We start from the raw sequence: 72,089 nt of genomic DNA on the forward strand, positions 1-72,089 counted from the left end.
CTTCGATTCTCCCCTAATTCTCCACTATTCTTGTTGATTTTTGGTTGTCTGAAGTCCTACCAATGTAGGCAACAAGATTGAGTTGCTTAGAGGTCAAATAGAAGAAACTCAGATCATGATCCTCAAAATTCAAATCCCTGTATCTTTTTATATACTTGGAATTGAACAAAATTGAGGCCAGATTCGAGCTTCTGAGCACTTTTTCTTTAAATACATGTCTTGCTTTTTCATTTTGGGGATGGTTGTTGGTGGACTAGTCCGGTGAGGTCCACCAGAGAAGAAGACCGGAGTCCTAGCTCTAGTGATGTGTTGTCATGCATCTCATCCATAGGATTCAACTAATTTGTTCTAATCTCGTGCATTGCTTTTGATTACCACGTGTGTGGGATAGTTGACTGAAGCGCATGTGGAACGCGCATTTCCATCCATCTGATATGTCATCTCAATTAATGAGGAAGATCAGATGGCTCTCCTTTTTTTGAATTTATGAATATTTCATTTAATTGCTTATTTTTAATTAATTCATATTAATTCAATTTTTAATCCAAAAAATATGGGACTTTCACCAAAAAAAATTCAAATATTTTCCTCTTTCATTTTCTGAATTAAATTATTTTTTGGATTAATTTTGATATTTTTTATGAATTAATTGTTTTTGTGCATATTTTTAATTGTTTAAAAATACTTCTGACTTTTCAAAAATAATGAAATTTTTTGTCTAAGGTCCTTTGACCTTATTTGACCTATGATAAATCTCTTGACCATTTATTTGGTGTTTTGAAGAGGTTTTAGGTTTTTGATCAAACATAATTTAATTTAAATGCATTTTAATTTGATTTTTAATTGATTAATTGTGTAGAAATTATGTTGAGCCATTTTTATTGACTTGTGAAGTTTGACTATGTGTTTGGGCCTTGGTCAAGGTCGATTTGACTTTTGTTGGATTAAAATCATTGGATTTAGGGGATTGATGAAATGTACATTTCATCTCCCAAAATGAATGAATGATTTTAATTTGGTAAAAACCCTCCCATGACCAATTTGTATTTGTATCATTTCCCCTCCCTCTTCATCTTCAATCCTATTCTATACCATCCCTTCCATTGACCAATGAAGTCTCAATATCCTAAGGCTAATTGGTTCGTCAATAACTTCATGTTAGATGAACCGATACAAGTATGGATGAGATTAGGTCCATCCTTTAATCATTTTCTTTTTATGTGGGGTATGTTTTAGGAGTATGGTTCACTATACCATATCTCTAACATGCATTAACACCAAAATTTCTATTGCCCGACCTCAGATAGTTGTAACTTCTACATAAGTCCAATTACGATTGCTTAACATAGCGCTAAATTTTGACCCCAAAAGGCATAACATTCTAGTAAGTGAGATTGTAAGTCTCCCCCGTTCATGGTATTGTGTGGAAATTTGGCCTTTCTTCCTTCCTTTGGAAGATGTCTTGGTTCAAGGATCCATACTTGTAAATAGAGGGTTGAGTGTTCTCCAAAGAATGACTTAATCATTTGAAAAGCAAAAACTCCACTAACTTCTAATCAACTAACATTTGACTAACTTCTATTATTATTGCTTTTAATTTCAAGTAATTTACCTTATGACATTTAAATTCAAATCATTTACCATTTCATTTGCCATTTGCATATCATTCAACTTGTTTATGTTTATACCATTTTTACTTTGCTCAGTTGAGCCATATATTGTGATTGTATATATTTGTTTGTGTATCATGTTTGTGTTTGTGGTCTTAGGACCTTAAAATACCTAATAAATAACAAAAACCCTAAAAAATGCTTGTGTGGACTGTTGGATTTGACCTAAGCTTTGGACTTAGAATTAGGCAACATTCCATATGCAAAAGGACTAGGCCAATGCCAACATCTCTGAAACTAAGTCATTGAGAATTGAGCTTTCATCTGATCCAAGTATTGAGATCCACTTGAGTTCATCTGCTACATGGTCTTGATGCAAAGGTTACTCTGAACCTGGATCTAATGCCTTATTTTGAGCCATTCAAGGAGTATGTCATCTGATACATGGGAAGATTAAAAAGAAGAATATGAAGTTGCTAGCTTGGATATGGCTATCTTTATTTGATGTCTTTCTCTTCATCTTTCCATTTGTGTATTGATATTGCTTGATTCTAAAGTCCAAGGGAAAATTGGGTTTCTATATGACATTCTTGTCTATTGGATTGCATCCCATTGGTCAGATCTTTTCAACTCTTAACTTTTAATTTTTGCTTAGGATTAGTCTCTTCATCTCCTCCCACTTCTTTAACTTCGAATATCTCCCTCCTTTTAAAAACTTATTTGATTGTGATTTCTAAACTTTGACCTTTATTGCAAATTAGAAACTTTGGCCTTATGCCATTGCATTTTCAAACTTCTTTTTTCTTAATCAAACTTGTAATTGAACTTAATCATATTGACTTAAAATTTCAAAAGACCAAAAGAACTAACACTCATTCAAACCCCTTTAGGCCTTTTGTGCCTTTGTTAAATTTAAAATTTTGTTAAAAGCAATTCACTCACTTTGAAATTGTTACCACGAACTACGAGGTTTTGATCCCTCGTTTTATGTTGGTACGTAGGCACAAGTCCGAAGGTCTTGTCAAACACAAAAATATAATTAATGATTCTTTTCTCGTCCCTGTTGGTGTAAGCCCTAGAGGCCAATACTTTTGGTACTTGTATCGAATTATTTATTAATAATAAAAGGCTTTTTCTATATTACGTTTGTTTAATAAAGTCCCTAGAATAGCTAGTCTGTTTAATGTATCAAGTATGACTTAATCATGAGATCACATTAAACATAATGACACTATTCTTAAAGTATCCGTAGTCGAGCTTTAGTGTGAAGTGGGATAACATTAAAGCATTAAGACTATTATGTTTGTAGACTGATGATCACATCTCATGGATCATGGATAAAGAGTTATCAAGTCTTAAACATAGGTATGAATATTAGGAGTAATATTTATACCGGATTGACCCGCTATGAGAATACTATATAGAAAGTTATGCAAAGTGTCATAAGTTATTCTCATGGTGATAATGGTGTATACCACTCTTCGACCTGAAACCACTATGGACCCTAGATGTAGAGTCGAGTGCTTTATTGCTGATCAAACATTGTCCGTAATTGGATAACCATAAAGACAGTTGATGGGTACTCCACGAAGCATGCTGAGGGACATGAGTGACCTAGATGGAATTTGCCCATCCTGCATAACAGGATAAATGTCTATGGGCCCAATATTGAACTGGACAAGGATGACACGGTTTATGCCTTGTGTTCAATATAGACATAAGGGCAAAAGGGTAATTATACACATAAGTATTATCACAGAAGGTTTTGTCAGATCACATGACATTTTCGTGTCTTGGGTAGCAGTGATGTGTTGCTAGATACCGCTCACTGTTTATTATGTTAAATGCGTGATTTAATATAATTGACAACGTCACGAAAACCTACAGGGTCACACACAAAGGACGGATTGATGAGAGATAGAGTAACTAAGGAATACCGTAAGGTACGGTGCCCTTAAGTGAATTGTAGAACATCGTAAGGTACGGTGTACTTAAGTAGAATACGAAATATGGTAAGGTACCATGGGCTTAAGTGATTTTGGGCATATTATAAGATATGGGCCAAAATACACTTAAGTGGGCTTTTTAGCTTGAAGCCCACACAAGTGGTTCTATAAATAGAACCCTTGTGCAGAAGCATTTTTTTGGCGGTTGCATTATTTTCATTTTCTCTCTCTCTCTCTCTCTCACACACACACACACACACACACACACACACACACTCAAAGCCTTCATTCGTACCAGCTAGCACTGAGATTGAAGGAATCCGTTCGTGTGGACTGAGTAGAGACGTTGTCATCGTTCAACGTTCGTGATCGCTCCGTGGATCTGCACCAAAGGTTTCAATCGTCACAAGAGGTAAATATTCTATTACTGATCATGACCATTCGTAAGGATCTCTATAGGAGAAAAATTTTAATTTCCGTTGCGTTTTGGATCGCAATTCTCCTTCAGTGGTATCAGAGCCACTTACGAAACCATGACTCGGATAGCTGTTTATTTTCTGTATTAATATGATTAAAAGACAGAATGAATCAATTAATTAAACGGGTAATTAAATTTGGCATCATGAGTGTACGAGTTGGATAATTGATGTTGACTATGCTTCGGAACCGACATTAGTATGGTGAAGCAGCGATACATCGATCGTCCATAGGTTACGCAATTGAGACCAATCAACTTATATATGATATAAGTAATCCTAATGCAAAGTATGGTATATGTGATATACTGTTTCTGTTTCGTTCATTCAAACACTAAATGGTTGTTTTCCTTTGAGCGATCAATGGTCATTTGCTTCGGAATCCGACATTAGTATGGTGAAGCAATGACCTGTTGATCAATCATACTGAATCAACAATCGAGGTGTGTTTAACGGTCTGAAATTGATGCATTAGGGTTAGTGACGGTGCAAGGGTTGTGCCGTCAAGGAGTTGTGAATTTAGGGCTTTTTGGAACAGGTCTGTTGACTATCTCAAAGTTATGTTATTTTGGCCGCGTGACGTTCGTCACGAGCCTGTGACGATCGTAACAAGCTGGACGTGACGGTCGTCACGTGCTTTGTGACGGTCGTCACACTCACAAATCCAGAATTCTAGGCGTTTCTGTTTTTGGCCGCGTGACGTTCGTCATGGGCCTGTGACGGTCGTAACAAGCCTGTGACGGTCGTAACATGCTTGTGACGGTCGTCACACTCACAGAGTCAGAATTCTCGGGGTTTCTGTTTCGTGACTGCGCAAGAGTGGTGTTGATGCAAAACGATGTCCATTTCAAATGAATTGTTCATTAAAAATTTTGGACAGGGGCGCTGCCCCCTTGACCCCCGTCCGCTGATCGGTCAGCGGAACCCCCAGCTAACTCTGCGTAGTGTGATCGGTCACCGAAATTTAATTTGGTTTTAAGTAATTAAAGGAATTAAAATTAATAATAATAATGTGTTTATTATTATTGCCTTGTGGTGATCAGTTATGGCCTTAGTTATCCTTTATCTTGTTTTGGGTTTTTAAATACGACCTCGTGTCGTGCCTCTCCTTTTAATCTCTTAATGTAACTTCTTTTCTCATCTCAATCCCTCGTGTGTAAAACGAGTTTCTTCTGTAAATGTAATGTTATAAAGAAAGAGAAGAAAACAATGTTATGAAGAAAGAGAAGATTTCAATATCAAAGGAGGACAACCTTGAAGATCTTGCTTGGAGAAGCTTAGAGAAGAATTCAATATCAAAGGAGGACAACCTTGAAGATCTTGCTTGGAGAAGCTTAGATCGTTATTAGGTTAGCTTAGGTTCTCTCATTGGCTTGGGAGAACAATTGCGCTAGGGGCCATAACTGTTTCATTATGTATGTTGATGCATGTGTATGTATGTTGATGCATGTGAATGTATGTTGATGCACGTGAGAGACGGTTTATATGATAAACAAGCCGGTGAGATCAGAAAATTGCAATTCCCTCAAATTAAATATTAAGTTTATGCTTTCCAAGTTTTAACACTCATCAAGACTAGTAATGGATAATGTAGGTTTCGCCTACGCGAGGTGCATGATCTATATATTAGTAAGGTGCGATGGGATAATTGTAATATCCAACTGTTAAAACAATGGGTCAAACTTAACTAAACAAATTATAATAAGATTATATATATGTTTAGAAGCAAGAGTTGGGAATGATCCATATGATGGATTGGAATAAGGAGTTATTCACCCAACTGAAATTTTCGAGAATTGTATGAGATACAATTGGAAGGAGTTCCTACCTAAATAACCTGGTTTTGTGTAATCCGCCTACGCGGACTTAGAACGAAGTGAAATATGGATCTCGACCCACTAGAAAATCTTCCAACGGGATTTTCCGAATCAAATGATGAGGGTCATTTGTTTTGAATAAAATAGTGGGAGCATGTTTAATTAAAGGCCTAATTAAATATGTCAATGATACTTATATTTTCATTAATCCTTGTGTAGATTACCATGACAGCAAACACCTCTAACAACATCTTGCGATCAATCCTTGACAAGGAAAAATTGTCTGGGACAAATTTCCTGGATTGACACCGAAACCTGAGGATTGTCCTCAAACATGATAAAAAGTTGTATGTCTTGGAGAAACCTGTTCCTGAAGAGGAACCTCCTAGTTCTGCACCTAAGGTAGAAAGAGATGCTTATAAGAAGCATGTCGATGATGCCAATGAAACTTCTTGTCTCATGCTAGCTACCATGAACTCAGAATTGCAAAAGCAACATGAGAACATGACAGTGTTCGATATGATCGAACACCTGAAGATGCTCTATCAAGAGCAAGCAAGGCATGAGAGGTTTGAAGTTTCAAAAGCCCTTTTTCAAAGCAAGTTAGCTGAGGGAGCCCCTGTAAGTCCCCATGTGCTCAAGATGATTGGGTATGTGGAAAACCTTGAAAGGTTGGGTTTTCCCCTCGGAAAAGAACTTGCGACTGATGTGATCTTGCAATCGTTGCCAGATGGATTCAGTCAATTTGTCCTAAATTTCAATATGAATGATATGGACAAATCTCTTCCTGAACTGCTAGGCATGTTAAGAACAGCTGAGCAGAATCTGAAGACAAAAGGGAAGTCCATTCTGATGATCGGAAATGGAAAGAGACAGAACAAAAGGCCCACCAAGCAGGGTGATAAAGGGAAAGGCAAGGAAGTTGCCAAACCCGGACCCACTATTGCTGCTTTGAAGCCTAGTGGAGGCATAGCAAAGGCAGGCACCTGCTTCCATTGCGGTAAGACCGGACACTGGAAGAGAAACTGCCCAAAGTACCTGGAAGATACGAAGAATGGAGTAGAGACTTCAACTTCAGGTATTTTTGTTATTAAAATAAATTTATCTACTTCTGCATCATGGGTATTAGATACTGGATGCGGTTCTCACATTTGTACAAATGTGCAGGGGCTGAAAAGGAGTAGAGATTTGACAAAAGGTGAAGTTGACCTACGAGTTGGCAATGGAGCAAAGGTTGCTGCTTTAGCCGTAGGAACTTATGTATTAACTTTACCTAGTGGTTTAATAATTCAGTTAGAGAACTGTTATTATGTACCTGCAATTAGCAGGAATATTATTTCCATTTCTTGTTTGGACAAGTTTGGTTTTTCATTTATAATAAAGAACAATTGTTGCTCAATTTATTTGAATGATATATTCTATGCTACTGCACAAATGAGCAATGGACTATATGTCCTTGATCTCGAAATGCATATTAATAACATTAATACTAAAAGGGTAAAACCTAACGAGTTAAAACCAACTAGGTAAGAATATTAAAAGCTCTTCGATCAGATCGAGGTGGTGAATATTTAAGCCTAGAGTTTGATGACCATCTGAAAGAGTGTGGGATCCTATCCCAAATCACTCCTCCTGGAACACCCCAATGGAATGGTGTGTCTGAGAGAAGAAATCGAACCCTGTTGGACATGGTCCGATCCATGATGAGTCACGCCGATCTTCCAAACTCCTTTTGGGGACATGCGCTATTGACAGCAACTTACACACTTAACCGTGTTCCATCCAAAAAGGTTGATAAGACACCATATGAGATATGGAGTGGTAAGAAACCACATATGTCTTCCATGAAGATTTGGGGTTGCGAAGTTTATGTGAAATGACAAGTTTCAACTAAGCTTGAGCCCAAATCTGACAAATGCTTATTTGTGGAGTATCCTAAAGAAAAAGGAGGGTATTACTTCTACAATCCTTCTGAGGGCAAAATGTTTGTCGCTCTAACTGGAGTTTTTCTAGAAAAGGATTTTATTTCCAAAAGAACCAGTGGGAGGAAAGTAGAGCTTGAAGAAATTCAAGAATCACAAAGCATTGATACACCTATGGAGGAATTAGAGCAGGAAACACAAGTAGTTGCGTAAGAGCAACCTGCTCAAGTAGAACAAAACTGCTTGACCTAAGTCAAAGTACATACATAGACAAAGTGCTGAGACACTTTAATATGCATGATTCCAATGGTTATGTGTTTTGCTTAAATGGTGGCGCTGTGAGCTAGAAAAGTTCAAAGCAAGATACAGTTACTGATTCTACAATCGAGGCCGAGTATATTGCTACCTCAAGTGTAGCAAAGGAAGCTATTTGGATCAAAAAGTTCATTAGTGAACTTGGCATAGTTCCTAGCATTGTGGATCCCATTGGTCTCTACTGTGATAACAATGGTGCTATCGCACAAGCCAAGGAGCCTAGATCTCACCAACGATCCAAACACATATTTAAGCGTTATCATCTCATTCGAGAGATAATAGATAGAGGAGATGTGAAAATATGCAGAGTACCTACACTTGACAATATTGCTGACCCACTGACAAAGCCTCTTGCGCAGCAGAAGCATGATAGCCATACTAGATCTATGGGTATTAAGGGTATGCCTGATTGGCTCTAGTGCTAGTGGGAGATTGTTGGTGTAAGCCCTAAAGGCCAATACTTTTGGTACTTGTATCGAATTATTTATTAATAATAAAAGGCTTTTTCTTTATTACGTTTGTTTAATAAAGTCCCTAGAATAGCTAGTTTGTTTAATGTATCAAGTATGACTTAATCATGAGATCACATTAAACATAATGACACTATTCTTAAAGTATCCGTAGTCGAGCTTTAGTGTGAAGTGGGATAACATTAAAGCATTAAGACTATTATGTTTGTAGACTGATGATCACATCTCATGGATCATGGATAAAGAGTTATCAAGTCTTAAACATAGGTATGAATATTAGGAGTAATATTTATACCGGATTGACCCGCTATGAGAATACTATATAGAAAGTTATGCAACGTGTCATAAGTTATTCTCATGGTGATAATGGTGTATACCACTCTTCGACCTGAAACCACTGTGGATCCTAGATGTAGAGTCGAGTGCTTTATTGCTGATCAAACGTTGTCCGTAACTGGATAACCATAAAGACAGTTGATGGGTACTCCACGAAGCATGCTGAGGGATATGAGTGACCTAGATGGAATTTGCCCATCCTGCATAACAGGATAAATGTCTATGGGCCCAATATTGAACTGGACAAGGATGACACGGTCTATGTCTTGTGTTCAATATAGACATAAGGGCAAAAGGGTAATTATACACATAAGTATTATCACAGAAGGTTTTGTCAGATCACATGACATTTTCGTGTCTTGGGTAGCAGTGATGTGTTGCTAGATACCGCTCACTGTTTATTATGTTAAATGCGTGATTTAATATAATTGCCAACGTCACGAAAACCTACAGGGTCACACACAAAGGACGGATTGATGAGAGATAGAGTAACTAAGGAATATCGTAAGGTACGGTGCCCTTAAGTGAATTGTAGAACATCGTAAGGTACGGTGTACTTAAGTAGAATACGAAATATGGTAAGGTACCATGGGCTTAAGTGATTTTGGGCATATTATAAGATATGAGCCAAAATACACTTAAGTGGGCTTTTTAGCTTGAAGCCCACACAAGTGGTTCTATAAATAGAACCCTTGTGCAGAAGCATTTTTTTGGCGGTTGCATTATTTTCGTTTTCTCTCTCTCTCTCTCTCACTCAAAGCCTTCATTCGTACCAGCTAGCACTGAGATTGAAGGAATCCGTTCGTGTGCAGTGAGTAGAAACGTTGTCATCGTTCAACGTTCGTGATTGCTCCGTGGATCTGCACCAAAGGTTTCAATCGTCACAAGAGGTAAATATTCTATCACTGATCATGACCATTCGTAAGGATCTCTAAAGGAGAAAATTTTTAATTTCCGCTGCGTTTTGGATCGCAATTCTCCTTCAGTCCCCACGCTCTATTTATTGCAAACATCATTTTATACAAAAACACATGTACACACAAAAAAGGGCTCCCTAGGAGTACCTAGGACACTTTGGGTGCTAACACCTTCCCTCTGTGTAACTAACCCCCTTACCTGTAATCTCTGGCATTTTATTAGTTTTGATTTGAAAACTTCTTACCTTTGGGCTTTGTTCATACTTTTCCCTTTTCCCTTGGAAACAATAAAAGCGCGGTGGCGACTTTGGTTTAATTAACGTTAAGTTTATCCATAGCTTAATGGTCATGAATTTACCGCTACAGAAATTAAGTGGCGACTCTGCTGGGGAGTAGTCTCTAGTGGGTTTAGCCTACTTTTTTGTGTATATAATTGTATATTTGATGTTTGTATATTTGTTTGTGTGATATAATCTGCTTGTTGTGCTTGATGATCTCTGAGTGGTGAGATAAGTTCTAACCCGAACTTGAGTGCAATTAAGATAGGAGGATGGTATAGTCATGTTCGACTTGTGTGGAGTAGTCCTTAACAAGTTGGCTTGAGATCCATCTACTTAGTGGAGACCCTTTTAGAGCTATTGATGTCACACAGGTTATTTGTGGTTATGCATTACTTTCTCTGATTTGGGGTCCGAGAAGCTGAGGACCGTAGAACATTTAACCCAACTTGGCCTATTTAGGACGTAGTGCAGAGACTGTTTATGTGTAGACTTGATAACAGTTGTTACGCGATACTACACTCAGACGAGTTTCTCTTGAGAATATTATGGGTTGATGAGTCAGTCATCCTAACTTGTAATATCCGATAGATGGAATTAAGACTCTGGGAACTTTTTAGAACATGATCTACTGGTTTTTATCCTTAGTACACTCCTTTGGGGTGGTTCTTAACCTGACTCCATGCTCGTGACTCACAGCAAACCCTTGATTCTTGGTTGATCCAATCAAGTCTTGTCAATATCAATGAAACTTGGGTGTTGATAAGGTGAAAACCATAATCCACCAAAATGGATGATTGATATTGACAATGACTTTATTCATCCCTTGACCTTTGTTTTCCTCATGTGTGACCCCTTTACTTGTGATTGTTGCATTCATGCATTCACGCGCATCATAACATCCATCACACAAAAAATAACTTCAAGGAACTGAGGTTTTATTTGCAAGTATTTTTAGACCATGGATTATGGGCGAAGGAACACTAAGAAGTACAGTTTCAGATGTCCAGATTTGAAAGAGTTAAGGAAGCTATCATCCTTTGTATTAGATCCCTTGAACTTCAAGCAACGTCATGGGAAGCTTCTATCTGTATTGTCTGCTGATGTAGTGGAAGGACTCTTAAGTGTATTGGTTTAGTTCTATGACCCTCTCTATTGTTGCTTCACTTTTCCCGATTATCAGCTTGTGCCTACGTTAGAGGAGTATGCCCATCTCTTGGGAATACCCGTTTCTAGCAAAGTTCCTTTTAATGGATTGGAGGAGATTCCCAGATCTCATATTATAGCTGAAGCTCTTCACTTGTAGAAGTCTGAGATTGAGGCTCATTGGGTGAAGAAAGGAGGAATGTTTGGGTTGACTTCTGAGTTCCTCATCAAGGGAGATACTGCCTTTGCTCAAGCCGGTAGTGTGGATGCTTTTGAAGCTATCTTTGTGTTGCTCATCTATGGGTTGGCTTTGTTCCCTAACATTGATGGTTTTGTTGATGTTAACGCCATTAGAATTTTCTTGATTGAGAATCTTGTGCCTACTTTGTTGGGTGATATGTATTTCTCTTTGCATCTAAGGAATTCTAAAGGCGGTGGGACTATTGTGTATTGTGTCCCTCTTCTGTACAAGTGGTTTATTTCGCACTTGCCTCAGACACCTGCTTTTGTGGAGAACAAACAATGTAACAGGCCCAAAAAGGTCAATATGAAGAAGTTCCAGAGGCTTAGAGGTGGAAACAACATTTTTCTTTTTAAAAGATATTTTAGAAAATTTTCCTTTCTGACATGCCTCACACAGAGCATCTGAAGAAAACTTCAGCTTAGGTAGACCTCTGACTAACTCAAGTTTATTTAGCTGAGAGAGTTTTCTCATGCTAATGTGGCCGAAGCGTCTATGCCATACCCATTGCTCTTCGTGAACAGACATCAAACATTTTAAATTTTGATCTTTTAGATCTGAAAGATTTATTTTGTAAATGTTATTTTTCCTCTTGCCAGTGAATAGAACTGTTCCATTATTCTGATAAATTAATTTACATGTTTTTTGATTGAAGATTATATCATAACCGTTATCACTTAATTGGCTTATTGATAACAGGTTATGCATTAATCCTTCTACGTAGAGAACATCATATATAGAGGGAAGATATCCATTACCAATAGTTCCGGAGCCTCTGATTCTTCCTTTCTGATTTCCTCCGAAACCTACATAGCCAACATCTTTAAGTTCCAGGCTTTGGAACATATGCTTTCTTCCTGTCATGTGTCGCGAGCATCCAGAGTCCAGGTACCATGACTGATGTCTTAACTCTGCTGCATAAGATATCTGCAACATAAACAATCTTATCCTTTGGTACCCAGAATCTTTTGGGTCCTTTGTGATTAGTTTTCCCAGAGTTTCTTAGAACTTTGGGTTTTCTAGCATTAGTAAAACGTTGTGTTTGTGCATGCGTGTAGTGATAAGAAAAAGGAGATTTGGGTTTGTCATCTGTAGAAGATTTATCTTCACTAGGATCATACCTTATTCCTCTTTAGTTGTTCTGAATGACTCCATAAATCATGGATGTCATTCTACTTCTTTCTATCCCATTTTTCAGAAACTTTTGAAAATATTTTTCATATTCATATATTATTGTGTTGGAAGTTTGTGGGGCTTGAGATAAAACTTCTTCAAGTTTTAAACATTATTTATTTGTGTAGTCTCTTTCTTTTGTCAGAGTTAGATTTTTATTTTTTAATTTTGAAACTGTTATCTCAAGCTTATCACATTCTTCGATGGTTCCTTCAAGAACTCTTTTTAGTGCTTTAAATTTTTGTTTAAGTTTCTGATATGAGTTCAATGATTCAGAAAGGCATGATTCAAGGTCAGAGTGAGAAAGATCGGAAAATACCTCTTCAGGATCAGACTCTTCATCTGATGTGTTTCCAGAAGTGGTAGCCATGAATGCAACATTTGCCTGTTCTTCAGAGTCTGATTCAGATGAATCAGATCCACTGTCGTCCCAGGTGGCCATGAGTCCCTTCTTGGCTTTAAAAGAGTTTTTATTGAAACTTTCTCTTTTGGAGATTTCTTTCTTAAGCTTTGGGCATTCGTTTCTGTAATGACCTGTTTCCTTACATTCATAGCATGTTACCTCCTTGTTTGATTTGCCTCTGGATGTTGATTCTGAGCGATATCCCTTGGGTCTTGGTTTTCTGAAGTTATTATTCCTTTTTCTCCAGAGTTGTTTTACTCTTCTGGTCAAAAGGGATAACTCTTCTTCATCGTCAGAGTCTTCCTTTTCAGAGTCGTCATTGTCTTCCTCTTCAGCTTGGAAGGCTTTGTTCCTTTCTGGTTTACGTCTCTCAGATCTGGACTTTAGTGCTACAAATTTGATCTTCTTTTGAGGCTCATCTTCCTCAAGTTCTATCTCGTGACTTCTAAGGGAACTAACGAGTTCCTCAAGGCTGATGTTGTTCAGATCCTTAGACAATTTTAATGTTGTTACCATGGGTCTCCACTTCTTTGGTAGGCTTCTGACAATCTTTTTGACATGATTTGCAGTTGTGTAGCCTTTGCCTAGAACCTTGAGTCCTGCAATTAAAGTTTGAAATCTAGAAAAAATTACCTCTATAGCTTCGTCATCCTCCATCTTGAAGGCTTCGTACTTCTGAATCAGAGTCAAAGTCTTTGTCTCTTTGACTTGTGAATTTCCTTCGTGAGTCATCCTTAGGGAGTCAAGTATTTCTTTAGCAGTTTCCCTGTTGGTGGTCTTTTCATATTCATTGTAGGAGATGGCATTCAGCAGTATTGTTCTGGCTTTGTGATGGTTTTTGAAGTCACGCTTCTGATCATCTGTCATCTTGTTTCTAGCAATGGCAATGCCAGCATCAGATACAGGAGGTATGTAGCCAATAGTAACTATGTCCCATACATCATCATCATAACCCATAAAGAAACTTCTGATTCTATCTTTCCAGTAATCAAATTTTTCTCACTCAAAGATTGAAGGTTTAGCATTGTAACTATCTCTTTTATTGGTGTTGGCCATAGTGTTTTTCTCACGCTGGATCTCTCTACACTGTTAAGTGTTTGATTAGAAAATCAATAACAGAGTCGAAGCTCTGATACCAATTGAAGGTAGAGAAAAACAAGAAAGGGGGTTTGAATTGTTTTTTAGAGAATAAAAACTTTTTGGAATTGAAACACGCGCAGAAACAAATAAATTCAACACTGAGTTTTATACTGGTTCGCTTGAAAATCAAAGTTACTCCAGTCCACCCGACCAAGGTGATTTCGCCTTCAAAACGGACTTAATCCACTAATCTTTGAAATATTACACAAACAATCGTCTAAGAGAATAAAGATCTCTTAGCCCTCTCAAGTTTACAGACTTCACAAGTCACTTGAGGAGATTTTTCAACAAATAAATAGAATTACAATAATGATTAGTGCTTCTAGGTAAGCAGAAATTACACAAGGTAAAAGCAAGGGATTGTTCACACGTTAGAGCAGCAGCTCGTGTGAGAGAATGAAAAATGAATATATATGGAGTGTTGTATTCTCGTGTGCTTCAGGTTGTTTTCTTTGAGAGGCGTTCCATCCTTTATATAGGAGTGATGAGAAGACCGTTGAAGGATGTTAATGTCAGAATCTTGGGTAATGATGGATGATTAATATCATTAATCTTTGTGTTCTTTCCAAAACAATTTTTGGGGCGCCATAAACTTCTTCTTGAAATAGATTCTTTCCATAAGTAAGTTTCTTCGTAGCTAAGCTTTCTGAGTCAGAAGGTTAGAACATCAGAGTCTCTATTCAGCAAGAGTATCTTCGGATAGATGCTTTGCTTCTGATTGTCTTTAGAGTTTCTTTTCACTGATTTTATCAGAGCGTAAGGCTTCAGATTCTAGAGTCATTCTTTCGCTTCAGAGTGTCTGATGTTTCTTGTTTAGTTTACGCTTGCGTTGATCAGACTCAGAGCTTTTGCTTGCGTATCATCTACGTGGTACCTCAGAGCTTGTTTCTGTATCTGATGAGTGTCTATCTGACCGTTTTGATTAGAGTCCTGCATACTTAGAAAAATTTCGTTAGGGTACCATTTTTGTTTCATCCTTTGTTATCATCAAAATCTTTGAGATACATTGTAGAAACTAAATTTGTTCTTACAGTAAGAGCTTGCAAGTCATAAATACTCTACTTCCAACCAAAAAAGACATCAAACCAATCAAACTCTCTTTTCTCACTGCCGCACGATCTTGAAACCCTTTTCACAAACAAAATATATTTTGTCTCGAGACGATCTAAAACAGCGCTTCATCCACAAATGTGTGAGTTAAGAAAGTGACATTTTCCCGTGAATGTTGATATGTAGAAATCCATTCAATGTCCTCTAAACTGTTTTGGATAAGTAATGTTTTTCCGCCGATTGTGATAAAATAGTTTTTGCTAAAATCGACCAACAAACAAACATTTTCTTCTAAGAACTACGTAACCTTGAGTTCTCCATCGCACCTGGAGATACGTAGGAGCAAGACCCACAATCTTGTCAAACACATTAATATATTATTTTTACGACCCCTTTTCTTTTTTCTCTTTAAACCTTTTAATAACTCGAGAAAGTCAAGAATTTCAAAAGATAACACTTATGCATAAACTAACTAAACGGTTCTCATAGAGTACAACGGACGTGAGGGGTGATAATACATTGCGTAATCGACTCCCGAACCCTATTTGGGTGCGACTATCATATCATTGTCGTTCTTTTAAGGATTTTATCGATATTTCTTCTTTCACTTTTTAAAAATAAATAAAGTTCAGTTACGACTCCGTTAATCCATTCTGCGGACGTGCGACGCTCCTCGCGGATGTCATATTCTTTTTTCGAGATACAACAAACCGATATTGAATTTATCTTTCCATAAATGATAGAATAATAGATTTTTTTTATCAACTTTCGAATCATTTTTTTTTATTTACTTAGACAAATATATTTTAAGATGAGATATTTCCTTTAAACTTTACTCAATTTAATTGAAACTATACTTTATTTATTTTAGTAGACATGGATGTTTAACCGGCTTCTATAAATAACCATTTGATCATACTACACTAATCGGTTCGATATTTTTGGTCAAACCGGTTCGGTTTCTAAAACCGGGTTAGGCGATACATCCGGTTCGGTAGCAAAATGAGTTTGGTCCAAAATAAAAGTCAGTGAGAGAAGAAGCATGGAATCGGAAAGAGTGATCAGCGGAGGAATAATAGCGAAGAAGAGAAGAGATGGCTCGTAGTATCTCCTATGTCACTGGCTCGCAGCTTGTCTCTCTCAAACGCCTTCCAACCATCGCCGTCGTCGATGTCAGAGACGACGAGAGGACTCACGACGGTCACATATCCGGTTCTCTTCATTACGCTAGCGACGGTTTCGACCGAAACATCTCGAAGCTTCTTCACGATGTTAAAGGCAAAGACACGCTCGTCTTTCACTGCGCTCTAAGTCAGGTCAACTCCACTCCCTGCTCTTGTTTGTTTTTCAGATCCATAGGTTTATTACGACGAATTTGAGCATGACATGACTGAAAATTCTTTAGGTTTTCGACTGGTAGCACTACTGTTAACATCTTATATTGGACTTAAAATTTTTTCCATACTGTATCTGATTTCTGTTTTTAGGATGATCTTATTATAAAATGTCAATGTTTACATGTTTGTTTGATCAGCTTCTTATATGCACTTTCACACACTAATTTGGTAGCAATTTTTTTTGGATGTGCATAGTTATTTTTATATTTACAGTTGTGTTGCATCTTAAAATAATCAACTTGACATGCCTTGTGTTCTGAGAAGCAAGTTTCTAATGAGTCAGGACATTTGAAAAGCTTTTTTGTGATGGGAACATGAACATGAATGCCACAGTGTCTTTAAACTGAAATTGGTATGAACTATTTATAGGTTCGAGGCCCAAGTTGTGCAAGGAAGCTTGTCAATTATCTTGAAGAGAACAAGGAAGATGTTGGGATAAAGAACATTATGGTGTTGGAACGTGGCTTCAATGGGTGGGAAGCTTCTGGTAGACCTGTTTGCCGCTGCAACAATGTTCCTTGTAAGGAGCATGAGAATGCTTGATCAAAGGCTTATTCTGGTAGACCCATCTTACCTGTACTATCTGCAAACATTTGTATACTAAAGAAAATGTATGACTATTATAATTACATCATTATATAAATCATAGGTAAGCTGAATACCTAGTTTCTATTTTCTTCACCACTTTATGTTGTAAGAAATCCTTGAATGGAGATTGATAAAAATAACAAAGGTAATTTGATGATTATGGTTGAGAAATTCTGCTTTGACTAGTTTTATGAGTTAGTATTGTCTGAAGGTTGCAACAAGCTTTGTGATGTTGATCAAGTTGTTTGGTTTACATTTCCATGGAAGAAAACAAGAAAAGGCTTCTTGAAGCACTTTTTATCAAAGCAGCGACATATTACATGTAAGTTTGGTCATAATCTCATTTGACCCTCTCAAAAAACTAAGCCAAACTTCCTATACTTAATCTACATGGCCCATGTTGTCTGCAATGTGGGATGTTTCTGAAATGCTAGTTGTGTCTCATCCTCATGGTTCATTTGTATGCTTTGGTCAAAATCTTATATGACCCTTTGCAGCAGCTAAACAAAACATGCTAAACTTGATCTCCATAGTCCATATTCTTTAGCCATCTTTTTGATAAGTTGGTTGAGATTTCTACCCCATCTTGACCTACCTGCATAACCCGTTAAGAAAAAAGCAGAAGGGAGGGGGAAGCATGTTGTCCCGTAGAGTTTATATCTAGTTTTTATTTAAGTATGAGTTTTATGTTTTTTAAACTTTTAACTATATTTGGTGGGTCAACCAATAGTCAAACAATCAACACTTGTTTTCTTTTGGATTTTACTATTGGAGATTTGGAGGGTCAACCCGCCCGCCTATCTGTGATCGGGTATAATAGAGATTGACTTGATTAAAGATAGAGTGGAGTTAGTTTAGGTTGGTTTTAGACTTAATTAAAGATAGAATGGAGTTAGTTTAGGTTGGTTTTGATTTAAAGTTTGCTAAGAGTTTCTTACTTTCTCCTTTGGTTATTGTAACTAACTTGCCCTTGGGACCAAGCTCTATAAAAATGAGCATGCAACTCTATTTGTGATTAAGAATGAAAACTTAATTTCCATAAAAATGAGCATGTAACTCTATTTGAGATTAAGAATGAAAACTTAATTTCCATTATGGTGTCAATAGTTTCCTCTTTCACTCCAAATATTCTCCTCAGCTTCAGTGAAGAGCTTCACTTCAGGGTCGTCTCCTCTTACCCAATCTTCAACATTGTTGAATTTCAAGCCTCGTCCATGGGTGAACTCGCCATTTCTTCGTAAGAATAACAAGATCATGTTCACACGCTGTTCACACTCCTCACAATGTTGTTACTCAATTCTGTAACTCCAGTTCATCATCCTTGGTCTTAAACTTTCAATTAAACTTCAAGACAACATTTTTCTTCTATAGAATTAACAAGTTTAAGGTGTCATTTTCACCAACAAAATGCACAAGTTTATTGTAAATCCACAAATTCCACCGAAGTTCAAGGTAGAATGTTTTTCAAGCTAAAATCATCTTCTTTGAATATGAATCTTGGAATGTTTAAGATTAAGTGCTATTCATTTGGTTGCTTTTTGCAATTTCGGAAACGTTCTTCTCAAAGTTTTTGCATGCAAACAAGTTTACGATTTATTTCTGGGACAAAGTCCACAAACACTTCAATGCTTTTATGAAAGAACGTGTGCATCAATTTTGTTATGAGCTCAAATCAACAAAGAAAGATAATCAAATAGTATCAGAATATATTGGACTCTCTGCTTGCAATTGGTGACTGTGTCACAAAGGAAAACAAAATGGATGGACTCTGTCACAAAGGAAAACCAAATGGATGCAATCTTAGAAGGTTCCTCTGAAGAATATAACCCATTTATGATGCAAATATATGGGAAATTGGAATCTTCAATCCTATATGATGTGGAAACACTTTTTCATGTACATCAAATATTATCACTCTTAAATGACTATGTCAATCTTGCTCATTCAAATCATAGTCAAAATTCAACTGGATTTCGTGGTGGTTATTCAAATTTCCAAGGTAAAGGTCACAACAACTGTGAAAGAGGTTGTGGAGGTGATACCGACACCAATCTTGTCGGTGTGTAGGGACGTCAATTGGACCTATATTTAGGGGTACTCAAAAAAATTTCACATAAAATATGATAGTAAAATAGGCACGAACATACATTAATTCTCTAATAAATTAAGCGGATATAAATGCATTTTCGTGGTCAATTCTCCTCGTATTCGTATAATATATATTTATATATTTTAATTTATATTATTATATAAAAATATTTTTTATCAATTTTAAAAAATATATCACTGTTAAACTATTATACATTTTAATATAAGTGTTAATTTTTTCTTTATAATTCAACAATAACATGTTATTATTTTTAATATCGTTAATAATTGAAAATGTTATGATATTTTCTAGTTGATTGATAAATTTTTACTAGTAACGCTGACAATAAATATGAATATATGTATTTAAGTATATGTAGGATAAAGGTATAAATATTGGTGATCACATGAGCATGAGTTTAGGTATGAGAATATTTTTAAATCACATGTATGAGAACTTATATTATAATATCTTACTCAAATCCTGTTAATTTCCATCCATAGATATGTGATAAATATGGACGTACCATTCTGCTTTGATTATGATTTTTCTCAATCTAAATTCTCAAGCTCACAACTCTAGATCTCAAGGCCAAACCACTGTATCAACACCCACCAAGACTGACAGCAATGATTCTGATAAACCATTTGCAACTGCACTTCTAGAAACTAATAATCCCTTTGAATTAACTCAGAAACTATATATTCCTTTAGATCATGATTCTAAAGTATGGTTGCAGATTTATGTGCTTTTCATCACTTAACCTTACACTAGTCACACACACTAGCAATCCTTATTCGGGTTCTAATAGAGTGTTTATAGGTAATAGCCAATGATTATACATTAACTTTATTGGTTCATCTCAATTTAACCCCATAATTCTACCAAAAATTGTGCTAAAACTCAAAAACATGCTCCATGTTCCTCTGATAACCATAAATTTATTGTTTGTGTAATGTTTGCCAAGGATAATGAGTCTATTTTGAATTCCATTTTGATAGTTATTATGTGAAATCCCAGGCATCTAAGAAGATTTTACTTGAAGGATTCCTTTATGAGCATAACCTTTATTGTTTCCCTAATCTATCTTTGGAACCCTCAAGCCTATATCTCATACATTAAACCAAGTGTCATTTCTTAATGTTAATCAATTAATGTTGTAGGTTCCAAATTTTTCAATATTTTCACATGGAAATTCAAATTAGGTCATTCTAATTCCGACGCAATTAGATATGTTTTAAATTCATGTAATATCACTGTTGCTTTTAAGAATACTATTGATTTTTATAATTCACAATGTTTAAAAATCACATAGAAATCTCCCTTATCCAATACTACATTTATTTCTTTTGAAGTTGTTCATATTGATTTATGGAGACCTTTCCCATTTTAATTCTAGTTGTGGTTATTACTATTATACTGCTTTTGTTGATGCTTAAACTCTCTATACCTAGATTTACTTTTTCAAACAAAAAAAATGATGCCTTAAATGCCTTTAAACTATTTCATTCTTCAGTTAAAACTCAACTTAATGATAATATTAAAGCCATTTAGTTTGATTTGAGGGGAAAATTTGAACCTTTTATAAATTATTTGAATGACTTAAGAATAAATCATAAATTAAGTTGTCCTCACACTTCTCATTAAAGTGACAATATTGAATGGAAACATGGACAAATCATATGATGATTCTCTATCACCCCCTTCACATTGAAAAACCTCAAGACCCTTTAGTGGAAAATTCACATCCTATGAAGACAATATGCAAAATTAGAAACTTAAAGTCAAAGGCTTTTATTGCTCATACTGATCCTAGTTCTGTCAAACTAGCCACAAGAATTTAGGGCTCTCACTGCTTACAGGACTTGGACACTCATAACAATACCTCCATATAGAAAAACTATGGGATATAAATGGGTTTTTGTAATCAAGAAAAATCTTGAGGGAAGTGTTAACAAGTCTAAAACATGTTAGTTGCAAAAGAGTATCACCAACAAAAAATCTTTGCATTTAATAAAATATTCTCTCTAATGGTCAAACTTATTATCACTCGAGTTATTTTCACTCTAGCATTGCCTTACAGTTGGAAACTTTTGTAGATTAACATTAATAATGTCATCTTGAATGACATTCTACAAGAAGAGAAGTTCATGCAACAACCTTCTAAGTTTGTCTATGAGGACAAATTTACGGCCTATAAACTAAACAAGGTCTTATATGGTCTCAATAAAATCCAATAGCTTGGTATGAGAAGCTTAATCAAGCTCTATTTCAGTTTGGTTTCACACACAACATATGTGACCACTCATATTTTATCTATTCATCTCAAGATACTGATCTTTTGTTAATGTTTTTTAAGTAATTCAAGTGGTGTAACCGGTTATCACGGGTAAGTGACCTATTACAACAAGGTCTGAGGTTCAATCAAGTAGCAGAAATGTGTAGTTTTCGTAGATGTAACTGGTTAACCATTTTGGTGTAACCGGTTATCATTGAAGCTGATTTAATTTGTTGTCAGGTGTAACCGGTTACAAGCACAATATTTTATTTTTTCTACTATTTTACTTGGTCAATTTAGTTCCGAATTATGTTGTAACTCTTGTATAGGTGTTTGGGATGCACACTCATTCAAAGTTAATAAAATAATAATCTCTCACTCTCAATTCTCTCTCTCTCTCTCTCTCTCTCTCTCTCTCTCTCTCTCTCAATTCTCCTCTTTCACACTCCACATCCAAAGTTTCTCCATCATTGTTCACCAAGCTTGTGGTATCTTGTTTCAACATTTGGCATCAAGAGCCTGATTCATATCCATAACACCTAGTGTGCAATATGAATTATGTTTCCAATGAAAGAATACATGTAAACCTACTTATCCTTGATGCGAAGAATTACGATAAATGGTGTAAGCAAATGAAGGTGTTGTTTGGATACAGAGATGTTCTTGAAGTAATAAAGAATTGTGTTACTCCTCTTGATCCATCAATGTGTTAATGGCGATAACTTTGATAAAGTTGGTGATTGCAAATCGTCAAAGAAGCATGGGAGATCTTAGAGAAGACATATGCAGGGGCTAACAAGGCAAAGATGGTGAGATTACAAACTCACAAACGTCATCTCGAATTGATTCATATGGAGGAAAAGGAGACAATCAACGATTTCACAACGAGAATCACTCGTTGGTGAATCAAGTGAAGGCATACAAATAAATTATCACGAAGCAGTATGTTGCCGCTAAAATCTTGCATTCTTTAACATCAAGATTTGGCAATATAGTTGTGGAGATTGGGGATTCAAAGGATCTTGCAACGATGATCAAAGAGGAGATGTAAAGTTCTCTTAAGGCTCATGAACAAAGGATGGAAGATAGAAATAATGATAAGGCAAAGACGAAGATCGCTTTGCAAGCTCGTTTCAATGAGAAGGATAATAGATCGAAAGGAAAATGACCCATGAGAGAAACTACAACAAACATGGTGATCAAAGCAACTTTGGAGGTGAAAAGAAGAGATTTAACATGAGCAAGGAACAGTGTTATAAGTGTCAACAGTTCAGTCATTTTGCAAAAGAATGCAATGCGAACAAGAAGGAATATCAAGGGGATGAAGCCAAGGTTTAAAGACAAGAGTTTGATAAAGAGAATAAAATTTTGGTCTTGATCACAGAAGGGAATTGTAGCAACATACAAGTATGGGATAACAACTGCAACAACTCAAAGAATGCTGAAAAATTGAGATGTGTCTGGTTGAATGATATGATTAACCTGTTGCATGAAGAGGAAGATACCATGATGAGTTTGAAAGGAGTTCAATGCAATGAATAGTGGTATTTGGACCCAGGTTGTTCAACTCATATGATGGGAAGAAAAGATTGGTTTGTCAAAATCAATCGTGCCATGAAGAACAAAGTAAAATTTGCGGATGACACCACTCTAATGGCTGATGGGATCAATGATGTTTTGATCATGAGAAAGAAATGGTGGACATTCATTGATCAAATATGTCTTCTACATTCCGAGAATAAAATGTAACCTTCTAAGTATTTGCCAATTGTTTGAGAAGGATTATAAGATTCACATGGAAGACAAGGGGCTACGCGTTATGGACGTAAGAGGATTTTTGGTCCTTAAAGCGTTTATGGCTTCCAATAGAACCTTCAAGGCTGAGTTGAAGGTTATAAAGCATATATGTCTTGCTACTGCATCAAGTAAAGAAGAGTGGTTGTGGAACTATCGTTTTGGGCATCTCAACATTAGAGATCTCAAAGACTTGCAAAAGAACAAAATGATAATTGGGTTGTCATCGATCAACATACCAGCTGAAATTTATGAAGAATGTGTGCAAGTGAAGCAACATAATGGAAAATTAAGCAAGGATGAAGACTGTAGGACCAAGAATCACCTTGAGGTGGTTTATTTGGATGTGTGTGGGCCGATGCAAGTAGATTCTATTGGTCACAATAGGTATTTTGTCATATTTATTGACGATCATAGTAGAACGCCATGGACATACCTAATCAAGAGAAACAATGATGCATTCGAAGTGTTTAATAATTTCAAGTCCATGGTTGAGAAGCAAAGTGGTCAAAAACTCAAAGTGCTCAAAACAGATGATGGAGGCGAATATGTCTCAAATGACTTTGGGAAGTTTTATGATCAAGAAATGACTGTATATGAGGTAGTACCATCCTATACACCGCAGTAAAACGGTGTGGCCGAAAGGAAGAATCGATCAATCATAAACATGGTGAGAAACGTGTTGAAGGGGAAGAGCTCGCCGAAGGAGATATGGGGAGAAACGGTATCCACAACTGCCTATTTGTTGAATAGGTGCCCTACAAAAAAACTTGAAAATGTAACACCGGAGGAAACATGGTCGGGATTCAAACCAAATCTGAACCATTTGAGAGTCTTTGATTATGTTGCATACCGACATGTTTCGGGTCAACTTAGAAATAAGTTGGATGACAAGGGAGAAATGATGATACTTGTTGGATATCACTCTATCGGTGGTTACAAACTGTTTGATGTTGTAAACAAGAGGATCGTGATCAGTCGGGACGCCGTAATCGATGAATTGAAGCAAGTGCAACAGGGTGTAACCGGTTACCAACAAACGTTAACCGGTTACATGCAGGTTGTAATCGGTTACCAGAAAGTTGTAACCAGTTACAACTTTGAAATTTCCAATTCTGAGGAAAGTGGAAGACCATAACAGCATGTCGTCGAAGCCCGAAATGAAGAAAATGTCAGAAGGTCGACAAGGCAAAGGGGTTTGCCTCAAAGACTCCAAGATTGTGAGTTATTCCAAGATAACAAAGTCAACGATGATAGTGATTTCGTCCATTTTACACTTATGGACAAATCTGAACCCATTAATACAGAAGAGGCCTTGAGTGATCTAAAGTGGATTTGTGTTATGAAGGAGGAGCTGGAATCCATGGAGAAGAACAACACTTGGGAGTTAGTTGATATACCAAAAGAAAATAAGCCAATTGGTATGAAGTGGGTGTTCAAAGTGAAAGCAAATCCCAAGAGTGAGATAATCAAGCATAAAGCTCGATTAGTGGCTAAGGGATTTTTGCAAAGAGAAGGCATATACTTTGAAAAGGTTTTTGCACCGGTTGCTAGGATTGAAACCATTAGGCTTGTTGTTAGTATTAAAAATAACCACAATTGGTCTATCTACCAAATGGATGTCAAGTTCACGTTTTTGAACAGACCGCTTGAAGAGGAGGTATATGTACGATAACCCCTTAGTTTTATTGTGAAAGACCAAGAGATGAAGTTTTACAAGTTGAAGAAAGTATTATATGGTTGAAGAAAGCTCCAAGAGCTTGGCATAAAAGAATTGATGGTTTCCTAAAGGGTGTTGGCTTCAAGAAGTGTGTATCCAAGCATGAAGTGTATATGAAGACGGATACAAGTGAATGAGTAATTTTCCTTTGTCTATATGTAGACAACTTATTAATCACGGGCAACAATGGAAAGTGTATTTCAAATTTTAAGAGTAAACTTATAGAATAATTTGAGATGACCGACCTTGGCCTCATGATATACTTTCTTGGCATTGAGTTCCATAAGTCCAAAATGAGACTTCTCATGCACCAAAGAAGGTATGCTCTTGCGATTGAAGAAGTTTGAAATGGAGCATTGCAATGCTGCCATTTCTCCAGCTAAACAAAGGTTGTAGTTGTCTAAGGATGAGGATGAGCAAGATATTGATCCAACTCAATATAGGAGGTTTATTGGATCCATGCGTTCCTTGTTCAATACGCGACCGAACTTGGCGTTTAGTGTCAGTATTACGAGTAGATTCATGGGAAAATCGAATGTGTCTCACTTGCAAGCAGTCAAGAGGATCCTACGATATGTCAAAGGTTCTATTGGTTGCGGAATTCTCTTTCCCGCAGCTGATACAAGAAAAAATGCAATTTGCTCGGTTTTACCGGTTCCAATTGGTGCAGAGATAAAGATGATCGAAAGTCTACAGTTGGATACATCTTTATGTTTGATGCAACCCTAATCTCATGGTGTTTTAAGAAGGAATCGGTGGTTGCACTCTCATCTTGTAGGGTCGACTATATTGTCACTTTGTTATGTGTGTGCCAAGCCGTACGGCTCATGAATCTATTGAAGGAGATGGGAAACAGTGAGGGTGAGGCTGGCACACTCTTAGTTGACAATGTTTCTGCGATTAATCTTTCTAAGAACCTAATTGCACATGGAAGGAGCAAGCATATTGAGATGAGAATTCACTACTTGAGGGAATTTATTAGTGAAGGAAGGTTACAATTGGAATATTGCAGAAGTGAGGACCAAGTTGTTGATTTGTTGACTAAGGGAGTCACAAATGATGTGCTTAAGAGGTTGAAGACGAGCATGAGCATGGTAGACTTGCAACACTTGAATTAAGGTGGTGTGTTAATATTTTTCAAGTAATTCAAGTGGTGTAACCGGTTACCATGGGTAGGTAACTGATTACATCAAGGTTTGAGGTTCAATCAAGTAGTAGAAATATGGAGTTTTTGCAGGTGTAATCGGTTACCATTGAAGTTGATTTAATTTGTTGTCAGGTGTAACCGGTTACTCACTTTGGTGTAACCAGTTACAAATGCGATATTTTGTTTTTTCTGTTATTTTACTTTGTCAATTCAGTTCCCAATTATGTTGTAACTCTTGTATAAATGTTTATGATGCACAGTAATCCAAAGTTAATGCAATAATAATCTCTCCCCCTCAATTCTCTCTCTCTCTCTCTCTCTCTCTCTCTCAATTCTCCTTTCTCCTCTTTCACACTCCACATCCAAAGTTCACCAAACTTGTGGTGTCTTGTTTCAACATCTTTATGTGTTCGTATATGTTGATGATATTCTCATTACTAGATCTTCCTCTAAGTTAGTTCATGACTTTATAATGAAACTTATTGATAATTTTGCATTGAAAAAGCTTGGTAAACCATCATAATTTATGGATGTTGAAGTTAAACATCAAGCTAATGGATTTGTGATACCATTCAATCTAAGTACATTCGAGATTTACTATCAAGAGTACACATGAGTTATGCTAACAATGTTTCAACTTCTATATTCAAATAAGCACGATACAAATGCGTTTCAAGATCCTCAACTTTATATGTCCATTATAGAAGCTTTACAATATGTAACTCCCACTATACCATATATTTCATTATATGTTAACAAAATTTGTCAGTTCACGATCTAACCTTTTGAGAGTCATTGATTCACTATCAAAATAATACTTAGATACTTGAATGCCACTTCAGCACATGGTCTTATTCTCATACCTACGTCTGTCAATCATAAACTCACTATAATATCTTATAATGATTCAAGTTGGACCAATGATCTTGATGATAGACGATTCACATATAGCTCTTCCATTTATTTTGGCCCAAATTTAGTCTCTTGAAATTATAAAAAAAATAATCTTTGATAGCATGTGCTGTGTTGAAGTTAAGTATCATGATCTAACACACACAATCTCTAAGTTGCTCTATCTTGAATCCTTCCTAACTGAACTCCACATTTCATTTATACATCCCACAACTCTATGCGATAACTTAAGTTGAACGAAACAACCATATATTTTATACTACTCCTTCAGTTTTTTATTATAAGTCGTTTTTTTTTACTTTTCACACATATCAAAAAATGTAGTAATTGTGGTATAAAAAAGAGAAATTATGAAAGATTTTACAAAATTGTTCTTTATTAATGATGTTGAAAAGATAAATTGACATAATTGAAAAAAGAGAGAATAATAAATATTTAAGGATATAAATAGAAAAAATAACATTAATGATTTATTGATATTATAAAACGACTTATATTATGATATACAATATTTTCTCAAAACGACTTATAATAAAAAACGAATGTAGTATTGTTTAATAATTTTTGAGGTGATTCCGAAACCGCAACATGTCACATTTGTATTTTTTCCATACATTTTTACAATTAATTGTACAATGAGAATCCAAAGCGATTAAATTAATTGCTAGCACAAATATTATTATTATTATTGTTATTAATAATTAATTATTATTTATTCATAATTTATAACTATTTTTTACAAGCATTGTTAGCACAAATTAAGTTATATTAATATCAAAATAACAAGTAACATTTTCCACTAAAAGAATAATAATAATAAACATTTCTTATAAATTGAAAATAAGTTCATGGCCTTTTACTCGCGTATCAATTCTTTAGAAGTTTTTTCCAGTAAACTTATCTACAAACATTTATAAACTTAAGTAAAGAATAGTTAACTTTTTAGTATGTGAAGGTCATTGAGTCCTTATGCTTTATTTAGTCTATAATTACAATGCTGTCACGTGTTTTCAACTCTAAAATAAATAATTAAATAATGTAAAAAAAAAGTTAAAACGGTGACAACTAAGATAATATACAAATAAATAAATACCAACTGACTTAACAAACATCAAGGCCCATTAGCTCAGTTGGTTAGAGCGTCGTGCTAATAACGCGAAGGTCGCAGGTTCGAGACCTGCATGGGCCATTTATTTTTTAAATTTCGATTTTTTATTTTTAACTATTTAATTTTATTTATTCATTTCAACCCTTCCACGAGCGTGTTCTTCATCTTCTTCGCGACTCTTGCATCAACTCCAAGTCCTTAACCACAATCATCCAAACATGGTAATTCTCTATTTCCTCTTTCGATTTTCAATTAATCGATTAATATTTCTGATTCTAAAATTAAAAATTAATTTTGCTGAAAAAATCAAATGTGATTTAGGTTTGCTTGTTTTGCTTATTGCCCCTTTTCCTCGTTCCAATCGTGAACGTATTGCCTATTCTCTTCTACTATGTTATGGTAAGTGCTTCTTCCATTCAATTTTCCATCTTTTAGTTATCTCGCACCATAATAATCTTGTTCTTTCACAAGATTTAAAAATTATCAATTCTAACTAACCCTATTAACGTGCGAGTTCAATGATTTTGAAAATTTTGTTGTGAAATTTGAATCATTCTTGACGCTCTGTCTTGATAGTTGTTAGGCTCACATAATTTTGAACTTGGAGTAATTTTCAGGGAAAAGTATATCGGCTTTTCGGATGGGAGTTTAGGAAACCGGAGATGGTCCCTCCAGCATGTCCTTACAAGCCTGCAGCCAAAACGGACAGTAAAGTAAGTAAATGAATGACTATGAAGCGTATTCTGCTAAGTGTATGGCTAATTTCATCACCATTTGTGAACTTCTGTTTTATTGGAATATCTTGGATTGTGAATTGTAATTCGATATTCTTATTTCTAAATGTTAAAAGTTTGCTCATTTTTCTGTTTATTGCTACAATTGGAAAATGAATGCCATGGCTTGAGTCTATGTTTTTAGGGATCGATCTTAGGCTTACAACAAAATTCAAAGTTAACAATATGATACATTTTCGGTTTTCTTCGCTCATAAGTCCTAACCAAAGGTAATCCTACACAAGTTTCTCTATTCTTTTAGCCCTACCGTCCTTGATCAGAAACAATGAAAATATTTTAGGTGAATACTGCTAAAGAAGAAGTCTGGATGAAGATGATCAGACCATCCATCGAGTAAAAAACATCCTTCTAACTATTTCAAGCACTAAATGGTCACAGGTCTCCTGAATATAGAAACCCAAAATGAAACAGATGAAGAATTACCAATAAAAGGAATGCTGAAGTAAGTGAGAAGTCGATATCAATGATGATACCAATCCATGAAAACAACCCACCTAGCCTAAATTAGCATAAATTACCTATACCAAGTTAATCTTCAAACTATTCAACCAACAATGGCCTTATAGAATGCATAAATAGCATGGTTTTCAAACTCTTGAATTGACTCTTATAAATTTACGACTCTAGGTATAGGTATCAATATTGTTACCAAATAGCGGTGCCATGGCTGCTATGGCGGATATACATGATGGTTTTTTGGGCTCGCCGCAATGCTAAATATCGGCTGATATTGCGGGATTTTGGCTCTCCACCATGGGCCACCATTCGCCATGGACAACATTGGGTATCAATATCAAGTTAACTAGCTGATAAAATAATTTCTTTTCCAATATGGATAGATTCTTACAGACTCAAACAGAATCCCGAGTTTGGGGACGATTGTCCATGTCTACAATATAATGGTTAGTTCCCTTGAATGACAGTGTTTTGGTCTTTTTTAGAAAACCCAAAATGTAGAAGTTGAACAATAAGGCTCAGTTGAACACAAAATGTTAGCCTTGCAGTTGTTGCACTTGATTCCACCAATGCATCTAATCTAACATACATTCCAGCATGAACACATCTCTAGAGAAGGTGGCTGATAATTCTATTGAATTTCAACCCTCATAGTTCCCAAGCATAAATGAAATCACGAATTAGAGAAGATGAACAAACTCATTGTTGCATGGTTACAAATTACAATGAGCCAAACAAGCCATCAAAGTGAATGAACCTGGCTCCAATGAACTGAAACCTACCTCCATCAAGCTGAATCCAACTTCAACAAAGGGAGCCCAATCCCACCATTCTTCACTCCTAACTAATCTGGAGCCTTGTGATTTGTTAATTTGTCCATTGATTTTGAACTGTTTGTGCATTTTGCGTTGGTCTGGTCCAGAGACTATGTTTTAATAATTCTCTGATTTTTTTATTCATTTGTTTATATGTGTCTGGCTTTCTTATCAATGGTTGAGATGTTATCAATGTTTGAGATGTCTAACTTTTCTGTCTAAAGTGGATTACTTGCATATTGAAGCAGTTCCCCTTATGCTAACCGAACCTTTTTTTTTGCTTAATTATTATATTAAGATTTCCTTTCTGCTCAGATAGTTTCTGAAACCTAGTAAGAACAGTATTTTAGTTCTATTGTTCTAATTACCGAGACACTTTATCATGGAAGAGTATTCTAGATTTATTATCAGAGGAGAACTCTATGCTATGAAATACTATAGGTTTACTGTTCTACATTACTTGGATTCATTTAAACGCAAATCTCTAAATACATCATTCTATGTTACTTAATAGGATGATAGCCCATTCTTGGAAGGTGGTCTCTTATAAAAAAATTCAGAATAATTTGTCAGGGAAAAAATTTGATCCATGCCATAATTGTTAGTTAAACTCAGTCATAAACACTTGGTTTAAGCAACAGACTCATGTTACTTCTATCCATACATATCCCTGTATTTGTGTCTTTTTGGAGTTGAGTGATCCTCAACAGTTAGTTCCGTTTTGGGTTTACTGCATCATGAATGTGATGTATAATGTTTACATTGACACATGTGCATGTGCATCATTACATGCCTAGAAATAAATGTTGATGCTTTAATGCTGGAAACTGCCAATGAAATTTAAAATGCAAATGATTTGGCAGGTTGAAACAAAAGATGTCCCGGCTGTAGAACCTGTTAAAGCTGGAGGAGTAGATGTCAAGCAGGACTAACATGGGGTCGCTACTCTGCGATAAAGTGTAAGGACAGGGAAATAAATATATGATCCCATAAGATGGTTTATGTATATAACAGTTATTACTACTTTTGTTAAGAAGTTACATTGCATGAGACTGAGATAGTTTGTAAGATGGAGCAAGATGAAACAAAACATGTTTAAATTGGCAGACATTTGATTACAAAAAGTACTTATACCAGTTGGGATTGTTTTCTTTCCATTATTCTTATGCTTGAACAAAGAAACTCTTATATACTAGTAGTAGATATTACCAGAAAACAAAGACTTGTCATGCTTGATATATAGTAGTATAAAAGTAGAATCATCTTAACATTTTTTTTTGCCTGTTTCCTTTTCACTATGTGCAAAAGAGAAAAAATTCCTTAAAATCTAATTAGTGCATGTGGGGACCTTTGAACGATGGTGCTTCTTAGTATAATATTCCTTCCAAATGGGAAGTGGATGCATGTTTATGTTTGTTTACCCATAATATCTTTCATGTCACTTATTACTATAACTTTTATCTACTCTATCTGCCGACCTTTGGCCATTCTATGAGATCATATTTTTTTGTTCCTATTTTTTTGTTCGCTTCTATGCATGCATATGGAAAATAAGGATCCAGATTCCAAAAGTTAGATGTTTATAGATGCACTTTAAATTGATTATTTGAAGTAGACTTTGATTCAATGCTTATAGAATAAGAAAAAGTATGTATTTATAACATGAAATAAATTGCCTAGATTTGATAAAAGGGTAAAAAAAATTGTCTTACAAGAGGGCCAGATGAATAAGTGAGATGTCACATGTTTAAACTCGTCGGCTTCCACACCTGATGTTTTTACACAGTTACTAATTGAACAACTCTATGACTTTGTTGTGTTCCCATTCGAGCCAAAACATTAGCATAGTTGTTTGCTTCTTGAATGATATGGATAAGTCTTGTCTCACTCCTTTGATTAATCATATCTTGAATTCTTCGTATCAACCGACAACCTGATTTAATCTTTTGATTCTCATTTGTAAAAGCTTTTTGGATTTTATCCCATCCTATGAGGTGTAAAAACATTATATGAAAAATCAAAAATGTCTCTTAGATTTCGGAGATGTATCTCTGAACATATTTTATACACACAACTCATCGTTTTTTAGTCGCCCTATAATTTTATGATTTATTTTATTTTGAAAATACATTTCTGGAACTCACAATATACAATAAATCAAAGTCATTCTCTATCGAATGAAAAGTTTTTGATAACCCCTGTTACGTGTATCAATTATGTTCAAACTAGGAAAAGGAAGAAATGGCTAAGGACCAAAATAATTAACCTATTGAAAACATATAACATAAACAGATGAAATTTGTAACTGGAATTTGGAATTCTGAAGCTTTTACTAGAATAATTTGTATGATGTTATACTTTTGTTTTGAGGCATTTTACGTTGGTAAAATATAAGAAGTGCACATTATATGTGAATATTGGCCTTTTGAGATTAAATCTCAATGCAGAAGAATCATCATTAACAAAAACAGATTTCTTAATTTAAGTCATAAAATTAGTGTGTGGCTCAAAAACAAAAAAGTTGTGTGTGTATAGAATACATAAGTGCATTCATTTGCATATCCACTTCTCAGAGATTGGGCTACACTTTCTAGTACTCTTAGTATTGCACACTTTCCAATATATATTGGGATACCCTCCTAGCCAATTTCCATATTTGTCATACCATCTGCTAAAACCGATCCATCAACATTGAGACATACCCAATCATCAACTGGAGGTTGCTATTTAACATTGAACCAAAATAACTCTTCTGCACAATATAAACATCCCCATAGACTTTTGTTTTGTTCAATATCTCCTGCCCCATATTAACTGGCATCATGCAGTCCTCCACATGCTCAGACTTATTCCTCCAAAACCCTACGGTATAACATGCCATTGCCCAAATCTCCTGCCAATTCTCTGTTTTGCTACTACTTAGATTTTCTTCCATGTTGAGATCAAGCCAACCCTGCAGATTCAAGTTGAAAAACATGCCCTTGTAATCAGTGTGTACTAAGCTATTCCAGACGGTCACACTAGTCCCACAATCCCTCACAACATGCATAGTAGTTTCAATATGCCATGTACAATCATAACAGAAAGCTGTTTGATATTAATATGATTAAGCAACTGATTTGTTTTGAGACCATTATGATGCACCATCCAAAGAAAAGAAACCCTCTGACTCTTTCAGGAACTTGTAGTATCCATAAGCAGAGGCAACAATTGTAAAGATTTCATTCTCTGCCCCCTCCCCAGAGGCACACATCAGTGTCATCTGTTTCTTGTGGTGGCTGCAATGCCTGAAATATATTCAGCGATTCTTAATTTTGACTATCACTATACTTCATTTACAATTGCTTTTGACTCCATTTTAATTTGTAGATTTGTAACACGTATTAAAAATAGATTCAATGGTTGTAATTTAAAAAAGTTAAAGTTAACTGAATAAAAAAAATAAGCAAACTACTTTAACTAAATTTCAGATTTTATTTTAGTCTCTTATCTAATAAACGTCTTAAAAACGGTTTATTCAACTTAATCATTTCTATTAAATCATGAGAAAAAACATTAACCGCTGGTGATGTGGCATGATAGCAAGACAATAATTGAATTGCTGAGTCAACATATTTATTAAAAAATTCATATTTTGTTTAAATTAGGTGTTTTCTTTTTGGAGGTTAAAATCCCTATAAATCGTTAATAATGTATAAAAAATATACAATTCTTCTCTAATAAGCTTCTCTAAAAAAATGACCATGCATCTTTTTCATATCAATTGTAGAGAAGATGCATCTTTTTCATATCTTTTTCTTAATTCATTAATTCTCTAAAAATATTACAATTATTCTCTAGTAAGTTTCTCTAAAAAGATGCATGATTAATAAAAAGATGCATCTTTTTCTTATCAATTGTATATCACGACTTAAAAAATGACCATAATAAAATCATTTGATTGCTCATTTGCTTTATTTTATTAATCATGCATCTTATTCATATCAATTGTATATCACGACTTAAACCATGTATCTTTGATCACCTTGATAATTAATTTGTTAAGCGATAAAGTGACTTAAAATGAACTTTTCAATAAACAAAATCCTTGATCCAACGTCAAGTGGATTTTTTCAAGCTTATTTCATTCTGCCTCACAATGCAATTCAAATCTTTTCCCAATTAAGTGTAATGTTAAAATATGTTTCGTCTCGAGACGATGAAAAATAACACTTGATTTATATATGTGAGTGAGATAAGCGACATTTTTCTGTGAGTGTTGATAGCTAGAAATTCATTCAATGTGATGCAAACGCCGACTCCTCTAACTGTTGTGGGTAAGCAATGTTTTCCATTTGATTACGACAATAACAATTTTGCAAAAATTGATCCACGAACAAACATTTTCTACCCCGAACTACGAAACTTTGAGTTTCTCATTATACTTAAGAATATGTAGGAGCGAGACCCGCAATCTCGTCAAACACCCTTGTCGCTATCGGGGTTTCACGATAGCGAGGAACCAGGGACTGAACTAAAGGATGTCTCCTCAATCAAAGAGATAAGGCAAAACAGAAGAGTCGCCATCGAATTTTATTTTGAGTTTCTCTATCGAAGAGGAGAGGGGAGATATTCGATAAAACCCTCAAAGAGAGAATGTGCAACAGTAAGTACAAGGATAAAGAATCGGTCTCGTAATCGAGACTTGGGTTCGGAAGTCGGCTACGCAAGAAAAATGTATTAGCACCCCTCACGTCCATGGTACTTCATGGGAATCATTTGAGTTGTTTACATATATGGATATTTATCTCGTTTATTGTTTTATTTTTTTTAAAAGAGTGTAAAAATGATAGGACTCTGGGGTTTTTTATTATTGTGCTCGTCAATGATTATGACCCTTATGCCTACGTATCATTTATTGGGTGATGAGGAATCAGAGCTCCGTAGTTCGGAGTAGAAAATGTTTATGTGTTAGTTGATTTTACCTTTGAGAAAAAGGTTTTCAGAGCAGTGCCCTAAGGCAAAAAAAATAAGGTTTGATAGGTTATATTGTCTTTACCTTGAATAAGGGTTTATGAAAATAATGTTTATGATTAGATTGCGCTAAAGCCTATGGACGGAGGTAAAAATTCTAGACAACAAGTCAAGCATCTTGCGTTCAAAATAATCAGAGTAAGGATATGAATGCTCCATTATTACTCATTTTCCACCACTTAAGGCTCGTGGCGCATAATATTAATCTTAGTTTTAATGTATTTTGAATTTGATTATGAAAATATCACTTGATATTGAATCAAGGGTTTGTTTATTTGATTATAAAATTGGGTAATGCAATGAATATAGAAAGTAACCAACAAGAAAATAAAGGGTCTCATTGTAAGGTATCCCAAGAGAAAACCTTGTGTGTGCAAAAGTGACCTAAGCTAAACAAATAATACTGATCTTACGAACATGTCCCCCTAGGGTGGTGCCATGATTTTATTCCTACAACATGTATGTAAGTTACAGATGGAATCCAAAGTTGAAACCAAATATCAAAAGATATGGAAAGGTCCTCCAAGCAAAGGTCCTAAGATGAGATCCTCTAAGTCTAAGTTGATTAAATGGAGTGAATATTTTGATCTTATCATTTTATCATGTTTTTGTTGTTTTTAATGTATGATGATAATAAAGATAAGTGACAATAATAAACATGCATGATGAGTTTATACAATGAGTATGATGATGAGTGCTTGAATGTAAATTTTAAAATAACAACATAAAAGTAAATAAAAAAAGTAACAATGGTAAAGTCACAATAACAATGGTTAGTGGTAATCAAAGTTAGTAAATTTTAAGTGAGGTTAGTATTATGTATAAGCCTAACACTTGAGGATTATCTATCCTTAGGTCAAAAGATTCAAAATATGGCGCATCAGGGGATAACTTATCACTTATGTAAAGTATTGAAGATGATCAATGATCAACTTACAATAGGCTTGTAACAATGAAAGTTATGCAAACTCCAAGTCAATCTATCAATAACTTGACAAAAGGAAGACTATGTCAACTCAAAGGTTAAAAGTTAATGTTCTGATTAAACAATTAAATTAGATAAGTTATAAAGATCAATGTACAATATGAACAAGTTAATAATAAGGGTTAGTGGGTTAGTATAAGCAAAAAGAAAATCAGATGGAACCAATAAGTTAGTATGTATCCAAGCTTCATCTACATGTCAAATGATCCAAGTTGATTGATATAGAGGCAAATTATTCATGCTTCAAAGTACCATGAATGAAACCTTTATCATTCATTAGTAGACTTGAAACATAGAAGGTTCAAGCAACCCTAATCAATCCAATATCATGACAACCATAGACTTCATTAGCCACTAAGTTCAAAACCTTATAAGTCAATGAAAAATTGCTCAAATGATATGAAACAAAACATAATAAAATAGTAAAGGCAAAAATAATAAGGGTATATATTGGGAATATTTTCAGAATAATAAATATGAGTGAGATGAAAAATAAAATGAAATGGAAAAAAATAATGTGAAAATAAATAAAAATACAATAGGAAGAAATAACAAAAGGAAAAATGCATGCGTTGGGGGTTGAAACCCATGATCTTAGGGTCATGGGGGGTTAACCCCCTCTCCCATTAGGCCAAGCACCCACTTGTGATTCAGAAGCACGCTCATAAAATAAAATAATAAAACAAAATATCCAAAGAAAAGCGCGCGTAAGCTGTCCAATCAGGTGTGGTCAACACAAACATTCAAATTTGAAAGCGCACGCATAGGCATCGTCTTCAACCTTGAGACCTCAGAATCAAAATCCAGAAGACGTGTTTTTCATGGGATTTAAACATGGAATCATTACCTATGCATAAAAACAAATCAACTTCCACACTCATGAGCCATTGATTGGCTCTAAGTGTGGAGTATTTTGTCAAAAATTATAAAGAATAAGTTGACCTAAATTAAAAATTAAATGATGGATAATGGCTAATCAGAACTTAAAACACGGGGTTAATGATCAGTAAGTGATTTCAAGTTGAATGGTAACTTATTTGAGTAAAGGTGGTGAGTGGAACTACCTGATCGGAATCAATTTAAGAGTGGTGCTCCGATGACAAAGGACCGCTCAGGGGAGATGTTTTCAGGGTGAGTTAGTGTTTGGTAAAGCTTCAGTGATGTTCATGGATGTATTATGGGTGGTTATTTTGAATTGAAAGGCTTTGAATCTCAAAAATCGAATCTTTGGTTTTAATGGTGGAAATCGGTTTCACAGTAGGGTATTTCTGGCTTTCAAAGCTTGGTTTTTGAGTGAGACACTGTAAGACCTTAATTTTGACCCTAAGATCCCTCATGACACCATAACATTGCATTTGCATAGCCTCAAGGATCATAAGCATCTTGGCTTCTTCCCTTTGGGTGGGACCCCTTGTGAATGGTTTGAGATCACCGAGCATGCTTGAATTGTATATCATTGCTTTTCTCATTTTTATTCACTAACCAAAAGCACAAAAATATGTCACTAATATCTTTTGTTTGTAGCTTGAGCAGTCACAAGGTCAAAAGCTTCTAGGAGATCCTTTGTGCAATGATATGGTCAAGAGGAGATGAAAACAAGCATGGCAATGGTTCCCAAAGCTCTCATCCATCAAATGTGCCTCCCTAGTATCTCAATTCATCATTTTGATCGAAACAAGTCAAGGGGTTTGAGGTTTGTTTCCCAAGGAAACCCTAATTCATCTATGCACTAACTATGTCTTGCTCATGAAGCAACCTCAGCTCATGGTCAAATACAATCAAGGGAAGTTCTTTAATTCATCATCTCATGAATATTTGAACTCATTTAAGTGTCCTTAATCATCAATTCATCAAGATATGAGTTGTGAACTTGAGAAGTTGATCAGTCAATTCATCTGACTATCTTGAAATGCACTGAGACCTAACGTTTTATGTGTTGGTCAAATGGAGATGACCCCAAGAGAAAAAATGTTCTTAAGGACAATATGAACAACTTTCATGTTCATCAAAACTTTATTTGAAGCTTTCAAGGTCATCTTCCATTCCAAGACATTATAGGTCATTTTGACAGAAACCCTAATTTTAGGTCAACTCCCCAAGAACATAACTCATTCATTTTTTATGATTTTGAGGTGGGACCAAATGCATTGGAAATATTAATATGTCTACTTAAAATGTTATGTTGGACAAAATTTCATAATACCAAAAAAATACATGTGATAATGCAAAACGTTATAGGTCACTTTGGACCAAATGCATTGAAATGTGAAAAAGTCCAACTTCAAGTGCCCATAACTTCTTCATAAAAAATCCAAATGATGAAACATTTAAGTCCAAATTGATTGTCTTGAAAAGATATACAACTTTGATGTTGGAGGATTTTCCATTTGAATCTTTCATCATCAAAACAGAAGGGCTTGAAGGTGGTTCATTTTGACAAAATTCTCAAAGGCATATTTTGTACATTGAACTTCATGGCCTGTTTTCATAAAATTTCACACTCCAAATGAGTTTTTGTCCAACATAACATTTGTTCCTTATGTAAAGACCTTTCCAACCATTACCCACATGCCTATGTTTACATTTTGCAAAAGGGATTTTCGAAGACTTGAAGTTTTGTGACCATTTATGCATTTCATGATGAATCTTCATGCACAAGCCAATGCCTTTCAATTTACACGTCCAAAGTTGATTCATTTGAGTTCAGCATGCAAAACCATTTGATTTTGGGCCTCACATGCGCCTGTACAGGCCCGTGCATGGAGGACCCAATTCTCATGCACACGGATTCATCACACTCTCCTTGCAGCTCCAGCTATAAATATAATGCATTGCTTCACTTGAAAGGTAGCCTGAAGTGCTGCAAGATTGAATCCCTAGCCATACCTAAAGGAACAAACTCCATTTTTCTCCAAATTTTCAGATCTGAAATTCAATTGCATTTGGTTGAATTTTAAGATCTAAAGTTCCTAGACCTTCATCATTTGATCCCTTGAAGCTTCTGTTTGCAAAAGGAACCAAAGAGAGTGATTCATTTCTTCACAATCCAAAGGTTTTGCTCGACTGAAATTTGCTTCAAATCTCATTATACTTTGCTCCATTTGCCTTGATCTTGTGTTGTCTGAAGTCCTCTCTGTAGAGGCATCATTATTGTGTGTTTAATTGTTGGAATCGAGCAAGTTCAGTTGAACACCACCAAACTTCCATCTCTGATTTCTCTCTTAATAGGAATCTAGAGTGGAATTGAGTGACATAGGAGTGATGTACATCACTTCACCTTTCGAATGGTGTCTGGATCGTGCATTTTAGTTAACATTTGAAACTCTGCATTTTTTGGTCTCTGTAGCGGTGTATTCGTCACTTTATGTTTTATTTATTAAATCAAAAGCAAAGCATACAAAGAATCGAGTCGCCACCGCACTTTTATTTATCCTAAAGAATGGCTAAAAAGCGAACAAAAGCCTAAGAAGTTTTACACATAGAAAACTAATGAAAAGATCAGAGAATCTAGGTAAGGGGTTAATTACGCAATGGGAAGGTGTTAGGCACCCAAAACGTCCTAGGTACTCCTAGGGAGCCCTTTTCACACTTGTTGTATAAAAAAGTTTATTTATTTATGACATATTGTGCAAACATGAATGGGAAGGTGAGAAAAGAATATACAATTTATTATTTTTGTGTTTGAACGGATGAACCCGTTGCCTACGTACCTTCCATGAAAGGTAAGGATCAAAACGCCGTAGTTCGGCTAAAAGATTTCCAAAATATCAGTGGGTTCATTTTAAAACACGAACACTAAGGTTTTTCATTACCAATGAGAGAACACTCAACCTGAATCAACAATCCACCATGCGAGGACGGCTTCAACATACTAGTGAGGGGTTAACCCTATAATAAGTATGGAAGACTTACAATCAACTCACTAAGGATAAGGTAAGATTTACATCAACCACTATGGTAATTGAAACCTATGGCTAATGTGTACAAACATATTAACAATGGATAAAGCCACAAAACAATTAAATGGGTGAAGTTTAATTGATTATGAGTATTCACAAAGTATGGTCAAAGTATGATTAAGATTCAATTCAAAGAAGTGTTATGAAATGGAGTTTGAAAATCAAGGACTTAAGGTCCAAGTTTCTAATTTGAAAAGACATGAAGATGTTTGCACAATAGTTCAAAGTTTTTGAATTAACAATGTGAAAAGGGAGTTTTGGAAACAAAAGGGTGTGGATGAAGGAGTGTAAAACTTCTTAGAAGTTCACCTCTTGAAATCATATAGAAGATGATTCAAGTGTGTCCTTAGGAATAGGCAAATGAGCGAGTAAGCAAAACAAATGATACCGGGTGCCAATATATGGGCTTACTCCAATCTCACAAACAAAGGTGGATACCGGATACCAATCAATGGATTTACACCAGTCTCCTAAAACAAACAAGGATGTCAGATGCCAATAAATGGACTTATTCCAACCTCCTAAAACAAAACAACACCAAAAGGGTGGATACCGGATGCCAATCAACTGGACTTATACCAATCTCCCAAGACAAAACAAAACATGGATGTCAGATGCCAATCTATCTGGGCTTATACCAACCTCCAAAGAACCAAACAAACATGGATATCAGATGCCAATCTATCTGGACTTACTCTAATCTCCAACAGATGATCATGGGAAAACAAATGCCAACAACATGGTCTTACAAGTGCATCCTCACATACAACAAACAAACAAAAGCACTAAGCAAAGAGGACATAAGTGGCCAATGAAATGGTCTTACACTCAATCCCTTCCAAATCATAGGAACAATGGCCAATGAATGGTCTTACAATTGATTCCTCAATGGGCAATCAAAGGTGTGTCACAAAGATATGAAATGATGATCATGCAATAATGAACAATTAATGATGATAAATGCACAAAGGCAAACAAGCAAACATGTACAGATGAACCAAGCAATCAATCAAACAAAGTCATTTAGCACACACTATATCCAAGCAATTAGGCTCAAGCAAGGGTTAGACTTTAAAGTCAACTGGAATGGGGTAAGTGATGCTCTTAACCTTAACATTGAGAGTTAAGGTGAAGCAGATGAAAAGGATATGAGGGGTGTGCCTCATGACTCTTATCCTTGGCCTGGGAGAGCATTGAATATCAGAAGGTGTGGGAGTTCAGAAAGTTGGAACTCTCTCCACAAGTTAATGACTCTATAGATCTTGGGTTAAGATCCACAATGCTACAACATGTAATGTGAGCAAAGGGATGACACACAGAATAGTAGGAGGTGGACTATACATCTCTTGTATCTACCAATTGCCTTATCAAAAGGACTTTTCCTGCTTGGGGACAAAGATAAACAATCACAAGCATTGCCTCTTAAGGAGGACTTCAGACAGGTGCCTGGCCACATAACAAGCCAGGTCTTCCAGACTACATGAAGAAGAGAAGTTATACCTCAATGCTTAAGCTATCAAGCAAAGCAAAAGCAAGTTCACAATGAACTATAGCAACTAAGGTACCTGAAAACAATCCAACATAATCAGTATACAATACAGACAATCAACCAACAGTTAATGCAACAGACAACCAATATAGGCAAAGGCATAAGCCACAAGTCAATCCCAATTGAATCAACTTCAACCTACAAAACACACATTAGTAATCAAAAGCACATATCAAATGCTCTCAAGATGAGGCATCATCAATTGTGTAACTTGCATGTGCAACCTGAAACAAAGCTTCAAACATGAGAGGCAAACCCTTAGGCCAAAGCCTAGGGTCAAAGATGAGGAAAAAATTTAAAACAGAACATGAAAATTGACAAGAATCAAGCTCAATCAAATTAGAATATCATCCAAGTGGTATCATATCAAAAGCATCAACCAATTTCATTTCATAAACAAATCATATCAAAGCATGCAAGTGGAAAGCTCATTGAAGTAAACAGAATGAACACAAGCATATTAATTCCAAAATGGCTCAATAAATCTCAAGAAAAATCATGCCTAAACAGAACACATCAAATAGTCAGCACACCAAAATTCATGGCATTTGGACAAGTATAAGCATGTCAAAGAAATTCCATAAGTCAATGTAAGCATAAACAAGCTCAAAGGAAGCACAAATTGATACATCAACTTAAGGCAATCCTAAAATAGAGATGACAAGGGATAAATGATTCAAACCAAAGCCAAGACAAACTTCAATGTGTCTATAAAACATGTGTAAAATTTCAAGTCCATATGACAAATATCAAGCATAAGGATTTCACAAATCATCTAAGTTCAACACTCATCAAAAGTCCAATTATGACCAACCAGCAAAGAAAATCTCAAACAAATTGGAAATGATTCCAAAAATTCTACAAAAATTCATGATCAATCTTAACATCCAGAAGTAGCAACATGCAAAAATTCAGATCAATTGGCAATTAAATGGCATGGTAAATAAAATCAGCAAATTGGACAAGAAATGGTGTGACACACATTGTCACACCTCCCTTAATCACATCATAACTCAACATCCAGATATGCTAAAAATACAAACTCAAAGCCAAAAGATCAACCAAAGTGTCTAGATTAAGCATGTAAATTTTCAGAAGCATCGGATTAAGCATCATCATTTCACAACCAAAATGGCAAGCAAGGTGCAAGGTATGACATGTAAACATAAACCATAGGCCAAAAATATTTTCAACCGTGCACAAATTCTGGAAAAATCATCATAAAATAATAGACATCATAAGGAACAATGTGAAAAAAATTTCATGTGATTTGAATCAGTATTTTTGGAGTTATGAATTTTTGAAGTTTGGAAAACAACATTAAAATAAAATGGACAATGCATATGGAAATTAGAGGGAAAGATTAAATGGATTTAAGTTTGAAAATATGCTGCAGGTGATACGCGTGTGGCGCACAGTGATACGCGTATGGCGCGCCTGGTGCCCAGTGATACGCGTATGGTGCACAGTGATACGCGTATGGCCAGTGGTGGTTTCCACCATCTTCTTCGCGAAGACGGCGGAGCTACAGTGCATGCGTTCAGAAAATTTCCAGAATTTTGACAAAAAATTATGTCAACAGAAAGCTCTTCCAATGGAGATTACAGATCAATTAACATCTAATCCTAATTCATCAAGATCAAAGAGAAACGAGCAAAAACATTTTGACATGTCAAACTTTAATCAATCATAACTCATTCATTTCTCATCCATTTCACACGAATTTTATATCAGATTAATCAGCGTGAAAAGCTCTACCTAAACATGGCAATGGATTGAAGAATTAAGAGATTCGAGTTTTTACCTCTTGAAGAGCAGAGCAATAAAACCAGCGATTCAAGCTCCTAAAGTGTCCAGATCCACTCCTATATTGATGACTTGAAGCTTTATGACGAAATTGGAACTTGTAGTGGCTTAGATCTTGATTAATTTTCCACTTCCATCTTCATGAATTTGCTTGGAGTATGCTTGATTTCTACTCGAATTCAATGATCCAATGCTTGATTCTTCATCCACTACACTCAATAAACCAGAATATGGAAGAAAAATGCTATGCTATGTGGAGAATTTTCAAGTTTTGATTGAGAGAAAATTTTGGAGGGAAAAAGTTTCAAGATCCAAAAATGGTGAAAAAGTGATTAACCTCCAAAATTCTGTTATGATTAGAGTATTTATATGCTGTACTAATTATCTCTTAATCCAAACTAATCATGCTTAGTTGAAATTAAGTGAATTAGCAAGAATGTGGTGCATATGCAAAATTAGGATTTTCACCCTATGCATGAAATACATGGTGAATAGTGCCCGAATTTGGATTAAATTTCACTTAAAATCTCATTTTGGAGCTATTGGCAATGATAGAATGTTCAAATAATGCACCAATTTTAAACTTTAAAAATTCCCTCCAAAAATCAAGTGAATTGGCACATGTTCATGTGATGATAATTAATGAAATGCAATGCATGATTTGGACACTAGAGGTCAAGAGAGAAATGCTCCAAAAAGAACCACTTGAATTGGACATTTGGTGCAAAAGTTATGCAAGCTTGAAGTTCAAAATTCCTTGGCAATGATTGATCCATAACTTTTCAACCACAAATGAGAAATCCTTGATCTTGGACTTTTTGGAAATGGGAGAGAAAGATCTACAACTTTCATGTTCAACAAAATTTCATCTGAAGCTTATTTTGATGACGTAAGATTGAGTTGAAGTTGGTCCAAAACTTTCCATTTTGGGCAAATTTGAATTATAGGTCACTTTCTATTTTTGGAAAGTTTTGACCTGACTTTATTTTCTTCAATGTTGATGTTTGAAATGTCAAATGAGACTTGTTTGAACATGAATGAAGTATTTCTAATCACTTCCCACCTCCAAATCCACAGTTGACTTTGCAGTTGACTTTCTATGCCTTCAGTTGACTGGGAAATGTTCTGATGAGATTCAAGCCTCTACCACTTGAGATTTTGATTCAAAATGACACCATGGCTCATATAAGCTCTTGTGAATGATCATGGTGCCCAAATTATTTCAGAATGGCCACCATCTATTGCTCATGGAAATGCATAGACTGTCTTGACCTGTAATTGCTTCATCTGCAAGTAACAAGGTTAGATGACATATTTTTGTACTTTTGGTTAGTAATCAAATGAAAAGCAATAATATACAAATGCTAAACATGCTTGGTGATCAAGAACCACTCTCAAAAAGGCTATCCCACCCACAGGGAAGGAAGCAAGGGTGCACAATGATCCTTGAGGCAATGATATGATATGATATGATGCCATGAGGGATCTTAGGGACAAAATTGGGGTCTTACAGTCTCCACTGGAGCTCACCGGAGAAGACGGTGGCGCTGGCCACCGTCTGTTTTCCAGATCCAATCTGAGCCACACGATGCATTTTCCAGATTTAATCTCCATGCTCCATTGTTATGACTTTTTCTTGGTATCCATGTGGTTGCATTGACTGTGGACTACACTAGCCACGCGCTTGTGGATCCTTGGATCTTCTAGCTCAATTAATGAGAATGTGAAAAACCTAATAAATCTAAAACACAATATTAAACCTAATAAATCTAAAATAATTAATGACAATTAATAAAATAATTCACAATGAAAATTCCGCACTTAACAGCATCTCAAGGTAGAAACAATTGTTGAAGGAGTAATCACTTCACCTAACACCGTCGTCGGAGAATGCACGGTCTCATATAAAGCAACTGAAGGAGTAATCACTTCACCTGACAACGCCGCCAGAGAATGCACGGTCTCATCTAAAGCAACTGAAAGAGTAATCATCTCACTTGACGCCGCTGTCGTCGGAGAATGCACGAGCTCATCTAAAGCAACTGAATGAGTAATCACTTCACCTACCGCCGGATAATGTACGGGCTCATCTAAAGCAACCGAAGAAGTAAGCACTTCACCTGACGCCGCCTCAGTCTGCAAAACAGCTACAACCTCTAGAGAAGGAGTAGTCACTTTGCCTAAAGCATGCACCGATGAAGAACTCGAAACAGTTCCAGACGAAGGCATCTTCTCAGTATTCAACTTTTTCATTCTTTTCTTTTGTAATGTTAAAGCTAGTGTGATGAAATAGAGATTAGCTTTGAGAGAGTCTGTTGAACGATGTTCCGAATTCTCTTTATTCACCTCCGCCGCAGAGCTCGAAACCGTGGCGATTGAGTTCAAATTCGCTTCGACATCACCAAATAGAAACCGCTTCAGACGAACGGTGATAAAACCAAGTTGTTGAGTTACAAACATCTTAGGAAATGCCATCTGAAGAAAAAGTGAAAAGACAGAGGAAAAGTGATAGAAGACGTTGAGAAAAGTAGGGAAAGAAATGAGAAGTGAGAGTAAAGTGAGAGAGAGAGGTTGTTATAGAGAGAAAAATGTGAGAGAGGTAGTCTCAGAAATAAAAATAGCTTTAAGGACTTCCACTTCCACGTGATACATACCCAACTGTCACATTTAGAAGCGCGCCATAACTGTTTTTTTAGCTTTAATACCTGTTATACACGCGCTATGATTATTGGATGACTATTATACTTCTTGTAACGCCCCGATTTTTATTAAGTATTATTATTATTATTATTTTTATAATGTTTAATTTATAATTATTTCGGTAAAATATTTTATTGTGTGTTAATATATTATTAGAGTTTAATTATAAGAATTGTGGTATAATAGCTATTGGGCCTAGTGGTGTATATAGTAATTAAGGGAGGTGTAACAATTAAGCCCATTAGTTAGTTTTTATTTAATTAAAACAAAGAATAGAAATAGAAAGAAGGGAAATAGACAGAAGTAGAGAGAAGGAGGAGAAAAGAGAAGAAAAGAGAGAAACGTTAGGATTTAGAGGAGGAAGAGGAAATTGGAGAAGAAGAGCATCATCTTGATCAACCCAAGCTTGCTAGAACACTATAGAGTAACTCAATCATCATCTCTAAGGTAAGGGTGTGAGTTATCATTTCCTATAACTATGAAAATGATGGGTTTTATGTGGGTAATGGTTGTTAGAGGATATTGTTGGGTTTTGATGTTGTGATTGGATTCCTTGCTTTGAAAATGTTGTTTGTGTTCTTGATGTAGTGTTGATTGTTTGTGATTATTGAACATGTATCAATTCTTTGCAAAATGTTAGGGTTAGGTTTAGAAGAATGATAAATAACATTGTGTGTTGTGTTGTTGTTGATGGTTTGGGGTTGATGTATGTTGTGAAAAATATGCTATTGTGTTGATGAATTAAAGTATGAGTAATTTCACAAATTGTGAATTTATGAAGTGTTGGAAATTAATTGAATGATGTTTAGAATGATGAAATAAAAGTTAAATTGTGGATTAGAATGGCTTTGTAATACTGAAAATATTGTAGTTCGTTGAAATCTGAGAATGAGACTTTTTACGGAATCGAAATCGGAGGTCCGAAAGGTATTTAACGGTCAAAAACGCATTTTCTATGTTTCCTGCTAAATTCGCGGCGCCAGCTGAGTTGAAAACACATTTTTTTTTGTAAACTTCAAACAGTCATAACTTTTGAACCGTAACTCCGTTTTGGTCCCCGTTCGAAGCGTTGTGAAGCTTATGAAATCTTCTACATGTTGTTGATGTTTATAGGCCATTATAAGGGCTTATTTTAATAAGTGATTATTTTGGAAAAGTGATTAATAATTGATATAGTAGGAAGCCTATTTGATTAATGAGGAATACCACTTAACTATAGTGTGTAGGTGTGTGATGTAAATAAACATAGCATGAGGTTGAATTACCTAAGAGATTGTATGATGAAACAATTGATTGTGATGAATATTCTCATTTGTTTTATATATAAACATATGTATGAATGTTGGTGAATATGATGTTGTGTGAATGCTTTTATGCATGTGAATGGCGTCGTGGCCTAAATGGCAATAGAGACGTGGGCTTCGGCCATTGTGATGAGTTATGTTGATGCGATGATGATTTTGGTGTATGTGTATCATTTATCATGGAGTCACATACATTTGCATAAGCGACGTGGCCTTTTGGCAATAGCGACGTGGCCTTTTGGCAAAAGCGAAGTGGGCATAAAGCCTTGGCCTTGATGGCAAAGCGACGAGTCGGTACCGCATAGCATTTGCATAGTTGAGTCACATATGTTGGTTATGTTTATTTCCGCATTTTGTGATAATTGTTGTTATGTGACGGTTTATGAAGTGCGGTGATATTTTGCGATGATGCGATGAATCGTAATGTTTTATGATGGATTGATGAAATGTTAAAGTGATGAGATGCTATGATGTAACATTGATGTTGTGGATGATTATTGACTTTGTTTATGATTAAATACATAAGCATTCAAGTGAAGGATTGTGCGATGTGGTAACAATATTTCTAACTTTCTGAATTTATTTATATATTGCTTATCATTATCTTGATTATATGATTTGAGTATCTCACCCTTTTGTTGTTGGTCGTTACCTTTATATTGGTAACGTGCAGGTGATCCGCGTTGAGAGGAGGATAGTGGTAGCACATTTTGGCGTCATTGCTCTGATTAGGATTGTAACACTCAGGGGTTAATGAACGCTTTTCATGATTTTGATAGTAACAATGCCCTTTTGTATATCATTGTATATGATAGTTGTGATGGGCATTTGTTTGCTTATTTTCTTTGAATGTGTAAATGTACGACTCGACTTAATTATCTAAATGATTTCCGTTGCGATTTTTTTGTGTATTGCTGCTATATGGACTAGGTGAATCCATATACAGTGTTGTTTATTATTTAACAAGGACTAAGTGGATCCTTGCGCAATTGTCGTGTTGTGTAATTTGTTTAAGTGTTGATGAAATGATATATGTGATGCCTCAATTTTATATGAAAATTGTTTACTCTGATTTTTAATTGAATTTACGACGGGTAGAATTGGGGTGTTACACTTCTCATCACTAAAGGAACAGTTGAATAACAAATCGTGTTGTACAAGTTTTTGTTCAAAAGCTAGCTTTAATTATGTGTTATACACGTGCTATCACTTTCCAAATTTCACTTTCCACGCTCTACACACGCGATAACCGTCATAACCGTTTTAGCTTTAAATACGTGCTATAACACGCGCCATCTTTATTGGAGGACTATTATACTTATCATCATCATTAAGGAATGGTTGAATAACAAATCACGCTATACAAAGTTTTTGTTCAAAAGCTAATGATTACTACAATTTTTAGCTTTAACTACTTCAACAAAGAAAAGAAATAATAATAATGGAAAGAGAGAATGATATTTTTAATAAAATATTTTTATAATATATTGGAAATGATAAATGTAATATTCTCTCAGTTTTTTTATATGTGTCACTTTCTTGAAAGAAAAATATTATTTTTTAATTGTCATTTGCAAAATTCAAGGTAATATTAATTGCACTTTTGTCAAAATTACCTCTATAATTATTACATATAGAGAAAAATTAAAATGAAAGTAATAAATAATTAAGGGTATTATAGGTAAAAGAAGAATTATTGTTTGAAAAGTGACAATAATTATTAGCTTTCTTGATATATGTAAAAAGTAAAAAAAAAACATTTAAAAAGGAACAGAAGAAGTACTAATTAGAGGGTAAAATTGGAAAAGATGCATTGAAAATTGAAATGAATTATTCATTTTAAAAAATTCTTTTATTTCAAATGGATCACTTATTGTAGGACAGAGAATAGTCAAATTTAGAAAATCCAAGATGAATAGTTGTTTTATAAGTAATAATTACTACAATTTTTATGAAAAAAATTAACAATTATTTAATAGTTTGTATTTTTTTATATGATTTAAAAAATAGGGAAAATATTGAAGTGTAAAACATAGTAATTAGTAAAAAATATAAAGAATGATATAGGAGAACTAATTAACAACAAATAATTTTAAAAACAAATGTAAATCATGAGTTTATAAAAATAAGAACTATTGATGCTTTTTTTTACTTTAAATTTTAGTTATTTTAAGTTATTTAAATTCATATTTAATCTATGAGCGAACAAAAATCTATAGTTTTTTACTTTAGTGTATAGATAAAATAAAATAAAAAATAAAATAGCAACAATTTAATAGTTTGTGTGTTTAAAAGGAATAACAATATATATTTTCAACCAAATTTAAAAAATGAGAAAAAAGTCAGAGTAAAAATAGTAAAAGAATTTTTTTTTTAAATCTACAAACAATATAAAAAAAAAATTAAGAATAGAGTAAAAGGCGATGTCTAAGTTAAGGGATCTATTAAATCCCTATACCCTTAGATATATCAAAACTAATTTAAAGGTTTAAGATTCATTAACATAAAAAGAGCAATATATTAACATGAATCTTTTTTTCACTTTTCCAATAATTCTTTTTTTCTACCATGAACCACCTCCATTAGAGACCCAATGCTATTTTTTTTTGTACATGATTTTTTATTCATATTAAATAGTTGAAGTATTTTATTTCAAAGTAATGTGAATTTGATTGTATTGTTGTGTTGTATAGTGTGGATAGAATGCTTTGTCTACATATAACTCTAACTAAGAGAAGACAACAGGAAGAAGAGGAGGAATAGGATGCAGAAAGATATACATTAATAACCAATGAATAAATGATTAAATATACTAGTATATTAATATATTTTTTTATATCACTCGTGGAACATTTAATAATATTATATTTGTACTAATGTCAAGTGTTATAAATGTAATTAAGTTGTATAAATAGAAATGGACTAATAGATGATAGAATAGAAAACCAACTGTATAACCAATCAAACAAAATGTATCTTGTTATTGTTATGCAGTTACATACAAAGGAAGTAAGGTTAAGATAACCACAACCACAGTGTATATATATCAAATAAAAAGTCAATGAAGTGAAGTGAAGTGAAAAAGAAGAAAAAAAAAAGCAAGTTTTCAATTAAGTAGAGTATTTCATATCCATTCGACAACATTCAAATTCTCAAATATCTCTTATGCAAAGTATTTAACTTCAATTTGTGATATTATCAACCAATTTAAGATCAAAAAGCTAGAAAATGAAAGAAAGAACAAACACTTTCCTTTGTTAATGAATTTCTTTTTTTTATTCTCATGTCTAAGATAAGAATATTACATTCTCATTATGGGAATATAAAATATTCAACCATAATTTCTCACTCTCATGTTATTTTAATATATTTAATTTTTTATTTTTTATTTTCAAATTTTAATTAAAATAAAATTTAAAGATATTTCTAAAAACTTTATTTATTTATCAAACACATTGATGAAAATAAAATTGCCAACATAAATATTTGATGAAAATATTATAATTATAATCCATCCTATAAACAAGTCACTAGAATTCCCTCTTTTTTACATGATGCTAATTTTTTAAAGCAAGCAAGTATGGTACAATTCTTCCCTGAAGCAAGCCTGGTATATAAATATATATATATATATATATATATATATATATATATATATATATATAATATATATATATATATATATATATATATATATATATATATATATATATATATATATATATATATATATATATATATATATATATATATATATATATATATATATATATATATATATATATATATATATATATATATATATATATATATATATATATATATGCATTTAAGGCTATGAATGATGAATCTATTGAACCTGTTTATTGACCATTAAGCCACTAAATATTCCCTCACACTTAATTTTGTTTCAAATGAAATGAGATTTAGATGAATTTATTTTTGTCGGATAAATAGTATTAGTGGACATGGTAGTTTTAAAGTAGCCATATCAAAAGTATATTAAAGGACAAATTCAATCTATGAAAATTGTAATACATATGTACACCTTCATTTCTAATATCTCTAAATCATCAACTCAATTCAATTTTCAAAATTTTGAGAGCAAAGTAAGAAACTAAAGATTCCCTCCAAGAAGAAACTATGAGTTAGAAATCTTTTCTTCATCCTTCTTCTTACTTCTTCTGTTTAGCAGTTATCTCCTCCCAAGTGATCCTTGTGTGAGTGTCCATCTTTTCTCCCCTTTTGGTGTTCTCGAGCGCTGATTGGTTTGGTACGTGGTGTGTTTTGTTGGCGTTAGCTGTCAATAAGATTTTATGAACTATAATAGGAATATAGTTATTAATTGCTAATTACCATGATTTGGCTATAATTATTCTAATTTAGTTATAATTAGAAATAGGTTTTCTATGTATATAAATATAACCTATTTCCTCCTTGTAATATACGATTGAAATAATATGAAAGTTTTATATCAGTTCAACATGGTATCAGAGACTGGTTCCGATCCAGGGACCTGTGGGTTATATACCTTCAACTGAAGTTTTTGGTGATTCTTGTCAAACTCAAACAAACCATATAAGTCCTGAAGTTGAAGTATCAGAATCCCCCCCTCTCCAGTACTCAACGATCCATCTCCTGAGAATATCATTGAGGTAAACTCTCCTATATCTCATAATAATAATAATGGTTATATCTCTGTTAGCTATGAATTACCTCACAGACATATTCGGGAAAAACCACCGAAGCGTTACTCTCCTGAAGAAGAGGATCATAGATCAAGGTATCCAATTGCTAATTATGTCTCTATGAAGGACTTGTCTGAACCCCTTAAGAAATTTGCAAATGAGCTGTCTTCATACAGTGTACCTAGCAACGTTGAAGAGACCATTGAAGACTGATCGGAAAAATAGCAAGTGTACTATTTTTACCGATGTAGTAATAAGGAGTTTTATTTCCAAGTATCGATCTCAAGGATTGCGTAGGAATTACTTATTTTAATTTGATTCTATCAGAACAAAAAGATAATGGTTTGGTTGTTTTGGAATTTATAATAGTAGACACAAAAATAGTAAAAATAATTGATTAAGATAAAAGATGCTAGGGTGAGTGGTTGAGTTAACCGGTTATGAATTCAGTCCCGATTTCCTTAATACATATGATACATTCAATCACCTAACCTCGGAATGTTCTTACTTAAGTCCTTAAGGAAGAAACTATTAAACTACCAATTTTTACTCAAATGTCCATTCAATTAATCATTGGTTTTAATCATACAAAATATCAAGGTTTACGGTGATTTACGAAAGTTAATAGTCCTAGATGATGCATTCATAAACCCAATTGTGTGAAAACCCTACCAATTACAATCCTGTTATTGGAAGTCATAGATTAATTTGTATTTGTCCGATACAAAAGCATAATAACATCACACAATTGAATTGAAATACGTAACATAGTAATCAAGAAATCATTGGTACAAATTCATAGCATACGATAACATCAGGACCACCCCCCTAGCATCAGGGGGTTTAGCCTCTCATAGTACTTAAAGAACTCATAAAGTAAAGATTAGACATTACAAAGAATTAGGAGAGTTTGATCTTCAATGGTTGCTACCCTTGAATCTCGCCGTCTTCAAATCCGTCGTATTCGCTATCTTCTTCAATGCAATGCTTTCGTTCGTCTGTCAAAAAGGTCTCTTCTTCTTTCTCTTCCAAGCCTTCTTATAGCTTCAGATGACTCTCTTCCAAGCTAAAGGTCCAAACTACCCTTAATGAGCAGAATCGGTTCACACAACAAAAATTAGGTTATCCAAACTGCGTTCAATCAACACGGCCGTGTGGTGGCACACGGGTGGCCGTGTTGTTCTTCAACATTAATTATTTTCAGGATAAGTTACAGTGGCAAAAACACGGGTCGTGTCCCTACACACGGGTGCCTGTGTTAATGCACTGTTTTAATCAACACGGTCGTGTGGTGGCACACGGGTGGCCGTGTTGATCTCTGTTTTCTGCTCCCTCTCTGCTCTGCTTGATCAACAACACGGGCAGTGTTGTGGCACACGGGTGCCCGTGTTGACCTGCTGTTTTTTCATATTTTTGACCATCAGAGTGTCCAGAACTTCACCATTCTTGCTTTTAAACCTGTAACAATGACACTACCAAACGAAGCATAAACGAGATCTTTTTGACATAAACTCATAATCGAATGCAATGCAATACCATACCAACTAAACATGCTAATTGACTCAAATGCAACTAAAAACAAACATAAATCTTACCAAGGTGATGAAAATATGTCGGATTAGCGGCGGGAATTCAATGTAAATGGAGACCGATCACAACCCCAAACTTGTCTCATTGTTTGTCCTCAAGTGATGTATTGAGTCCAAACAAAGGTCATCCCCGAATTCGTTTTCCACAATGCAACCTAGTCTTTCACCATTTGTGTTCTTCCTTTCCAATCGAGTTTCAGGTCTCTCCGATTCAGGCGATTTACCATATTTCCACATCCGAAACCTCTTCACCTTCAAGCTTTTCACACACTCACAATTTCTCTCAGGGTTAGGTGTGTACACTCACAGCACAGTATGCAATACCAAACTCTTAACTTTGAATACATTCTAATGTCACTACCACAACAGATTCCACACACTTTTTAAGGTCTTTTTAGGTTGTAACGGGGCTTGGGTACGGTGGGATAAACAAAAAAATTGGATAACAAAAGGTTTTGAACTCGGTAGTCATGTTGTGTGATTTTTCTTTCTTTTTTCTGTGCATCACATATACTTTGGGGGTTAATTTCACTCTTTTGACTCTTTTTCTACTCAAATTTTCCGAGCATTTTATATCTGTTAGAATCTAAGGTCTCGGCAAGTGCATTTTTCTCTTTTGTTTTTCTTTTTTTTTTCTTTTTTTTTTCTCTTTTTTCTTTTAAAGAAAATACATACTATTTTTCTTTTTGTATTCTCATCATATGCACTTGCCTTCTCTTTCAAGATTTCCACCCCAAACTTAGTTTTATTGCACATCTTGCAATTCACACAATCATACCGAGTTATGACACAAAAGGAAATGGATGATTAAAAGTTAACAGGGGGTTCATGATGAATAATGCTTAAACGTTAACATGGGGTTTACAATGAATAAAATGGCTAAGGCTTAACGGGGTTTACGAAGGGAAACATACATATAGGGATGGCTAGAGAGGCCCTGGCTAAACAAACAACTTGCCTCAGTGTGTGTTGTCATGCTGTGACGTGTCAACAGGACATACGCAAAATCAGAGTGATAAAGTCACACCTGGCTGAACTCTCATGTTGATATTTCGTGTTTGGCTTTTTGTGATCTCACCATGTTGGTTAGCTTGCAAGCTCTGAAGTCTCTTCGTGTTATGTGGTTCTTTCTTGACTTGGTCTTTCCATACCGCTTTCTTGGTCTGGTGTCCCCAAAATGTGTCTGACTTCTTTTCTCAAGGTTGCATCAACTTCCGGGGTGCCTTATCAGCCTAAGTTTGAGGGGTGTCATTCATCCACTACCATTGATCTCGGGCTCGTCCAACCGTTTCTCATCACCCTGTACACACAGTAGGTCCAACAGAACAGAAAACAAACAAAACAAACAAACATACTAATATAATGATAACCTAACAAAAACAAAACAAATTGAAAGTAGAGGACGGCGAGGGGAACACTTTTTGTGAAGGTGAGTGGATGTGAAAGTGAGTAGAGCTAGGAGAAAATTGAAGCTTAGCTTGACGGAGGCTAGGTCAACAATGGAGGAAGTGGGAGAGAGAGGTTGCCAAAATCAGAAAAAGTGAGAATGAGTGGTGAGGAAGAGAGATAATAGCAAGTGGGGCCCATTACTTAAAATACCCAAAATCAAAAAATTTGAAAATTTTACCCGTTACAAACAACACAGCCGTGTTCCTGCACACGGGCACCCGTGTTAATCTTCTGTTTTAATTAACACGGCCGTGTGTCAGCACACGGGTGCCCGTGTTAACTCACTGTTTTAATTAACACGGCCGTGTGTCAGCACACGGGCACCCATGTTAACTCACTGTTTTACTTAACACGGCCGTGTGTCAGCACACGGGTGGCCGTGTGGATGCCCCTGTTTTTCGCATTTTCTGAATTCGGAAATGCTTCTTTGGTCTGGCATCCTATCACTGCGACGTGATTATGATTATGGTATCCTTTCTCCTTACCTGTAACAACATTTCATACCCATACAGAAAAGAAAAGAAAAAGCAAAATGAGTTAGCAATCGAACACGTGGGTTGCCTCCCACGAAGCGCTTCGTTTAACGTCGCATGGCTCGACGGTTGCCCACCTCATTAGGCGAGGCGCATATGGTCAATCAAACCCGGTTGTTGGCCTTTGTAGTATGGCTTCAGCCTCTGGCCATTCACCTTGAATACATCTTCATTGTCTTGGTTCTTAATCTCTATTGCTCCATGGGGAAAAACCTTATGCACGACAAATGGTCCGGACCATCTGGACTTTAATTTCCCAGGAAACAACTTAAGCCGCGAATTGAACAACAATACCAGTTGTCCTTCCCAGAAATCTTTCCTGATGATTCTCTGATCATGCCACTTCCGTGTTTGCTCCTTGTACATCTTTGCATTCTCATATGCCTGATTACGAAATTCTTCTAACTCGTGAAGTTGAAGAATTCGGGATTCACCGGCTTTTGCAAGATCACAATATAAGAACTTGGATGCCCAAAAGGCTTTGTGCTCCAATTCCAAAGGAAGATGACAAGCCTTACCATAAATCAGCTGATACGGAGACATGCCAATTGGTGTTTTGAAAGCGGTTCGGTACGCCCATAGCGCGTCATCCAATTTGATTGCCCAATCTTTCCGTGAAGCATTGACTGTTTTTTCCAGAATCTTTTTAATTTGCCGATTAGACACTTCAACTTGCCCACTCGTTTGGGGATGATATGGTGTGGCAATCTTGTGCTTCACATTATATTTCTTCAATAAGTTCGCCATGAGCTTATTCAAGAAATGTGTTCCTTCATCACTGATAAGTGCTCGAGGTACACCAAACCTGGAGAAGATATTTTGTTTAAGGAAACTTACCACTGCTCTAGCGTCATTAGAGGGGAGAGTTACGGCTTCCACCCATTTGGAGACGTAGTCCATAGCCACCAGAATATAATTTTTCCCAAATGAGGGTGAAAATGGCCCCATAAAGTCTATTCCCCAAACATCAAATAATTCCACTTCAAGCATGCCCTTTTGAGGCATCTGATTCTTTCTAGAGATATTTCCTGTCCGTTGGCATCTGTCACATTCCTTCACCACGACTTGGGCATCCTTAAACAACGTGGGCCAGTACTGTAACACCCTTCTAAATACCCCAAAATATTTAATTTAATATAATAACCTATCAATCAGAGTAATTATGCCCCGAAGGGTGTCACACAATCATTTCACAACATTTATCAAAACATCCTGTCATGCTCATTTATTTATCAAATAAAACAGTTGCATAATACGCAGCGGAATAGAATTCAACATCAGCATGAGACATGTAACACCATACATGTAAACTAATTCAACAATTTCCAACAATACAACGAAAAGGTTCCCTCCCGATGTTACATCTACCAGAGCATGACCCATAGGACACTACTATAGACTCCAAGCGTTAGCTTCTATTCAATTCATTTCTCGTTACCTGAAAAATGGGTTGTAAGGGTGAGTTCCTCAATCAATATAATAAGCATTATAGAACAACATGTAATGCTAAGTAAATCACACATCAATTCACCCTAACCAGACTACGCATTCAGCAACGGCAATATCCGTCCAAACATCATATTCAACAATAATATATATCATATGTATAATCCTCAAACCATATTCAACACCAACAACACAACACAACGATTTACTCACTAATTCCTCACAATGGGAATTAGCTACAGCCCCACAGGCTATGCCATGCATTCATTATGCAATGAGACTCCATGAAATGCGGTACCGACTCTTCTCGAACATATAGTTCAAGCTCACCGATCCCTCCAGATACGGCTACTGAGCCCACTAGTCCCACTCATTGAGATCTAATGACTCACTCACTAATTCCTCACCATGGGAATTAGCTACAGCCCCGAAGGCTAGACTATGCACACTAATCATCTAGCATGCAAACATCAACAACAAATCCACACTGATTCACTCACTAATTCCTCACCATGGGAATTAGCTACAGCCCCGAAGGCTATGCTATGCACGCTAATCATCTAGTAATGCAGCATCAACAACAATTCACAACGGACCTAAGCTCACACATATAAGCCATACAGCAGTCCATTCACAACACAGACATAATATATACATTCACCTCACTATGCATGCCATCATACATCATCAACACATCATTATTATGCAAATCAATTAAACACAGTATTAGCATTCTCCACTAATACTTATACTGCTCACAACAGCGGGGTATAATCCCTATCACATCATGTGCCAACATAGGCCAGCTCTCAATTAAGCACACAACATTAAAATATCCATTTTTCCACTCTGCAACATACTATATCAATTTTTTTCCACAGCTCAAAGCTCACAGGTCGGCGCAAAGACTCTGCTCAACTGGAGGGAGTCAGCGCAAAAGCCCTATGCGTCGACGCATACAGTCGACGCTTAGCTTACTGGTCGGCGCAAAACTACCATGCGTCGACGCATGCAGTCAGCGCATGCCTCACGGGTCAGCGCACGCCGACCCTATGGTCGACCGCTCGCGCGCAGACTCAGATTTTTCTGAGTTATCTCCAGGGTTCCGTTAGCTTACGTTTATCCGGTTTTCCGGCCGTTTCCTCAACTACAACCATCTCTGAACAGAACAATTCGTCCGGTAAATTGGTAGCGCCGATTCAAGTTTTCAATTGGGATTCGTGCCCTAGTCTAACATTCAAGACTCACACAACTACCGATTCAATTTACAGATTTTACACAGTTTAGCCAACATCAATTTCAGCATATACAGTTCCAATTAGGGCTAACTTAACGGCTTATCACTACCCACTACATATTATCCCATAATACCCATTAATCGACGATAAACCCCCCTTACCTGATTAATCGACGAATCTCAAGCTTCAAGCTCTTCTCTCTTCACCCTTCAGCCCTTGCTCTGCCTCTTTCACGATCGCTTCTTCTGTTTCTCTTTTTGCTCTTTTCCACGTTCTGTCTCCTTTTTCCTTTTCACGTGAAAAACCTTTTTCCAAAAATTGGGACTTTTCATTATTCCAACTTATATATATTTTCCAAATAATAATTATTATTCCAAAATAATAATAATTCAAGAAAATAATAATAATAATAAAATTTCCAATTATTTAATTAAATTAATAATTAAATTATTAACTCAATTCAAATAATTATTTTATTATTATCGGGGTGTTACAACTCTCCCCCACTAAAAGAGTTTTCGTCCTCGAAAACATACCTCAAGCGAACAACTCTGGATAAGACTCCTTCATCTTACTCTCCAGTTCCCAAGTCACGTTGCCACCTGCTGGTCCTCCCCAAGCTACCTTCACCAAGGCAATCTCTTTACCCCGCACTGCTTCAACTCTCGATCCTCGATCCTCATAGGTGATGTTTCAACAGTCAGGTTATCTCTCACCTGTACATCATCTATTTGGACTACATGCGACGGATCATGAATGTACCTCCTCAACTGAGACACATGAAAAACCTCATGCAAATTCGCAAGCGACGGCGGTAAAGCGATACGATAGGCTACTTCCCCTATCCGCTCCAAAATCTGATAAGGACCAATAAATCGAGGTGTCAACTTCTTCGACTTCAAGGCTCGACCAACACCAGTTATCGGAGTAACACGAAGAAACACATGGTCTCCCTCTTGGAACTCAAGTGACTTCCTCCTCTTGTCATGATAACTCTTCTGACGACTCTGAGCAATTCTCATCTTATCCTGAATCATCTTAATCTTTTCCGTAGTTTGTTGAACAATCTCCGGTCCAACCACAGCACTCTCACCGGACTCATACCAACATAAAGGTGTCCGACATCTCCTACCATACAAAGCTTCAAACGGTGCCATACCAATGCTCGAATGAAAACTATTGTTGTAGGTAAACTCAATCAAAGGCAAATAACAATCCCAAGCACCTCCTTTTTCCAAAACACAAGCTCTCAAAAGATCTTCTAATGACTGAATCGTCCTCTCAGTCTGACCATCAGTCTGCGGATGATATGCAGAACTCAATCTCAGCTTAGTTCCCAAAGCCCTCTGCAAACCTTCCCAGAACTTCGATGTAAATCTAGGATCTCTGTCCGAAACAATACTGGACGGAATACCATGCAAACTTACAATCTTCTCAATATACAACTCAGCTAATCTCTCTAACGGATAATCCATTCTAATCGGAATGAAATGAGCCGACTTCGTCCATCTGTCCACGATCACCCAAATGGCTTCAAAATTCTTACTTGTCCTCGGTAAACCAGAAACAAAATCCATACTGATACTGTCCCACTTCCATTCTGGAATAGCCAACGGTTGCATTAGTCCAGACGGCTTCTGATGCTCAATCTTTGACTTCTGACAAGTCAAACAAGAATAAACAAAACTCGCAATTTCTCTTTTCATTCCCGGCCACCAAAATAACTTCTTCAAATCATGATACATCTTCGTAGCTCCAGGATGGATACTCAAACCACTACGATGTCCTTCTTCAAGAATACTCTTCTTAAGTTCTGTAACATTCGGAATACACACCCGATCACCAAATCTCAAAACACTATTCTCATCAACTCTGACTTCACCACCTTGGCCTTGATTCACTAAAGTCAGCTTATCAACCAAAAGCATATCAGATTTCTGACCCTCTCTGATCTCCTCCAGAATACCACTTGTTAATTTCAACATTCCCAATTTAACACTATTGTGAGTACTCTCACACACTAAACTCAAGTCTCTAAACTGCTCAATCAAATCCAATTCCCTAACCATTAACATAGACATATGTAATGATTTCCGACTCAATGCATCAGCCACTACATTTGCTTTACCCGGATGGTAATTCAAACCAAAGTCATAATCCTTCAGAAACTCTAACCATCTCCTTTGTCTCATATTCAGCTCTTTCTGATCAAACAAATACTTTAAACTCTTATGGTCACTGAAAACCTCAAATCTTGATCCATACAAATAATGCCTCCACAACTTCAGAACAAATACCACAGCTGCCAACTCTAAATCGTGAGTAGGATAGTTCCTCTCATGAACCCTCAGCTGTCTCGAAGCATAAGCTATAACCTGCTTATTCTGCATCAACACACCACCTAAACCCGACAATGAAGCATCACAATAAACCTCAAATAATTCCGACGAACTCGGTAATATCAAAATAGGAGCAGTAGTCAACCTTCTCTTTAACTCTTGGAAACCTTCTTCACATTTTGAATCCCAAACAAACGCTTGCCCCTTTCTAGTCAACATCGTCAATGGTAACGCCAACTTAGAAAATCCCTCAATGAACTTCCTATAATAACCAGCCAAACCAAGGAAACTTCGAATCTCAGCAACAGACTTCGGAGCTTCCCACTTAGACACCGCTTCTATCTTAGAAGGATCAACAGCAACACCACCTCTTGAAATCACATGACCAAGAAAACTAACCTCTTCTAACCAAAATTCACACTTTGACAGTTTAGCAAATAACTGCTTTTCTCGCAGCACTCCTAAAACCACTCTCAAATGCTCAGCATGCTCTTCTTCAGATTTCGAATACACCAAAATGTCATCAATAAACACCACGACAAACTGATCTAAGTACGGATGGAAAATCCTATTCATGTACTCCATAAATACTCCAGGCGCATTAGTCACCCCAAAAGGCATTACAGAATACTCATAATGTCCATACCTTGTTCTGAAAGCAGTCTTCTGAATATCTTCAGTCTTCACACGTATCTGATGATACCCAGATCTCAAATCTATCTTGCTGAACACACTAGCACCAACCAATTGATCCATCAAGTCATCAATCCTCGGTAAAGGATACCGATTCTTGATCGTCACTTTATTCAGTTGTCTGTAATCCACACACAACCTCATAGTACCTTCTTTCTTCTTAACCAACAACACTGGTGCACCCCACGGTGACACACTCGGACGAATAAATTTCTTATCCAACAATTCTTCCAACTGACTCTTCAATTCAGCTAACTCAACAGCAGACATACGGTACGGAGCCATCGATATCGGTCTAGTACCAGGTACCAAATCAATCGAAAACTCAACTTCACGCTCTGGCGGTAATTCATTCACTTCTTCCGGAAACACATCAGGAAAATCACACACCACAGCTAGATCACCAATCACCAGTTTATCTTTAGCCTCCAAAGTCGCTAACAGCATAAACAACTCTGCCCCATCTGCTACTTCCTCATTCACCTGCCTCGCTGATAGAAACAAACTCTTGCCTTCCTCAATCTCAGGAAATATCACAGTCTTATCAAAACAATTGATAGAAACCCGGTTAAACACCAACCAGTTCATACCCAAGATAACATCAATCTGCACTAATGGAAGACACACAAGGTCTATCCCAAAATCTCTACCAAAAATATTCAAAGGACAACTCAAACAAACCGAAGTAGTAGTCACTGAACCCTTTGCAGGAGTATCAATCACCATACTTCCACGCATCTCAGATATCTCTAACTTAAGCTTCACAGCACAATCCACAGATATAAAAGAATGAGTAGCACCGGTGTCAATAATAGCTATAAGAGGAAAGCCATTAATATAACACGTACCTCTGATCAAACGATCATCTGCAGAAGTCTCAGAACCTGATAGAGCAAAAACCTTGCCTCCCGACTGATTCTCCTTCTTCGGCTTAGGACACTGTGGACTGATATGACCCACCTCTCCACAGTTGAAACAAGTTACAGTCTTCAACCGGCACTCTGCAGCCAAATGACCACCTTTGCCACACTTGAAACACTTCATCTCAGCACTGGTACACTCATGGACACGATGTCCAGCCCGACCACATCTATAACACTTAGTAGGGGCGCTAGAGTCTCCCCCACTAGGCCTCTTCATCCCACTCTGCTTCTGAAAACCCTTGCCAGCTGCATACGGTTTTCCACGATCATTCTGATTCTTGCCTTTCCTATCAACCCTTTGCTGATAACTCTCTGCTCTGGCTTTGGAATCCTGTTCAAAAATCCTGCAACAGTCAACCAAGTCAGAAAACACTCTGATCCGTTGGTATCCAATAGCCTGCTTGATCTCGGGACGTAACCCGTTCTCAAACTTCACACATTTCGAAAATTCTCCAGCAGCCTCATTATAGGGAGTATAATACTTTGACAGCTCTGTGAACTTCGCAGCATACTCAGTAACCGACCTGTTACCCTGCTTCAATTCCAAAAACTCTATCTCTTTCTTTCCTCTGACATCTTCTGGAAAATACTTTCTCAGGAACCTTTCCCTGAACACAGCCCAAGTGATCTCAGTATTCCCAGCAGATTCCAACTCAGTGCGGGTAGCAACCCACCAATCATCAGCTTCCTCTGACAGCATATGTGTACCGAACCTGACCTTCTGGTTATCAGCACACTCAGTTACTCTGAAGATCCTCTCGATCTCCTTCAACCACTTCTGAGCACCATCTGGATCGTATGCTCCCTTGAACATTGGAGGATTGTTCTTCTGGAACTCACTCAGTTGACGAGCAGCTCCCATTCCCATAACATTTGGATTCCCTCCAAGTACTCCAGCCAGCATACCCAGAGCCTCAGCAATCGCAGCATCATCTCTACCTCTTCCAGCCATCTCTATTCTGAAAACCCAACAAACTAAAACAATAAGTACTGATAGGGTTACACAACACCTATCCCGTACAGGGAAAACAGAATAATTACGACTCGACACGACCGACTATGCTCTGATACCACTAATGTAACACCCTTCTAAATACCCCAAAATATTTAATTTAATATAATAACCTATCAATCAGAGTAATTATGCCCCGAAGGGTGTCACACAATCATTTCACAACATTTATCAAAACATCCTGTCATGCTCATTTATTTATCAAATAAAACAGTTGCATAATACGCAGCGGAATAGAATTCAACATCAGCATGAGACATGTAACACCATACATGTAAACTAATTCAACAATTTCCAACAATACAACGAAAAGGTTCCCTCCCGATGTTACATCTACCAGAGCATGACCCATAGGACACTACTATAGACTCCAAGCGTTAGCTTCTATTCAATTCATTTCTCGTTACCTGAAAAATGGGTTGTAAGGGTGAGTTCCTCAATCAATATAATAAGCATTATAGAACAACATGTAATGCTAAGTAAATCACACATCAATTCACCCTAACCAGACTACGCATTCAGCAACGGCAATATCCGTCCAAACATCATATTCAACAATAATATATATCATATGTATAATCCTCAAACCATATTCAACACCAACAACACAACACAACGATTTACTCACTAATTCCTCACAATGGGAATTAGCTACAGCCCCACAGGCTATGCCATGCATTCATTATGCAATGAGACTCCATGAAATGCGGTACCGACTCTTCTCGAACATATAGTTCAAGCTCACCGATCCCTCCAGATACGGCTACTGAGCCCACTAGTCCCACTCATTGAGATCTAATGACTCACTCACTAATTCCTCACCATGGGAATTAGCTACAGCCCCGAAGGCTAGACTATGCACACTAATCATCTAGCATGCAAACATCAACAACAAATCCACACTGATTCACTCACTAATTCCTCACCATGGGAATTAGCTACAGCCCCGAAGGCTATGCTATGCACGCTAATCATCTAGTAATGCAGCATCAACAACAATTCACAACGGACCTAAGCTCACACATATAAGCCATACAGCAGTCCATTCACAACACAGACATAATATATACATTCACCTCACTATGCATGCCATCATACATCATCAACACATCATTATTATGCAAATCAATTAAACACAGTATTAGCATTCTCCACTAATACTTATACTGCTCACAACAGCGGGGTATAATCCCTATCACATCATGTGCCAACATAGGCCAGCTCTCAATTAAGCACACAACATTAAAATATCCATTTTTCCACTCTGCAACATACTATATCAATTTTTTTCCACAGCTCAAAGCTCACAGGTCGGCGCAAAGACTCTGCTCAACTGGAGGGAGTCAGCGCAAAAGCCCTATGCGTCGACGCATACAGTCGACGCTTAGCTTACTGGTCGGCGCAAAACTACCATGCGTCGACGCATGCAGTCAGCGCATGCCTCACGGGTCAGCGCACGCCGACCCTATGGTCGACCGCTCGCGCGCAGACTCAGATTTTTCTGAGTTATCTCCAGGGTTCCGTTAGCTTACGTTTATCCGGTTTTCCGGCCGTTTCCTCAACTACAACCATCTCTGAACAGAACAATTCGTCCGGTAAATTGGTAGCGCCGATTCAAGTTTTCAATTGGGATTCGTGCCCTAGTCTAACATTCAAGACTCACACAACTACCGATTCAATTTACAGATTTTACACAGTTTAGCCAACATCAATTTCAGCATATACAGTTCCAATTAGGGCTAACTTAACGGCTTATCACTACCCACTACATATTATCCCATAATACCCATTAATCGACGATAAACCCCCCTTACCTGATTAATCGACGAATCTCAAGCTTCAAGCTCTTCTCTCTTCACCCTTCAGCCCTTGCTCTGCCTCTTTCACGATCGCTTCTTCTGTTTCTCTTTTTGCTCTTTTCCACGTTCTGTCTCCTTTTTCCTTTTCACGTGAAAAACCTTTTTCCAAAAATTGGGACTTTTCATTATTCCAACTTATATATATTTTCCAAATAATAATTATTATTCCAAAATAATAATAATTCAAGAAAATAATAATAATAATAAAATTTCCAATTATTTAATTAAATTAATAATTAAATTATTAACTCAATTCAAATAATTATTTTATTATTATCGGGGTGTTACAAGTACAACCCGGATTGGAGGACTTTTGCGGCTGTCCTGTCTCCACTAAAGTGTCCCCCATAATCTGAGTCATGACAAGCCTTTAAGACTTCATTTTGTTCTTCCTCAGGGACACATCGACGAATTAGTCCGTCTACCCCTTTCTTATACAAGAATGGTTCGTCCCACAAATAGAACCTGCAATCATGAAGAAACTTTTTCTTTTTGTTATAATCAAATTCGTCAGGAATTATACCACCTACCAGGTAGTTTGCATAGTCATCAAACCAAGGAACACCCACCACCGCGAGGATTCTTTCATCTATAAACTCGTCCTTTATAGGATGTTCCTCTTCCGTCTCTTCAATCAGAGACATTCGGGACAGATGGTCAGCAACGGTGTTTTCACACCCCTTTTTGTCTCGAATTTCAAGGTCAAATTCTTGCAACAGCAAGATCCATCTGAGCAACCTTGGCTTCGAGTCCTGTTTAGAAAAAAGATATTTCAACGCAGCATGGTCAGTATAAACAATTACCTTTGTTCCCATCAAGTATTGCCGAAATTTGTCAAAGGCATAAACCACAGCCAGAAACTCCTTCTCTGTGGTTGCATAATTCATCTGGGCTGTATTCAACACATGGCTAGCATAGTAGATGACGTGGAGGCGTTTGTCTTTTCTTTGCCCCAAGACAGCCCCTACTTCTATATCACTCGCATCGCACATTATCTCAAAGGGTAGAGACCAGTCAGGCGAGATCACTATAGGAGCAGACACCAATTTATTTTTCAGAATCTCGAAGGCTTCGTTGCACTTTTTGTCAAACAGAAACAGAGTATCCTTCACAAGCAGGCTAGTCAAAGGTTTTGCGATCTTGGAGAAATCTTTGATGAACCTACGATAGAATCCTGTATGTCCCAAGAAACTCCGTATACCTTTCTCATTCACAGGGTGAGGTAGATTGGCGATCACTTCCACTTTTGCCTTGTCAACTTCTATCCCTTGATGGGAAATTTTATGGCCCAGTACTATCCCTTCTCTCACCATGAAGTGACACTTTTCCCAATTCAGAATTAGATTGGTTTGTTGACACCTTTCCAGCACAAGTGACAGATTATACAAACAATTTTCGAAGGAAGATCCAAAAACCGAAAAATCATCCATAAACACTTCCATGTGCTTTTCAAGCATATCGGAAAATATGGATGTCATGCACCTCTGAAATGTTGCAGGTGTGTTGCATAACCCAAATGGCATTCTTCTATAAGCAAAGATTCCGTATGGGCATGTGAATGCTGTTTTTTCTTGATCCTCAGGTGCCACCGCAATTTGGTTGTACCCTGAGTACCCATCCAGAAAATAGTAGAAATCATGACCTGCCAATCTTTCCAACATCTGATCGATAAAAGGTAAAGGAAAATGGTCCTTCCTTGTAGCAGTGTTCAGTCTTCTATAGTCTATGCAAACTCTCCATCCTGTAACAGTACGGGTGGGGATCAACTCATTTTTCTCATTTTTTATCACAGTTGTCCCTCCCTTCTTTGGTACCACATGAACTGGGCTCACCCACGAACTATCAGATATTGGGTAAATTAACCCCGCATCTAAAAGTTTCACAACCTCCTTGCGAACAACTTCTTTCATAGCCGGATTCAATCTTCTTTGAGGTTGGACGACCGGTTTCTGATCATCCTCCATCAAAATCTTGTGCATACACATTGTCGGGCTGATTCCTTTCAAATCGTCCATCGCCCACCCAATAGCACCCTTGTATTTCTTTAGGACTTTGATTAGCTCTCCTTCTTGGGTCTCTCTCAAGCCTGAATTGATGATTGCTGGACATTTTTCCTCATTGTCCAGAAAAACATATTTGAGATGTTCTGGTAATTGTTTCAACTTTATCCCCTTTTTATATCTTGTTTTGATTCTGAAGATGTTTTAGGTCGAAGCTCCTCCCACTGTTGCGGTCGGGAACGAACCCAAGGCGGTTGTTCCTTTAACATTGCTACCACTTCGGATTCTTTCTCATCAATTCCTTCAGTATCCTCAACAATAGATAAACTCAAAACTCTTTCCAAAGGAAGCTTGGGTGTTATAATCTTCATAGATTGAGCAAAAACTGTATCTAGCACTTCAATACTTTTACTCGCTCCTGTTGGTGTAAGCCCTAGAGGCCAATACATTTTGGTACTTGTATCGAATTATTTATTAATAATAAAAGGCATTCTCTTTATTATGGTTGATTAATAAAGTCCCTGGAATAGATAGTCCGTTTAATGTATTAAGTGTGACTTAATCATGAGAACACATTAAACATAAGGACACTATTCCTAAAGTATCCGTAGTCGAGCTTTAGTGTGAAGTGGGATAACATTAAAGCATTAAGACTATTATGTTTGTAGACTGATGATCACATCTCATGGATCATGGATAAAGAGTTATCAAGTCTTAAACATAGGTATGAATATTAGGAGTAATATTTATACCGGATTGACCCGCTATGAGAATACTATATAGAAAGTTATGCAAGGTGTCATAAGTTATTCTCATGGTGATAATAGTGTATTCTACTCTTCGACCTGAAACCACTATGGATCCTAGATGTAGAGTCGAGTGCTTTATTGCTGATCCAACGTTGTCCGTAACTTGATAACCATAAAGACAGTTGATGGGTACTCCACAAAGCATGCTGAGGGACATGAGTGACCTAGATGGAATTTGCCCATCCTGCATAACAGGATAAATGTCTATGGGCCCAATATTGAACTGGACAAGGATGACACGGTCTATGCCTTGTGTTCAATATAGACATAAGGGCAAAAGGGTAATTATACACATAATTATTATCACAGAAGGAATTGTCAGATCACATGACATTTTCGTGTCTTGGGTAGCAGTGATGTGTTGCTAGATACCGCTCACTGTTTATTATGTTAAATGCGTGATTTAATATAATTGCCAACGTCACGAAAACCTACAGGGTCACACACAAAGGACGGATTGATGAGAGATAGAGTAACTAAGGAATACCGTAAGGTACGGTGCCCTTAAGTGAGTTATAGAGCATCGTAAGGTACGATGTACTTGAGAAGAATACGAAATATGGTAAGGTACCATGAGCTTAAGTGATTTTGGGCATATTATAAGATATGGGCCAAAATACACTTAAGTAGGCTTTTAGCTTGAAGCCCACACAAGTGGTTCTATAAATAGAACCCTTGTGCAGAAGCAAAAATTTTTTGCGGTTGCATTATTTTCGTTTTCTATCACTCTCTCTCTCTCTCACTCAAAGCCTTCATTCGTACCAGCTAGCACTGAGATTGAAGGAACCTATTCGTGTGGACTGAGTAGAGACGTTGTCATCGTTCAACGTTCGTGATCGCTTCGTGGATTTGCATCAAAGGTTTTGATCGTCACAAGAGATCTGCGCCAAAGGTTTCAATCGTCACAAGAGGTAAATATTCTATCACTGATCATGACCATTCGTAAGGATCTATAAAGGAGAAAATTTTAATTTCCGCTGCGTTTTGGACCGCAATTCTCCTTCAGTGGTATCAGAGCCACTTATGAAACCATGACTCGGATAGCTGTTTATTTTCTGTATTAATATGATTAAAAGACAGAATGAATCAATTAATTAAACGAGTAATTAAATTTGGCATCATGAGTGTACGAGTTGGATGATTGATGTTGACTATGCTTCGGAATCCGACATTAGTATGGTGAAGCAGCGATACATCGATCGTCCATAGGTTACGCAATTGAGACCGATCAACTTATATATAATATAAGTAATCCTAATGCAAAATACGGTATATGTGATATATTGTTTCTGTTTCATTCATTCGAACACTAAATGATTGTTTTCCTTTGAGCGATTAATGGTCATTTGCTTCGGAATCCGACATTAGTATGGTAAAGCAATGACCTGTTGATCAATCATACTGAATCAACAATCGAGGTGTGGTTGACGGTCTGAAATTGGCGCATTAGGGTTGGTGACGGCGCAAGGGTTGTGCCGTCAAGGAGTTGTGAATTTAGGGCTTTTTGGAAGAGGTCCGTAGACTGTTTCAAAGTCCTATTAGTTTGGCCGCGTGAAGCTCGTGTGACGAGCGTAACAGGCGTAACAAACTGGATGCGTGACGGTCGTAACACGCCCATGACGGTCGTCACACGCCTGTGACGGTCGTCACACTCCCAGAGTCAAAATTTTGGGGTTCCTGTTTTGTGACTACGCAAGGGTTGTGTTCATGCAAAAGAATGTCCATTTCAAATGAATTGTTCATTAAAATTTTGGACAGGGGCGCTGCCCCTCCAACCCCGCAAGGAAACCCCGGCTAACTCTGCGTAGTGTGATCGGTCGCCGAAATTTAATTTGGTTTTAATTCATTAAAGGAATTAAAATTTAATAATAACAATGTGTTTATTATTATTGCCTTGTGGTGATCAGTTATGGCCTTAGTTATCATTTATTTTGTTTTGGGTTTTAAAATACGACCTGCGTGTCGTGCCTCTCCTTTTGATCTCTTAATGTAACTTCTTTTCTCATCTCAAACCCTCGTATGTAAAACGAGTTTCTTCTGGAATGTAATGTTATGAAGAAAGAGAAGAAGACAATGTTATGAAGAAATTTCAATATCAAAGGAGGACAATCTTGAAGATCTTGCTTGGAGAAGCTTAGAGAAGAATTCAATATTAAAGGAGGACAACCTTGAAGATCTTGCGTGGAGAAGCTTAGATCGTTATTAGGTTAGCTTAGGTTCTCTCATTGGCTTGAGAGAACAATTGCGCTAGGGGCCATAACTGTTTCATTGTGTATGTATGTTGATGCATGTGTATGTATGTTGATGCATGTGAGAGACGATTTATATGATAAACAAGCCGGTGAGATCATAACAATTGCAATTCCCTCAAACTAAAATATTAAGTTTATGCTTTCCAAGTTTTAGCACTCATCAAGACTAGTATCGAATAATGTAGGTTTCGCCAAAGCGAGGTGCATGTTCTATATTAGTAAGGTGCGATGGGATAATTGTAATATCCAACTGCTAAAACAATGGGTCAAACTTAACTAAACAAATTATGATGATATTATATATGTTTGCTTTCCAAGTTTTAGCACTCATCAAGACTAGTATCGGATAATGTAGGTTTCGCCAAAGCGAGGTGCATGTTCTATATTAGTAAGGTGCGATGGGATAATTGTAATATCCAACTGCTAAGACAATGGGTCAAACTTAATTATAATAATATCATATATGTTTTAGAAGCAAGAGTTGGGAATAATTCATATGATGGATTGGAATAAGGAGTTATTCACCCAACTGAAATTTTCGAGAGTTGTATGAGATACAACTGGAAGGAGTTCCTACCTAAATAACCTAGTTTTGTGTAATCCGCCTACGCGGACTTAGAACGAAGTGAAATATGGATCTCGACCCACTAGAAAATCTTCCAACGGGATTTTCCGAATCAAATGATGAGGGTCATTTATTTTGAGTAAAATAGTGGGAGCATATTTGATTAAAGGCCTAATTAAATATGTCAATGATACTTATATTTTCTTAATCCTTATGTAGATAACCATGACAGCAAACACCTCTAACAACATCTTGCGATCAATCCTTGACAAGGAAAAATTGTCTGGGACAAATTTCCTGGATTGGCACCGAAACCTGAGGATTGTCCTCAAACATGATAAAAAGTTGTATGTCTTGGAGACTCCTGTTCCTGAAGAGGAACCTCCTAGTTCTGCATCTAAGGCAGAAAGAGATGCTTATAAGAAGCATGTCGATGATGCCAATGAAACTGCTTGTCTCATGCTAGCTACCATGAACTCAGAATTGCAAAAGCAACATGAGAACATGTCAGTGTTCGATATGATCGAACACCTGAAGTTGCTCTATCAAGAGCAAGCAAGGCATGAGAGGTTTGAAGTTTCAAAAGCCCTTTTTCAAAGCAAGTTAGCTGAGGGAGCCCCTGTAAGTCCCCATGTGCTCAAGATGATTGGGTATGTGGAAAACCTTGAAAGGTTGGGTTTTCCCCTCGGAAAGGAACTTGCGACTGATTTGATCTTGCAATCGTTGCCAGATAGATTTAGTCAATTTGTCCTAAATTTCAATATGAATGATATGGATAAATCTCTTCCTGGACTGCTAGGCATGTTAAGAACAGCTGAACAGAATCTGAAGACAAAAGGGAAGTCCATTCTGATGATCAGAAATGGAAAGAGACAGAACAAAAGGCCCACCAAGCAGGGTGATAAAGGGAAAGGCAAGGAAGTTGCCAAACCCAGACCCACTGTTGCTGCTTTGAAGCCTACTGGAGGCATAGCAAAGGCAGGCACCTGCTTCCATTGCGGTAAGACCGGACACTGGAAGAGAAACTGCCCAAAGTACCT

At 36.3% G+C, this 72,089-nt stretch overlaps 2 protein-coding genes and 1 non-coding gene across 3 annotated transcripts; all 3 read left to right on the plus strand.

Moving 5' to 3' along the window:
• Positions 1-16,261: 16,261 nt before the first annotated feature.
• On the plus strand, positions 16,262-17,396 carry LOC127125772 (dual specificity phosphatase Cdc25). The gene is made up of 2 exons (XM_051054595.1): positions 16,262-16,556; positions 17,007-17,396. Exons 1-2 carry the CDS (start codon positions 16,335-16,337, stop codon positions 17,178-17,180), a joined length of 396 nt encoding a protein of 131 aa, XP_050910552.1. The 5' UTR covers positions 16,262-16,334; the 3' UTR covers positions 17,181-17,396.
• A 10,884-nt stretch (positions 17,397-28,280) lies between these two features.
• Positions 28,281-28,354, plus strand: TRNAI-AAU (transfer RNA isoleucine (anticodon AAU)). Its single transcript has one exon. It is a non-coding gene; the product is annotated as a tRNA-Ile (tRNA).
• A 7-nt stretch (positions 28,355-28,361) lies between these two features.
• Positions 28,362-31,493, plus strand: LOC127125773 (uncharacterized). Its single transcript, XM_051054596.1, has 4 exons — positions 28,362-28,494; positions 28,595-28,672; positions 28,891-28,986; positions 31,202-31,493. The coding sequence occupies exons 1-4, from the start codon at positions 28,492-28,494 to the stop codon at positions 31,268-31,270; spliced, it is 246 nt and encodes an 81-aa protein (XP_050910553.1). The 5' UTR covers positions 28,362-28,491; the 3' UTR covers positions 31,271-31,493.
• Positions 31,494-72,089: the final 40,596 nt, after the last annotated feature.

This window comes from Lathyrus oleraceus, chromosome 3, assembly GCF_024323335.1.
Source record: "Lathyrus oleraceus cultivar Zhongwan6 chromosome 3, CAAS_Psat_ZW6_1.0, whole genome shotgun sequence".
Taxonomy (NCBI): domain Eukaryota; kingdom Viridiplantae; phylum Streptophyta; class Magnoliopsida; order Fabales; family Fabaceae; genus Lathyrus; species Lathyrus oleraceus.

Coding starts and splice junctions, on each gene's coding strand:
- LOC127125772 (XM_051054595.1), top strand. CDS start 16,335: ATGGCTCGTAGTATCTCCTATGTCACTGGCTCGCAGCTTGTCTCTCTC. Junction 16,557..17,006: donor TTCACTGCGCTCTAAGTCAG/GTCAACTCCACT, acceptor AACTATTTATAG/GTTCGAGGCCCAAGTTGTGC.
- LOC127125773 (XM_051054596.1), top strand. Junction 28,673..28,890: donor TTCTCTTCTACTATGTTATG/GTAAGTGCTTCT, acceptor AGTAATTTTCAG/GGAAAAGTATATCGGCTTTT. Junction 28,987..31,201: donor CAGCCAAAACGGACAGTAAA/GTAAGTAAATGA, acceptor ATGATTTGGCAG/GTTGAAACAAAAGATGTCCC.